We start from the raw sequence: 72,089 nt of genomic DNA, 5'->3' as shown, positions 1-72,089 counted from the left end.
AAATATACTTGGAACACAAAAAATTAAATCCTCCAACAACAAATCCTCAAAGAAACAACTGCCCAATAAATAAGTAGGCTAAAGTCTTAAAGAGAAACTTCTCTGAAAAAGAAAGAAGGATGGTCAATAGACACATGAAGAAATGCTAAACCTCCCTAGCCATAAAAGAAATGCAAATAAAAACAACATTGAGATACCACCTCACTCCAGTTAGAATGGCTATAATCAAGAACTCTGGCAACAACAGATGCTCCAGGGGATGTGGACAGAAGGGAACCTTACTTCATTGTTGATGGGAATGTAAACTTGTTCAACCACTTTGTAAAGCAATATGGAGATTCCTCAAAAGTCTTTACATAGAGCTCCTCTATGACCCAGCAATCCCACTTTTGGGCATTTACCCAAATGTTTACAAACAAGACCACACTAAAGCTACCAGCACAACTATGTTTATTGCAGCATTATTTACTATAGCTAAGATATGGAACCAACCCAGATGCCCCTCAGTAGATGAATGGATCAAGAAAATGTGGTATATATACACACAGGAATTCTATGCCTCCATCAGAAAGAATGACATTGCCCCAATTGTTAGGAACTGGAAAGACTTGGAAAAAATTATATTAAGTGAAGTAAGCCAAGCACAAAGAAACATCTGTCCCATCGTTTCTCTTCTTTGCAATATCTAGTATATGTATGAGTCAAGCAGAAAAGGTCAGATAATGTGATGTGAGGAAAATGAACCCTTAGCTATGTATTTTAATGTTTTTTTTCTCTCATGCATTTGTTTCTAACGATTTATAAGATTATTTCTTTGTTGCTTTGTATGTCCCTCCCCCACAGTATAACCCCTGCTTTCACTCTATTTGATGTCAGTATAATTTGTGGAGGAGATAGGGAAAAACAAGTCGTTTAAGGATACAGGTGGACCTGTTGCAACAATGAGAAGTACAAGTTGTCATGTCGAAAACGAACTTTGCAACTTTGGTTCGGGGGGGTTGGGAGGATTGGTTGGGGGGGCAAGGCGGAAGCTGGGAAGGGATGTAAAGGGTAAACAAAGGAGGAGGCTGCAATGCTTGATAAGAAATGTACTCATCTTGCCCATGTAATTGTAACCCCTCTGTACAGTATGTTCACACAAAAAAAATAAAATTAAATTAAAAAAAAAAAAAAAAAAAAAACCCTGCTCTCTGATCTTAGCAAGTGGGTTTTTGATTCTCTATCTGTCAGATTTGAAGTCACTTCTTCTACTTTGCCAGTCCATTCTCCTTTCTTCATTCTCCACATAATGAATGCAAATGCCCAGTCCATGGAGAGGCAGGGCCCTTTCTCTACTGACTCCAAGCACCTGAGTTAGAACCTGGTTCTGCCCTCCTGGCTTTGGTGTCTTCTGCTGCCTGAGAAGTGGGTCAGAGATGGTCTTCCTGCTCTGTGTTTGTGTGAAGGCATTGCTGGAGTCCTGGCACACTGCAGAAGACCTCATGACTGGGACTTGTTCCTTCTTTCCTCCTGAAGTCCAAGACCATATTCATCTATCATCTATCTATCTATCTATCTATCTATCTATCTATCTATCTATCTATCTATCTATCTATCTATCTATCTATCTATCTATCTATCTATCTATCTATCCATGTCTCTACCTACATACCTACCAACCTAACTAGCTGTCGCCAGTTCTTGGGTTGAACTCAAATCCTGGGCACTGTCTCTAGTAATCTGCTACATGAGTCACAGCATGAATTCTCATGTTTTTTGTGTGTGTGCTACTGAGGAATCAAACCCAGGGCTTCTTGCATGCTAGGCAAGCACTCTCTCACTAATCCACATTCCCAGCTCCCTCATCTTTTTCTTAGTTGAAGTTTTTACATAAGTATGCCACCATCTTACATCTCGAAGTTCAATTTTCTGAATACCGGTTATTTCTATGAAATCTAAACTTCTCTTCCCCTACCTGATTTGTGACTGTACCAGCCTTGGCCTCATAATGAAATATAAATAAAGGCTGTTGAGAATTTAAGTGCATCATATAAGGACCCAAGCCTGGAACCCTAGAAGAGAAAATCGATGGGTGTGAAATGAAGAGAATGATGTGGTATGTGCAAGAATCATATCTGAAAAATTAATCAGTAAATAAAAGCAGAAGCATTGCATATGATCTGTTTGCCCTCAGGGAGATAATATACACACATAAGTAGGTAGAGCACTGATACATAACATGACCTTCTCTTTTTGAATTTTTATGGCCATCCCAGGGCCAAAAGTCAAGCCTCATGTATTCCTCAGATGTTTTGCTCAAGGCTGAGGCTATACCACCACCACAGCTCCACTTCCAGCCATCTGGAAATTAATTGGATATAAGGACCACCCAGGCTTGCCTGGTTGGGCCTGTATTTCCTGCTCAGCTCTCTCAAAGCTGGAGCTCTTCTGTCTGGGCCACTGCTCCACTTCTGGTTTTCTCGTGGTTTATTGGTGATAAGAATCTCACAGACTTTTCTGCTTGGGCTGGCTTTGGATGGCGATCTCCTGAGGAGGCTTCAAGCAGCTTTCCTCAGGGATTCGCCAAGGAGCCGCTCCACACAAAACCTTAGTCTAAATCTCAGGAGGTACTAGAGAAAAACAGAAACATGAAGATGTTTCTAGTGTGTTCTAGATATTTAAGGTTGGAGACACATAACACTCATAACAATTACATCATTTTATAGGCAAAAGGACCAATGAAGACAGTGTGAGAATCACTTCAGCTTTTGGTCCTATTATCCGGAGACAGTAAATTCACTGCAGCTCAAAGCTAAGTGACAGAGCTGGCATGAGCTGTGGACTTTAGCTCCCAAATCCTATGGCATTCATTTCTCACTTTTGGCTTCTAATCTGTTACCAGAGGTGAAGATAAGGATAGCCAATCCTTCTCAGAGAAAGCAGCTATAAAGAACATTGGGTAGTTTACTTATAAAATCAAACCATTGGAATGACCCTGTGAAGAAGTCAGATTGTCCAGATTAAAAAATGATGAAGAAAAGAAAGGCAGGTGCCAGTGTCTGCTGACTATAATCCCAGCTCCTCAGACGGAGGAGATGTAGAGATTATCAGTTTGAATCCAGCCCAGGCAGGAAAGTCCTTAACATGCTTATTTCTAAGAAATCACAGAAAAACCCAGATGTGGGACTGTGATTCAAGGGTAATGAGCGACCCTGGAGCAAAAGGAGCTCAGGGACAACCCCTAGGCTCATAGTTCAACCCCAGGACCTGCCCCACCAAAAGAGTCTGTACCTCCATGTCTTTGTGTATGTATGGATGCATTCCTATAGGGGAATCTCCAGAGTAGCTTTTGTGAATGGCACCAAGCTAGGAAATTTGTTTTCAATACAATGATTTCATAGCACAGAGATGGCTTTCATGACAATGTATGTTCTGGGGATCCCCTCACTGGGCCCAGTGTAGCTTGAGTGTTTCTCTGCACCCCAGGCCTGCTGGAAGAAGTCTCTCACATTGTCTGAACAGGCAGGCTAAAGGCATCACTCCTGTACAGCTATGTAACAAACAATTCCATCTGGGCCAATTAGTGAGGATGAGTGTAGGTGGGCTCTGAAGGTAAGGAGAAAAAGGCCTCTTTGTACCCCAAGCTCTCTCTTTCCCCAGTGTTCTGATTTGACAGGAAGCCTTCATCTGTGCCACCTCCCGTGGCAGGCCAAGTTCCCTGCACTTATTCTGCCTTTGTGAGGCTATGTTCTGGTGTTCATATAGAGTGCTAAATGTAATTCAGGAGTCCTTCAGGAACACAACTAGGGCACTGAACCTAAGGAAATGTTTCATTGCAGATGATGATGAGCCTATGATCCCTCTCCTAAGTTTCCAGAAGCTTGGGAAATACAAGCACATGTCATATATCACAATACTTCCTGTCATATGGGGCTGGCAAAGCTCATCTGTTTTTGAAACCTTTGACATCTCCTAGTTGGGCCGTGGATGCCTAGGTATAGTTGTGAACACAGGGCCTGGGGGCTGACAATGAGATCAGAGCAAAGACTAGTGCTTTACCATTTTGTGTCACAGCTTCACTTCTGCTTCCTGTGTGTGTGTGTGTGTGTGTGTGTGAATACACTAGTCCTTGAACTTGAACTCAGGACTTGAGCACTGTACCTAGTTTCTCTTGTATAAGGATAGCCCTTTCCCACTTGAGCCACAGAGCCAGTTCAGGCTTTTTCCTGGTAATGTGGTACTGATAGCCCAGAGTTTCATATATGCAAAGCACTCTACCCCTAGTGCACATTCCCAGCCCTGTACTTCAGGTTTGTTAGTTTGTGTTTGTCTTTTTTTGTTGTTGTTGTTGGTTGTGAGAATTGAAGTCTGGGCCTAGGGGCTGTCCCTGAATTCTTCAGCTAATGTCTGGTGCCTTACCATTTGAGCCAGAGGCCACTTCAGGTTTTCTAGTGGTTCATTGGAGCTAAATGTCTCAAGGACTTTCTTGCCCAGGCTAGCTTTGAACCATGATCTTCAGATCTCATCCTTCTGAGTAGCTAGGATAACAGGCATAAGCCACAAACACCCAGCTTCAACTTCAGTTTTCATAGTGGTGAATTGAAGATAAAATCTCATGGGACCTTTTGTGTTTGGAATAGTTTGGAAACTTGATCCTCAGATTTCAGCTTCCTGGGAAGGCAGGATGACAGACCTCAGCTATCCACCCCTAGGCCGTGGCACTCTGCTGCAAGGGGGTCCTTGGCTCCACATGGTGGAATGCTATCTATGAGCCCAAGAGGTAAGGGTCAGTGCTGAGGCTGCAATTTCAAGGTTCATGTCTGAGAAAAAACAAAACAAAACAATTGTCTGCAGGAGAGAACTCACCCACTCTTTAGTAATACAAAATTTTGTCCCTGCTATGGGAACATATCTGAGTCTCAATATTCTTGTCTGCATAATCATCTCAATTGTAGAGCTTTACAAGGACCAGATGAAAGAATGCACCCTGTGAAGGACACAGCACATGGCACTTTTTGAAGGACTCAGCACACAGCACCCAATGCAGGACTCAGCACACTGCACCCTATGAAGAACTCTGCACATAGCTCTATTAACCAACCTCTCATTAGAATTAGGGTGCTTTCATCAGTATCTCCATTCTTTGAGGAACATTTCATAAACCATACAAGTTCAAATCTAATGGTTTAGTGGGGTAGTTTTTTGTGGGGATTACCAATGGGGTTTGAACTCAATGCATGGGCATACTGTTCTAATTACATTTGTTCAAAGTTAGAGATTTACCACTTTGAGCCACATTTCCAGGAGTCTCACAGACTTCCTGTCAGGGCTGGGTTTTAAAGCCCCCTAGCAGCCAGGGTGACGGCGGTAAACCAGCAGCGTCTGATTTCTTGGAGCTGTGTTGCAGCGGTTTACATCTGGCTAAGTCAGTCTAGGCGGCAGCTGTCAGCGCCAGACTCCTAGCTTGCTCTGTGGTGATGTATTTGAAGTCCTGGCCTTCTATACTTGCAGCTAGAACATTCTACCTTTTTTTGGCAGCAGTCCTGGGCCTTGAGTAAGGGCTTAGACACTATCCCTAAGCATTTGTGCTCCAGGCTAGCACTCAATTGTTTGAATGACAGCAGAACTTCTGGATTTTCTGTTTATGTGTCACTGAGGAATTGAACCCAGGGCTTCCTGCTTACTAGGGAAGCACTCAACCACCGAGCGCCAGGAGTGAACAAGGTATAAACAGCTGGAGATTGCTGTATATAAATATCATGTACACAAAAAGAGAGATATCCCTATATTATTAACTTATAGATATTACTGCCAATTACTAGATATTAAATTATGTCTTCACTTAATGATGTGTCCTAGTTGAACAATTAATAAAGCATTAATTAAAATTACTCAATATCCTGTTATTATCATATGTGTACATATATACATACATATATTTACATATTTTATAGAATGAGACAGATGTCTATATATAATTAAATTATGCATCATGTGTCACAACCAAATAATAGGTATTTAATTATGACTCCATGCAATTTTTATTCTGTTAATTCTTAATAAAATATTAATAAAACTTAATAAACATCCTATAATTATTGCATCTAATTTATTTACAATGATACACTAATACAACCCTTCATCATTTATTATAGTGACAATTATTCCACTTTTGACATCCTATTACATAGCATATAGATTTGCACCTGTATTATACATCCTACCTGACACCGAGCACTTTCAAAGAGAAAGAAAATGTGTCATGCTCGGCTTCTAACTCCAATATTACATTTTTGGCAGTGCTGGGATCTAAACTCAGGGCCTAGAATTTCATAATGGGTGATTTTCAGTGCAGCAGCCTCTAGCCAATTCAGCTCTTAGGCAGTTCCCAGGCCCTGAGATCAAGCCCCATATTCTGACTCCATATTGTGCTTAGTGTAGTTATTCATTTAATTTTTTTGTTTTATTCATCTATTTACCATTGATTTTATTGACTGTTATTACACATGGAATATTTATTACATTTATTACAGAGAATATAGATTTGCCTATGTATGAAACTTCACACCTGACACCCAGGACTTTCACAAGAAAGGAAAATGTGTCACCATGGGCTTCTTACTCCACGATTCAATTTTTGTGAGTGCTGGCTTCTGAACTCACAGTCTACAAGGCTCAATGCATGAATGGGTGATTGTCAGCATGCCAGCCTGGTGCACATTGAGCTGACAAGTAGTTCACAGCACCTGAGATGGAGCCCCAGGAGTTGACAAAATAAGAACAGATTGACATGCAGATGGTAGTACACAAATAAATATAGATCTTTATAGAGTGCTAGAGATTTCTATACACTATTCAGTGATATATGCTACATTCCTACCAAATCATAGGTATTTAGTATGCCTCCATGTAATTAATATTGTTTTCATCCTTAATGAATTATTAATTAAGTCAATCACTGTCCTGGAATTATTGTGTCCATATAATTAATAGTATTCTTTTAATATGTAAAAAATATTCATTAAAATCCATCGGTATCCTAAAATCACTCTAATTTTATAGTAGTATCATTCAGTAATGACTAATTCAACCTTGACATTCACAACCTTCCAATGGTATTCCTATGAATAGCAATGAGACCCTTAGGAACTCCCTCCATTGGTAGAGATCAGGACCCTGCTTCAAACCCAGGGCCTATGTTGCCATGTTGGCCTGTGGCTTCCCTGGGAGCCCACCAGCCTTCAGCAATGCCAGGTTACCAACACTTTTCAGCCATGTCATTCAAACCGAGGAAGGTCACCTTGCAAAGAAAACAAATGTAAAACCTGCAGCTATCTGCAAGTTGCTGGTTTTTATTTTTTCCTGTGTCGTTTTATTTTTTTTTCCTGTCAGCCTTTGGGGCCCAGGATCCAGGTTCGGCTGTGGGCCCAGTGGCTGCACCCTAGCCTAGAGTGATCGAAGCTGAGGCAGAGTTGCCACCACCTGAGTTCAAGCCCTGTCCTTGACAAAATAAAAAAATATACATACATACATACATACATACATGCATACATACATACATACGTTGAAAATATTTAAAAATTTTTGAGGCTCTTGGCTTGGAATTCATGCTATTTTTTTCTGTCAGAACTGGGATTTGAACTCAGGGTCTGGGTAAATCTGCAGCATAGTGGGGGAAGGAGAAGCTCACCATGCTGGAAGACAAGAAAGTCAGCCCTGTTCCCAGGGCCTGAATTCAAGTCCTAGCATTCATATACATTTTAAATCCATGGTTTATATTTACATACACATGTTTACTGCATATGGCAGTTAGTATAGTTATTCATTTTATTTTGTGTTTTATTTATTTATTATGTATTTTAGTATGATTACACATATAAAAATATTTTTTACATCCTATTACATAGGATATAGATTTGCTTATGTATTATACATCATTTCTGAGGCCCAGGATTTTCACCAATAAGGAAAATAAGTGAGACAATTGGCTTCTTCCACCAGGATTTTTTGGCAGTTCTATGATTTGAACTCAGGGCCTAGGAAGCCCACTTCATGAATGGTCAATGTTAGCCCACCAGTCTGATGCAAGTGAAGTTGTTGAGCTAATTTGAGGACCTGAGATCAAGCCCTAGGAGTGGCCAATATATAAACACATAGATGTGTAGAATGAAGTCTGTGTGTGTGTGTATTTACATATGTATATGCATCTATAAATGTATACAGAGACACATAAGTATTTATGTAGATTCTAGTGTATAACTCTATATAAAGAGTGATGTCTATATCTTATTTTTATATGTCCTATTACTACCAATTATTTGGTCTAAAATTATGCCTCCATTAATTAATCATGGTAGAAGACTTAATAAAGTATTAATTCAATTAATCAATGACCTATATTTATTGTGTACAATCTTATACTAGATTGACTAGCTAATTAGTAATTCAATTAGTACATTTCAAACATTCTATTACTGTTCCTATACATAGTAATGAGTATCCTAGGATCTTCAGCAGTGTATAGGTGCCAGTCCAGGGTCGAACTCAGGGCCTAGGTGTCTGGGTTGAGCTCAGGCTTCACTGACAGCCCACCAGCCTTCAGCCATGCAAGGTCACGTTCAATTTTCAATTTTTAAGCTGACTCACTGAGATCCAGGATGGTCAAGTGCAAAGGAACAAAGGTAAAGCGGTTGTCTAAAACTTCCTGGTTTTTTCCTTCTCCATTTGTGTTGGTTTGATGTTTTTTTGCCAGTGTTGGGAGTTGAACTCAGGCCCTAGGATCCCTGGATCATCTGTGGGTGTAAACGCTGCACCCTATCCTAGGGTAATCATGGTTTAACACACAATAAAATGCTTCCTTGAGCAAAATCAGTTCAAGGACAATGTCTAGCCTAACAGTTCAAGTCTCAGGATCTGCCACACAAAAATAGAGCCAGTAACCCCATGTGTATGTATGAATGTATTTCTATTGGTGAACATCCCGAGTCTCTATGAAGAAAGGCACCCAGCTAGGAAATTTGCTTTGAATAGAATGATTTCATATCACAGAGAGTGCTTTCAAGACAGTGTATGTTCAGAGGCTTTCCTCACTGTTCCCAGTGAAGCCGAGGGTTTCTCCATACCCCAGGCTGCTGGAGGAAGTCTGCCTCATTGTTGGAACAGGCAGACAAAAAGACTCACTCCTGTAAAGGTATGAAACAAACAATTCATCCGGGGGCATTTAGTGAGGATGAATGTGTGTGAGCTCTGAAGTCCAGGAGAAAAAGGCCTCTTTGTAACCCAAGCTCTTTCTCTCCCAGTGCTCTGTTTTGACAGGAAGCATTCATTTGTGCCACCTCCCATGGCAGGCCAAGTTCCCTGCACTTATCCTGTCTTTGTTAGATTATGTCCCAGTGTTGAAACAAATTGCTACAATTAATTCAAGAGTCCTTATGGCAGACAACTAGGGAGCTGAACCTAATGAAATGATTCATTATTGGCAACGGTGCATCCCTAGGTTTCCAGAAGCTTGCTAAATCTAAGTACATGTGTAATATCACAATGTTTCTGGTCATCTAGGGCTGGTGAAGCTCATCAGGTTTTGAAACCTTTGACCTCTCCTAGTTGGGCCCTGGGTGGCTAGGTTTTGCAGTTGAACACAGGACCAGGGTGCTGATCATGAGCTCAGAGCAGAAGAACTTTGCTTTACCATTTGGTGTCACAGTTTCACTTCTGGTATCTTCGTGTGTGTGTGTGTGTGTGTGTGTGTGTGTGTGTGTGTGTGTGTGTGTGTGTGTGTATGCATACTCCAGTCCTGGAGATTGAACTCAGGACCTGTGCACTATACCTGGGTTTCTCCTGTACGAAGATAGCACTTTCCCACTTGAACCACAGAGACATTTCAGGCTTTTTTTCTAGAGATGTGGTACTGAGGATTCAAACCCAGGGTTTCATATATGCAAAGCACTCTACCCATAAGACACATTCTCAACACTCCACTTCAGGTTTCTTGCTTTCTTTTCTTGTAAGTTGAAGCAGTTAAAGTCTGGGCCTGGGTGCTGTCTCTGAGCACTTCAGCTCAAGTCTAGCACTCTACCACTTGAGCTACAGCACCCCTTCAGGCTTTTTGGTGGTTCCCTGGAGATAACCATCTCAAGGAATTTCCTGCCCAGGCTGGTTTGGACCCTGATCCTCGCTCTCTGCCTCCTGAGCAGCTAGTAATACACGCGTGAGTCTGTGGCACCTGGCTTCCATTTCAAATTGCTAAATGGTGAGTAGGGGATAATAGTCTCATGGGACCTTTTGTGTCCGCGATAGTTTGAACCCAGATTGTCAGATCTCAGCTTCCTGCGTAGGCAGGATGACAGACCTCAGCTACAGATGCCTAGGGTCCTTGACTCCACATGATACACACTAGCCATGAACCCAACAGGGAAAGTTCAATGCCCTGAGTTCAATATTTACAACCAAGAAAAATAAACCAAAACAATTGTCTGCAGAAGACAACTCATTAGAGTTCAGTACATACATAATTTTGGCCCTGACATGGGGATATATCTGAGCCTCAACTTTCTCATGTGCACAATCAATTTACTTGTGGAGCTTTTATAAGGACCAGATGAAAGAATGCACCCCGTGAAGGACTCAGCACACAACACCTCATGAAGGACTCATCACATAGCTGTATCCCACAAGCTGTCATTAGAATTAGGGTGTTTTCATCAGTATCACCATTATTTCAGAAACACTTCACAAACTGCACAAACTTCACATCTAATGGTTTAAAGGGGTGGGGTTGTTTTAGGGGGGAGTTAGCCACGGGGATTGCACTCAAAGTTTGGGGCTACTGTCCTAAGACCTTTAACTCAAGGCTAGAGCTCTAACTCTTTGAGCCACATCTCAGAGTTTTGCAGATTCCTGCCAGGGCTGGGTATTAAACCCACCAGTGTCAGATCTCATCCCTGGGCTATCTTGGATGATAGGGGTGAGTGAGCCAGCAGCATCTGATTCCATGGAGCTGGGTTGCCTGGCTAAGTCAGGTTAGATAGCAGCTGTCAGCACCAGATTCTCAGCTTGCTCTGTGATGAGATATTTGTAGTCCTATCCTTATATCGTTGAGGTCAGAACATTCCTTTATTTTTTTATTGTTGGTGCCAGTCTTGGGTCTTGAGTAAGGGTCTAGACACAGTCCCTAAGCTTTTATGCTCAAAGCTAGTGCTCACTGCTTGTGCGATGGCAAAACTTCCGGATTTTTCTGTGCATGTGGTAGTGAGGAATTGAACCCAGGGCTTTGTATGTATTAGGGGAGGAGTCTACCACTGAGCCCCAGGAGTGACAAGTGTATAAACAGATAAATGTGTAGATTGGTAGATAGATAGATAGATGTATATGTGTAAACTAAGAGAGATGTCTATATTATGAAATTGTATATACCATATTACTACTAATTATTGGTAACTAAATTGGTCTTTCCTTTTTTAATTATCATGATTGAATACATAATAAAGTATTAATTGAAAATTATTCAATGTAGTATAATTGTGTAAAATTTTATGATATGAAAACAATACACTACTAATTTAATTGTTACTTTTATAACATTCCATTTGTATGGATATATCATCAGAATGGGTTTCTCAGAACCTCCCACCATTCATTAGTGGAAGTCCCGGGATTAGAACTCCAGGCTGGTTTTGGCTATATAGCCCGACAAACATCAGCAATGCAAGGTCATGTGCACTTTCTGGGCCTTGTCATTTAGACCCAAGATGGTCACAATACAAAGAAAAAAAAGTAATATCACCTTCTTGAACTTCTCAGTTTTATCCTTCTCTTTGTTTTTGTTTTTTTTTTTGTCACCCTGATATTTGAACTTTGGTCCTAGAATGCCAGGGTTGATTGTGGCAGAGGTGCCAAGACCTAAGTTCAAGCCTCGTGCTTGGCCAAAAATAAATAAATAATAATAATAAGGCCCTGGCTTGGAATTTGCACCATTTTTCTAGCAGGCCTGGGATTTGAACTTGGGACCTGGTTAACTCTGTGACATTGTGAGTGAAGGGGAAGCTCACAGTCTTTGAAGACAAGAAATTCAGACCAGTTCCCAGGGCCTGATTTCAAGCCTCAGCACTGGAAAAAATAATATTCATATATGAGATGTTTACATAAATGGGTTTACTGCATATGATGTTTATTATCCTTATTTATGTATTATTATTACACATATAACACTTCATTTACTACATCATATCACCTAGATTATATTTGCATATGGATTATACATTGTACTGAGACCCAGGACTTTCACAGAGAAGGAAAATAATGTGTCAAAATTGTCTTCTTACTCCACGAATAAATTTTTGGCCATGTTGGGATTTCAACTCACTGCCTACAATGCCCAATCCATAAATGGGGTCACAGTCTTAACATACCAGCCTCCAGGAAACTGAGGACTTTTGATCAAGCTACAGTAGTGCCCAATATATACATTGATAGATATGTATATGTGTATGTGTCTCTCTCTCTATATATATATATGCATATATATATATTACATTATGCCACCATTTAATGAAGTATCATGGTTGAATACTTATAAAAGCATTCATTAAAAATTAGTTAATATCCATCCATTAGGGGAATCATACCATGGTGCTAAAATGGAAGATATAAATCCAATAATATTTGTGTGGTATTCTAAAATAAACTCATGAATTAACTGCAAATTTAATGATTACTTTTATAGCATTCCATTACCATGCACATGAATAGGAATGAGTTTGTCAGGATCTCCCTCCATTTGTGGGTGGCAGTCCTAGCATTCGAACTCCAAGCCTGGGTAGTTTACTTCTAATGCAAACCATTGGAATGACACTGTGTAGATTTCAGGCTATCACAATTAAAAAAAGAACAACAAAAAGAAAAGAATCCAGGTGTCAATGGCTCCTACCTGTAATCCTAGCTCCTCAGGAGGCTGAGAATGTAGAGAATGCCATTTTGAATTCAGCCAGGGCAGGAAAGTCGGTGACACTCTTATTTCTAACAGATTGCCAGAAAAAAAAAAACGCGAGTGGGATTGTGGCTCAATTGCAGAGTGCTACCCTTGAGCAAAAGGAGCTCAGGGACAGGGCCTAGGCTCATAGTACAAACACGGAACTGCTCCCCTCCCCAAAAGCAGGCAATCACTCCATGTCTCTGTGTATGGATGGATGATGTAAGGATGATGGGCATTCAGCAGATTGCCCATGCTCAGCCCACTCAACTTGGGCAAGCTAGGACAAGCCCTCAGAATTCCTAGGCTGTAGGAGTGGTTGAAGGTTCTAGATCCATATTATCTATCCCTATGTAGTATGTGAGCCTAGACCTCTAGGGCCTGCTGGCTCTCACTCATTCCTCATTCCTCGTTGCAGAGTCACAAACTGGTCCAAAATCTCGGCAAAGATATGAAATAGTCAGCGATTTCTATGCTGAAAGGGGTAAGCCAATAAATCCCACCATCATAACTCCTGTTACAAGTCAGCCTTGGGCTACGAATGTGGATTAGCGGTAGAGTGGTTACCTAGCATGCACGAAGCCCTGGGTTCGATTCCTCAGTAATACAGAAACAGAAAAAGCCAAAAGTGGCACTGTGGCTAGCCTTGAGCAAAAGAAGCTAAGGAACATGCCCAGACCCTGAGTTAAAGCCCGATGACTGACAAAAAAAAAGTGAGCCTGGTGATACATATTCTTCAGGGACTCAGGAGGGCCGAGGTGAGAGGTAAGAGGTAGAGGGCAGCTGCTGGTGGCTCACCCCTGTAATCTCAGCTATTCAGGAGGCTGAGATCTGAGGATCACAATTACAAGCAAGAAAGTCTTTATGAGACACTTTTCTCCAATTAAACACCCAAAAAGTCAGAAGTAGAGCTGTGGTTCAAGTAGTAGACTGCTAACCTTGAGCAGAAAAGCTAACGGATAGTGTCCAGGCCATGAATTCAAACCCCAGAACTGACACTCACACACATACACACACACACACACACACACACACACACACACACACACACCAAGATAGTGCATTTACCAGTAAGCCTGCACAAGTTCCACCTCTAGAGAGAGAAAGGAAGGAAAGATTTGCTCCAGGAGGTGATATAACCAGTGCCAAAATTCAACAGGAGTTCTAAGGCTTGGAACAGGACAGAGAGCCTCAGGCAGAAGGTACAGAATGGGAAAAGGTCCTGAGGTGTGGTGTAGAACAGGTGCTGTGTGTGGAATGAAGGTTCTGTGGCTTCAGACAAGTCTGGCAGGACATTCAAGGCTGGGTCAAGGTTTGTACTTGCGTCACAGGTATGAAAGAGGGTGGAGTCCCAGAATGGGGCCCAGAGGGAAGATTAGCTTTTCTTTTCACCATGGCTGGAAGCCTATTTTTCACAGCTCCTGACCCTTAGGTCTCCTTTGCATTGAGGAGTCAGGGCAAGTGCAGGGACGAACACTTGCTTAAGAAAAGCTTCTGGGCTGGGAAGGTAGCTCAGTGGTAGAGCACTTGCCTTGCATGCATGAGGCTCTGGGTTTGATTCCTCAGCACCACATAAGCAAAAAGAATAAAAACGGAAGGGGCGTTGTGGCTCAAGTGTTAGAGTGCTAGTCTTGAGCTGAAGATATGCGGGACATTGCCCTGGCCCAGAGTTCAGGCCCATGACCGGACCCACCCCCCCAAAAAAAGAAAAGAAAGAAAAGAAAAGCTTCTAACCCAATGCCATCAGTGGCTCAACCCCTTTAAATCCTAGCTACTCAGGAGACTGGGATCAGAGACTGCGGACCAAAACCAGCTCAGGGAAGGAAAGTCAGTGAAAATCTTCTTGCCAGTGAACTTCCAAAAGCCAGAAATGGTGCTGTGGCTCAAGTGGTAGAGTGCCAGCCTTGAGAGAAAAGTTAAGTGACTGGAGACCAGACCCTGAGTTCAAGGCCAGTAATTGCATTAAGAAAACGCTTTCAGGAGCTCCTTGTCTACTGTGGTGAATGGCCAGATGAGCTGGGCGTCGGTAGCTCACACCTGTCCCCCTAGCTCCTCAGGAGGCTGAGATCTGAGGAGCATGGATTAAAGCCAGCCCATACAGGAAAGTCCGGGAGACTCTGATCTCTAAGGAAGCACCAGAAAACTGGAAGTGATGCTCTAGCTTAAGCAATAAGCTGAAGAGCTGAGGGGACAGCGCCCAGGCCCAGAGTTCCAGTCCCATGACCAACTCCCCTGGCCTGCTTGGAACTCACTTTTTGGCTCTAGCCAGAATACTTTCCAGTGGGCACCTGAGTTTCTCCCAATGTCTAGGTGTCCTACAAGTCTTGAGAGCAGCCCATTTGGAGGCCTTTGCTTACAGTGTGGGCCACATTATCAGAGAAGTGTCCAGCCTTGGGGAACGGAGGTCATCGTCTGGGTCATCAGAATGACATATGTCATGGGTGCAGTGTCGATCTGAGCAGTAAATCAACTTCTCAGACCATGGTTTGGGGCAAGGAGGGCCATAAGCTGCATGGCAGGTAACGCCTGCTCATGTAGTATCACAAGAGTGCAAATCTGTCAGGCACACCCCGAGAGGGTGTTGAGTTGGGCTCATGAAAGACCTGTGGACTCACAAATCCACAGCCAGCTGGCTGCTGCTTGTAGCAGTTGCTATCCCAGGAGTCCCAGGGCTCAGAGCCCTGTTTTCCTCACCACTTCTTGGGGGCAGATGAAGGTCTGCAATCGTTGGCCTACTACAAAGGACAATACCTAGTGTCCTTTCCCTTGGTCCTGTGGCCCCATTCATGGATGGAGGGGCAGGTTCCATTGAACTTACTGCCATGGCGCAGACATTTCAGCCCAAGAAGGACTTAGGGAGAAACCACGTGAACTGGCTTAAGAGTTTACTACTACTTTGCCTCAGGACTCCCCCAATTCTGGCTCAGCTCATCATTACCACCTTTCTGTGTGTGCACGCATCTTGGTATTAGGGCTTGAACTCAGGGCCCGGGCTCTGTCCCTCAGTTTTTTTCATTCAAGGCTAGCAATCTACCACTTGAGCCACAGCTTTCCTTTCAGCTTTTGGGTAGTTATTGGGAGAGAAAAATCTCACACACTTTTCTAGCTGGGCTGCCTCTGAATGGCAGATCCTCAGATCTCAGCCTTCTGAGTAGCTAGGAATATGAGAGCATGACCTATTAGCACCTGGCCACACTGTCCTTGGTAAAGACGAAGTGCCTCTCTCCCAGCCTAGCACCCATGTACAGTTACCCCTCCTACCCCACCCCTAATCCTCCAGGCTTCACAGGAATCATACCCTCCCCTGAGGACAAAGAAATAGAATCAGGTTTGAGCTTTTTGTTCTCCACACAGTCAGGGGCTGCAGGGAGCTGATGTGTACTGTAGTTCAAGTGGTTGAGCGCCAACATTGTGCAAACCAGCTAAAGGATACCACCTAGGCTCCGAGTTCAAGCCGGCAACCTCACACACACACACACACACACACACACACACACACACACACACAAAACACACACACACACAAATATCCTTAGCAGGGCCCAATGTCTCATACCAGAAATTCTAGCTACTTAAGAAACTGAGCTCTTAGGATAGCAGCTTGAAGCCATCCCAGGCAGTGAAATCCGTGACTCTTCTCTCCATTAAATTACTTAAAAAGATGAAATTTGGGCTGTGGTTCAAGTGGTAGTGTGTCAGCTTTGAGCAAAAGAAGCTCAGAGACTGCACCTAGGCCCTGAGTTCCAGCTCTAAGATTTTTTAAGATACCCTTTGCCCCCACTCCACCCCGAATCAGGCCATAAATCCAGATTTTGGTCACCCTGGATCTCACTTCCATTCCTGCCGCTTTTACAGCACTGCCACAAGTGGCCAGTGTGTGGCCAGCACTGGATTAAGAAGTGAACGTACAACAAGGGGGGCATAGCCAGGTCAAGGCTAATGTCCCAGAATATTGAGGTATTGGCCATACTAGTCTCTAATCCTCCCAGTTTCCTGGACTTAGAATTTAAAGTGTGTGCATCTGTATTCTGGGCATCCAGAATTTTCTAGAAGGACATAAGAGGCTAAGCTGGGGTGGGAAGATAGACTTTGCTGCAACAAGGTACGTTGACAATTCCTAGACACCGATGGATACTTCCAAGCCACCTTGACCTCAAATCCCATGTAACACCGGATCCTCCTTGCTTGGGCAGCCTTCAGTCAGCTATCAAGCTCGAGTTGGCCAGAGCCACCACAAACCCTCCTTCCCCCACTCCACTGCCAGCATGCAGGGAGGGATGTGAGCCAGAGACCCAGCTGAGGAAAAGGACAGGACATCACATGACTAAGGCCCCCCCAGAGGCAGGGGAGAACTTATGCCAGCCGGCCCTGCTGACCCAGAATCCCCTGGAGGCACCCAAATATTTGGACCGGCTGGATTTGAGCCCCAAAGAAAAGCTGGAATCCAGGCCTCTGGCAATTTAGGACTCACTGTTGACTCTGATAGGAGGCTAAAGGGCAAGGTCAGTGTGGAGGAGGGGCACCATCCGAGGTCAGAAAGAGGCAGCTCAGGAAGGGGGCAGAGGAAGATGAGGGAAATACACACACACACACACACACACACACACACACACACACACACACAAACATGCACACAGGTAGCCCAAGGCCTCAGCAGTCCCTGAACACCCTTACAATCCCACCCTCAAGAAGATGGCACTACTATCCTCAGACCAACTGTAGACAAAACTCAGGGCCTCTCACAAGTCTGGAATGGCTCATAACATAGCTTGGTATTTCCTAAATGTACACACCATTATGCAGAAATCTCAGCTACCTTATTTTTGGTTGTCGGTCATGGGGTTTGAACTCTGGGCCTGTGCGCAGTCCCTCAGCTCCTCAACTAAAGGTGAGTGCTCTACCACTGGAGCCACAGTGCCACTTCTGGCTTTCTGGTGGTTCAATGGAGATAAAGTCTCAGAAATTTTCCTGCCCAAGCTGGCTTTGAACCGCGATCCTCAGATCTCAGCCTCTACCATCCCACACCTGCTACAATTCATCCAGTCCCTGCCTGCCACAGGCCATGACCTCTGGAGTTCTTGGTAAGGCACTGCCCACTGTGCTGTGGCTTCACATTGGGGCAAACCTGGGGAGTTCTTAGAAATGTCTGTACAGTGAGGCCAGCACCTGTTCTCCCAACCACAGCACCCCTACTACTTCACCATCTCTTATAAGCAAAGAAAGGGTGGCTTTCTTTCCTTCTTTCTTTCCTTCTTTCTTTCTTTCCTTCCTTCTTTCTTTCCTTCCTTCTTTCTTTCCTTCCTTCCTTCTTTCTTTCTTTCTTTCTTTCTTTCTTTCTTTCTTTCTTTCTTTCTTTCTTTCTGTCTTTCTTTCTTTCTTTCTTTCTTTCTTTCTTTCCTTCTTTCCTTCTTTCCTTCTTTCCTTCTTTCCTTCTTTCCTTCTTTCTTTCTTTCTTTCTTTCTTTCTTTCTTTCTTTCTTTCTTTCTTTCTTTCTTTCTTTCTTTCTTTCTTTCTTGTTGAGGGGCTTGAACTCAATGCTTGGCTACTGTCTCTGATGTCTATTATTCCTCAAGGCCAGTGCTCTAACACTTGAGCCACAGCTCCATTTCCAGTTGGATTGGAGATGAGGCTCTCGTGGTACTTTACTGCCTGGGCTGGGAAATGAGATCATCTGGATCTCAGCCTCCCGAGTGGCCAGGATGATAGGCATGGGATGACAGGCATGAGCCACTGGCACACAACTTATGGTATCTCGTCCTTCAGAATTTCCATTAGTTCTCCTCTAGATGCCACCACCTAGACACTCCTCTACCTCCCTCAGGGACAGCAAAGGGAGGCTGAGAATTTGGGTAGGGCCATAGGCTTTAAAGGGCCCCCTCCACATCACTAGCCCTCTCTAAGTTCCCATCTGCCTCCTCTGGATGGACTGGTCGTCCAGGGAAGATCAGACCCACTAGGAGTTCTGGGGCCTGACCTGTATCCCCCCACACCACCCAACAGGACCTGCGGATTTCTGGGGCCAGCTGCTCCATGTCCTGGTGGAAGACGTTGGGAGGGTTGCTGATAACTGGGTCCAGGGGTGTTCAGGGCAGAAGATTGTCCAGCTCTCCTCTGTCAAAGAAGGAGACACAAAGCATAGATGGATTTACTAAGAGCTTCAGGGCATAGACATCCACATGTCACTAAGATCCCTTGGAGAACTGTATCGGGACAATCTCGCACATCTATACCAAGACTCACACAAATGTACCGAGTCTCTCACCTGCAGCCCTAGCTGGAAATGAACATGCTCTGCTATGCTGTCCATCATCTGCAGCACCTTTGCTCTCTGTGTTTCCTGTCAGATCCTCCTTCTTAAGCAGGACCCCCTTTTCAAGTGCTGCCTCCAAGAAGCCCATTTCGATCACCTTGGCAGAGCTGGAGCCTCTCCGCTCTGCAGGCTGCCGGCTTTGTCACACTCTGCCTTCTGGCCAGTGTGGGTTGAGAGTACACAAAGAGGCCAGGCCTGGGTTCCACTGCTGGATTTCTGAAGGCCCTGATACACCACACAGGGACAGGTGTTTTATCACACTCTGTGAGAGGGCACTCGAAGCCCACGTAGTCTGTGGTCATAAGACAGGGCCATTTCTTTGTGTGGGCTTGAACTGAAGATCTGGGAGCAGACATTCTGAGTTTTATTGCTCAAGGCTGGTTCTCTACCTTTTGAGCCACAGCTCCACTTCTGGCTTTTTGGTGATTCCATGGAGAGTAGAGTCTCACGGGCTTTTCAGCTTATGGCTGGGTTCAAATAGTGATCCTCAGATCTCAGCCTCCTGAGTAGCCAGTATGACAGGGATGAGCCTGAGCCCCAGGTGAGAGGCACCAAATGCTTTTTTTTTTTTTTTGCTCTTGTTTATCTCCAGTCAACTAGCAAGCCCAATTTAAAATAATCAGTTACTGGGGATCAAAACCCTCTCCTATGTCAGTTAATCCAAAGAGATAAAGTGTCTTTGGAAAAGGCTAGTCTGAGTTGGCTAGGGGTATTTGTGTGTGTGTGTGTGTGTGTGTGTGTGTGTGTGTGTGTGTGTGTGTGTGTGTGTAAGTGTCAGGGATATCTACCCTTATCTCTGTGGTGCCTCATCCTCCCAGCAGGGAGTGCATAAAGGTTCCTGACCCCAAGGAAGGTGGATGGGCAAGGGTACTTAAAGTCATATCCAGGGGGAAGATCCGAATTCTGTCCTGCAATGGAAGCCTGGACAGATAATGGCGAGAAGGAGAGGTTAATGGGAACATTAAGGGAAGCCCCTTACCTTTGGCTAGAAGTACCAACCAGCTCGAAGACTGAATCCATCTTTCTTGGTAGTCAGATAAAAGGTGGACACTGTTCATTTATTTTATTATGATTGTGTGAGCCCTAGGGCTTGGATTCAGGGCCTGGGTGTTATCCCTGAGCTTCTTTTGTTGAAGGCTGAGGCTCTACCACTTGAGCTACACCACCACATCTGGCTTTTTTGTGTGTGTGGGATTGGGGGAGATAGGTGGTTTATGGGAGATAAGAATCTCACGGACTTTTCTGCCTGGGCTGGTTTGAGTCACGACCATCAGCCCTCAGACTCCTGAATAGCCAGGATGATGGGTGGGAGCCACAAGCTCCTGACCACCATCATCCATTTATAATCCATTAGGCCCAGGGTTGGGCCACCCACACTGCACCTCCTTGTTGGGAGTGGGAAGCAGACATGAGTGGATTTGATACTTCAACAGCCTACCTATCTTTGAGCATTGTTCCAGGTCAGTCTGATGGCAGCTTCCACCTTATCCACAGCAATGACTTGGCTCTGTCACAAGAACAAATGTCCCCCGGGAGGTGTCAGGTCTGGGGTCTTTCCTCTGCACCCCACCCCCCCAAGCTGGCTTTGAGTTGAACCGTGATCCTCAGATTTCTGCTCTTGAGTACTTAGGATGATAGCCATGAGACACCGGCACCTGGCCAAAGATACTTTTCCAAGCCTGTCATCCTATCCCTTCAGGAGACTGAGATCTGAGGACTGCAGTTGGATGCACCCTTCTCAGCAAAGTCCATGAGAACTCTTATCTCTAATTAAACACCCCAAAAAATTGGAAGTGGAGCTGTGGCTCAAATGGCAGTGTGCTAGCTTTGAGCGTAACACAAGGGATGGGACCCAGGCCCTAGCTATAAACTTTTTCTAGCATAGATCTCCCCAAGAAAGGGAAGCAGGTAGGCACACGGGAGCTCAAAGCTCACATGTAATACTCAAGACTCACAGAATAGACCCCATCCTGCTCTGATTCTCTACATTCTATGTCCTAGATTATGTCAGTCTTAGATGGGACAGACCATGCACCAAGTCAGGACGTTCAAGTACAATCTCATACTGAGGATCCCGTGACCTCATCAAGGCCTCAAGATCCCTCGACACTGGGCGGGCAGTCAGTTGAGGTCTAGTTATCCAGCCACAAAATATGGGATTGAAAGGATTTCTTGGTCAAGGGATGCAGACTGAAGGGCTGTAGGTCCCTCTCTCTCGGGAAGGAGAAAAGGCCTATCCATCCCAGGAATGTTCCTGGGTTGTGACTATCCTCACTGAAACAACCCTGCTCAGAGCTCAGTGCCTCTGGTTTTCCCACCACCCCCTACCCAGCCCTGCCCCACCTTCAGTCGGCCCCCTCTGAATCCCAGATCTGCCATCTGGACTAAAGTTTGAGCCAGCAAAGGGACCCACCTCTATCTCTGAGAATGGCAGTCACGGGGCTCTACAGTCCCCTAGAGGAAGTCTTGGGGCAACAAGGGTCTGACTTCCCCCCTCATTCTCTGGATGTCCTGTGCCAGTGGCAGGCTTACCTCTGTCTCTGGTTGAGGAATGAACACTGGGGGTGTCATCTTCAGATTGAGCCAGCAAAAGTCCCAGTCCCCAAGGATGTACCACACAGGCATCCAGCAGTGGATGACAGCCAGCTGGTCAATGGTAAACCCAAAGTGCCAAGACTTTTAACAGCCATGTGGCTGGGTCAAAGTCTCTATCACTGATGGTCTAAGTTGTTAGATATGGTTATGGCTCCAATGGCCTGACACACCTGACCTGGGATCATCCTCCCTCTTCATCTTCTTGCTTAGCACTTGCCACCCTCCTCTTGACACTCCCTCAGCCTATACCTCCCCATACTTTGGACAATTTCTTCTTATCTGACTAGAAAATAAACTCGGTGGCCCAGGGGAGACTGAAATTTGGTGACACACCCTGAGCCCTAGGGTCTACCCAAGGCTGTTTCCCTCTGCAGTCGGCGACCACACAGCTCCTGGATGTCATGAAGTTCCTGAGGGGTCCTACATACTGGCTTTAGGCTCTGAAACTGTCCCCACAGAGATTGTGAGTGGTTGGTTCCTTTGATCCAGGGACTCCAAACCAAGGCTTACATATTCCGTTCTTCTTTCCTTTCCTCCTTTTCTCCCTCCATCCTTCCCTCCTCTTTCTCTTTCCTTTCTTTGTGTCACTCCTGGGCCTTGAACTCAGAGCCTGGGTGCTGTCCCTAAGCCTTTTTACTCAAGGCCAACAGTCTACAGCTTGAGCCACTCATCCACTTCTGGCGTTTTCTTTTTGGTAGTTTGTTGGAGATAAGAGTTTTACAGGCTTTTCTTCCTGGGACTTAAGCCTCAGTCCTCCCATCTCAGCCTCCTAAGTAGCTAGTATGACAGGTGTGAAGCACCAGCATCTAGCTCAAACCAAGATTTCTTCATGTGCTGTGGAACCAGCACTAGAACATTTCATCATCTATGATTCCTGGACATGGCACACACTTTAACGGTTTGTTGGATAAATAAATGAGCATCTCTCTATGACAATACTACAGAAAACTCCCATCCAACTCAGATAAGCATCCTGGGGGTGGAGGGGTTAGTGGGGGATTTGTTGAAGCCTGAAGTAGCTCTTCCACAGTTCTCCCTCGCCCCACTTCCTGCCCTCCTGGAGCCACCGCACTTAACTCTTTTGGCTCTGAGGATGTGAGCCACGATGTACTTGCTGGATTCTGGGGCTCTTTGATGCCTCTCTTCTCAAAAATCTTTGTCCAGCGGCTAACTCACAGTTTGGCACTCAATTCCGCCCTCAGGTGTGAATGAGGCACATGAAGTGAAAGCCTGGCTCAAGGAGCCTCCTCTCCTCCCCCTGGGGCCAGACAGGATGGTCTACCACATCCGGCCCCCAAGTTTCATGTTGCAGAGAAAGAATCCTTGAGGGTTCCCAGTTCTCTGAATCTCCAAGATTCTAGTGCAGTGCTGGGAATCGTCTCTGCTCACAGCTGGCAACCTGGGGATTGCGAGGTCACGATCTCTGCTCCCCATGATGTCCTTGACTGTGGTGGTCACCCTAGAGAGAACCAGAGGAGAATCAGTAACTTCTGGAGGAAGGGAGTCAAAGCAGGATGTTCCTGACAGGAGACGATCTGGCTTGGGAACTCTGCCTATGCCGCCTTGTACATCATTGTTTGGCAGCTGAAATGGTCCATCTAATTTGACCCATAATCCCAATCATTAGTAGTAATTGCCAGCTTAAAGAAAAAATCCTGGAAAAGCTGGCATTTCAGTTGTCCCAATCAAACTTAAAGGCTTCCAAAGTCAGTGGTCCCCTTTTCCTTCCAGACAGCCTACAGCAGGTAACAGAAAGTGGCATTCAACCAGCCCTACCTAATTGCCCATGGCCTGATACCGTGCAGGCTTCAGCAGGGGGAACGCACTTGCCTACCACTGCCCAGCTGGAAACAGCTGAGGCAGGACACAGATTGGAGTCTACAGGACTCCAGGGAGGACTGCCCACTGGTGCACTGCCCTAGGAGGGAATCCAGGCCACCAGTGGGGGCCTGAAGCCCCCTGCCCAGATTCCCATGGACACCGACAAAGCCCTGGGTAAGGTTCCCCTCTCATCCTTGTTTGTGGTGAACCATCTGCTATGTCACACCATTCGCCACCCACCAGACCCTCCTAGCTTCACATCTTCTGCCCTACTCCCCCCATCTCATTCCCTAATTATGTTTGGCAGACACATTCCCAACCCTTGAATTAGCTCCAACTCTACACACCAGAGCAGGTTGTCTGGCTGTATGAGTTTGGCTGTGGTCACACTTGCCTCACCAGCCTGAAGACAGAAGGACAGGTGTCCACTCTGGTTTGTGATTCACACAGACCTCCAAGTGGAGACCCACGCAGACCCAGAAGCTACTGTGAGCTACAGGAAAGGGGAAGAGAGAGGTGGAAAGAGGTGGAAAGGAACATCTACTGAAACCTTCCCCAAACTATTCATGTAACAGTGGAGGAGAAAATAAAAATTGTGGCTGGGATCATACTTGGCATTGATGACAAAAGAACAATACACATGCACAAAAATAAAATGCTTTTGCTCTTTTTAGACATGGTGACTTAAATATGTTTCCATTGTCCTCATATCCCTGCTCTCCCAACATGCACGCACGCACACACACACACACACACACACACACACACACACACAAAATCCAGACCTGTGACAGAAGACTGGTCCATGCAGCACCTGAAATTTGCCAACTGATCGCTCACCTGAGCACAGTCATGCTATACAAGTTGAAAGATGATCTCTCTCTCTCCTCTCCCTCCCTTTCTCTCTCTCTCTCTTTCTTTCTCTCATACACACACACACACACACACACACACACACACACACACACACACTCAGAACAGTGCCTCTCCTGAGTTTGTCAGTTCCTCATCTGGGACAATATACAAGCTGGGGCATGGGGTTCCCTTGTCAGAACCAGGGGATCCCACCAAAAGGGAGAACCACTCTAATAAAAAAGAACCACCCTGCCTCTCCCTTTCTCCAGGGTCAGAATCTTCCTCTTGAGAACAACAAACCTTAACTCCACATAAACCAAAACCCTAGGCCAGGATGCTGGATAAAGGAGTGCTGAGACAGGTGGCTCCTCAGAGCCAGGACAGATAACAAGCAGGGGTTCATGGTTCCCCCAGAGGGGTGTCTGACCTGGGATGGGGGCGGTATTGGGGAAATGGATGGGATCCTAAATGTTACATACATGGATGGACTTCCTACTTTCAGCCTAGATGCTTCTGGGCGACTTGGTGCATTTTGGGGGAGGATGAGGAGACCAGATGGACCGGGAGCACCAGCAGATTCTGGCAGAGCTGGGAAATGTGATCACCCTGTGAGAACTGATGACAGCTGGGGTGGGGAGAATAGGCTGGGAGTGGGTGAGAGGGGGTGTGTTTCTCCCAGATATTCATCTTCTATCTGACCCCCCAGTGTCCTCACCTCCCTAGTGGGCTCTTCTGGGACCCTCCAAAGGTGAAAGGGTGACCAAGCATAGAGGACAAGGGCTCACACAGCAAGGGGGTCTATCTTCTACATCCAACACCCCCACCCCCAGAAATAAAGGAAAAGACCTGAGAAGGCAGGTTTGGAGATGCTGCTCCCCACCTCTGACTGAAGCCACCAGGTTCCCACCAAGGTGAGGAAGGGTGCAGATGGGTGGCTGTGTGGCTCCATTACTCCAGGCCAGGATCTCTCTGTCGCCCCCTCCTCACCCAACCCTGCATCTTCCCGTTTCCTGGGACGCTGGCCACTAGGGACATGAGAGGGACCCTCGGGTTTCCACCCACCCCCACCCCCCACACCTGGGGTGCATTTGTGGCAGAGCCAGGGTGTACTATGGGATGCAAGGGAGGCACAGGTGGGACAGGAGTGGGGAGGCGGGAGGCACGGGTCGGGTCCGGGTTCACAGAATGGGGGAGACTGTGAGGGGGGGGTCGAGGGGTTCACTGGACAATGGGGTCCCAGGGTGTGGGCCCACAGGGTGGCCACTCACGTGTGCTGCTGGGAGAAACTGTAGGCAGTGGCTCCAGGTGTGGCAGGCCCAGAATCCAAGGACCAGGGACCTGGACCAGGTCACTGAAACAAGCCAGCCAGTGGCACATTATCTCATCTGGGAAACTGAGAGAGGCAAGCCGCGTCTAGGCTAGCAGTGCCATTTTTGAAACACCGCACCTTGGGGAGGGCCTGGGAGGGAGAGGCGGGATCTGAGGGCTCATGGTATGGCAAGCGTGGCCTCTCCTCCCCTTCAGCTGCAGACAACTCAGCTCCTGCCTCATCCACAGCCAGACCTGTTTCCGCCGATGCCGCCATCACCCCTGCCACTGCTGCCTCCAAGGCTGCCTCTTTAGCTACCTCCTCCTCAGTGGCCTCCTCCTCTGTGGCCACTGCCACCACCATGATAATTGGCACCTTGGACTTGGGACAGCCCATGGCCACCACGCCACCATGGGGCTGCTTGAGGTGATGTGTCTGCTGTGCTAGTTCCTCATGCTCTGCGCTCCCAGTCACGACCTTCACTTCAATTGAGGCCTCAGCCAGCCACTGAAGTCACTTCCTCTCGTGCATGTACTTACTCCTCTCTGCTCTCTCTCTCTCTCTCTGCTTCCACTCCTCTTGTGGGCCACTTCAACCCCTCCACGCAGGCCTGCCTGCCACTGAGAGCCCCTGGCCACTGCTACCACAGTGAGCCCTCTGGGCCCTGCCTCCTCCTACCCTCTCCCCCAACCCCTCCTCTCCTCAACCCCCCCTACTCCCCTCAGCCCCGCCCCCCACCCTTGCCTACAAGAGCAGCCCCGCCTGGGCCCTAAGGCTTCCAGGCCATGGGAATTGCAGCCTCACCTCAGCTCAGCACTCCCCGCCAACCTTAACACTTGCCCAAGGAATCAAATCTCCCCTCAGCCCCACCACTGGAGGGGACTCTCCTCCATTCCTCTCCACTCCACACATCAAGCAGGTACACGGTGACCCCTGTATGTGTGAATGTAGGTGTCTGTCTGTGTGTGTGTGTGTGTGTGTGTGTGTGTGTGTGTGTGAGCGAGAGAGAGAGAGAGAGAGAGAGAGAGAGATTGTTGGGGATAACTACCTCAGAACAAAGCACCCTTTGGGATGACTCAGCACACAGAACACTTCAAAAAACAGCACAAAGCACCCTGTGTAAAGGACTCAGCACAGTGTGCCCTTTGAAGCACTTAGCATATAGTAACCTTTGGGATAACTCAACATACAGCTCCCTTTGAAGGAGGAAGTCCATAGCATGCAGTGTATAGGACTCAGTTCATGGCACGCTTTGAAAAACTCAGCACGTAGAACTCTTTTCCAGGACTCATCACATAGCACCCTGTGTTAAGGCTCCACACACACCACTCTTTGAAGGGCTGAGTATGTAGCACCCTGTGTAAAGCATTCAGTGCACAGCACCCTTTACAAAACTCAGCACATAGCAGAGTTTTGAAGGACTCAGCATATACCACCCTGTGGAAGGGCTCAACACACAGCACCATTTGAAGGACAGTACAGAGCACCCCATATAAAGGACTCGGCACATAGCACTTGAAAAACTCACCTCAACCGACTCTTCTCAAGGATGCAGCACATTGCACCCATTGGGATGACTCAGCATACAGCCCCCTTTGAAGGACTCAGCAAAAGTACTCTGTGTAAAGGACTCAGCCCACAGCACCCATTGAAAAATTCACCTGTCCCTCCCTTCTCAAGGGCTCAGCACATAGCACCCTTTGGGATGAATTAGCACACTGCACCTTTTGAAGGATTCAGCATAAAGTACATTATTTAATGGACTCAGCACACAGCACCCTTTGAAAAACCCAGCAAGGCCCACTCTTCTCAAAGACTCATAATATAGCACCCTTTGTGATGACTCAGCACACAAATGCTTTTGGAGGACTCAGCACAAAACCCCCATGTGGGAAGGACCCAGAAAATAGCACTCTGTGAAGGACTCAGCACATAGCTGTATGTCACAAGTTCAGCTGTCATTAGAATTAAGGTGCTTTCTTCTGTATCACCATTCTTCAGAAACACTTCACAAATCCTACTAGTTCACCTTTAGTTAACCTGTTTTATGGGGGAGGGTCAGCTGGGGGTCTTGAACTCACAGCGTGGGGCCCTGTCTCTGAGCTCTTTGGTTCAATGTTAGAGCTCAACCACACTGAGACATGGCTCCAATTTTGTTTTTTTGGGAGGTGGGGGTTGTTCTTTGACAGGCCTTACAGTGATCAGGAAGGCCAAGTTGTGGTGTCCATGGCCAAAGGCTCTTAGCTTGGCCTGGAGCTGACCTGTCCTTCTTTGTGTCCCTGGAAGCCAGGCCTCCTGGAGCTCTCGTGGCATAGGATGGAACAGATCTGCTCTGGAATCAGCATTCAGGGTGGGCAAAAGTCAGCTTGGCCCTGGTCACTTCCCCAATTGAACTCTACATGACGATAGTCCCCCACGATGGCACGGGGCCACATGTCCCGCATCTGGCTACAAGGGGGCAGGAGTCACCCACCATAGGGATTGTACCTGGGAGTTGTGTTTACTCTTGCTTCCCTGGGCCCCTATCATGCTTCGAAGCCACCCTGGACAGGAATGTACTTGAGAATCTTACCTACAATTAACCATCAAAAAGCAAGTGGGGCTGTGGCTCAAGTAGAAGAGCACTAACCTTGAGCAAGAAAACTCAGGAATAGAGCCTAGGCCCTAGGCCCTGAGTTCACACACACACACACACACACACACACACACACACACACACACACACCACATGCATGCAAAATCAGAGATTTCTACACTGCAATCTTTGGGTATTCTTTACCTTTTCCCCACTAAGCCTGGTGGCTGTTGACCTAGGTATTTGATGCATCAAACACCAGCTGGCATCTTTTATTTTGGGGAACAGAATTGCTAGAACATCAGCCTTCCCCTATCCCAGCTCCTTGACTGGGTCAAGGTCTATCCAGACCCTTTGGGGCTCCTTTTACAGAATAGCCAAGATGCCTTCAAAAGGAATCACATGCTGGGCACTGGTGGCACATGCCTGTCATCCTAGCTACTCTGGAAGTTGAGATCTAGAGGACCTCGGTTCAAAGCCATCTTGGGCAGGAAAGTATGTGAGACTCTTATCCTCGATGAACCATCAGAAAACAAGAAGTGGCACTGTGGCTCAAGTGGTGGAGTGCTAGCCATGAGAAAAAGAGCTCAAGGACAGTGGCCAGGCACTGAGTTCAAGCCCCAGAACGGGAAGAACAAATGTTTGTTGGAGGCTTGTTTTCCCTTTGAAAACTATTCATTCTTTGTGATAAGCATAACATGGGCCTCTTCCCTGGCCACGAATGGTCCATTAGATGTCACTTGAATATGGGCCACCTCCCAGAAGCCTCTGCCCTACCTGACCCTCAGTTTCCCTTCCCATCACCTGGAGATGGAGGACTGAGAGAAGGCCACCTGGCCACCTACTTGTGGTGGCTGCTGAGGCTTTTAAGAGTCAGTATGTCACATAGAGAGTCATCATCTGCATCAGTCTACAGAATAAAGGGAGGGAATACTCCTTGCCTGAGCCTGTGAGCTGTGGGTGATCTGCATGTGTGGCTTCTGTGGCAGGATGTGCTCCATCGGGGAGTCCTCTATGGGGTAGGGTACCCCGACCTGTCCTTTGGCAGTTTCCACACTGCTTTGAAGTGGCAATTCTTCCAAACCTTTCTGCTCCTCCCTCATTTTGACCACCGCGGAGTCTGAGGTGTCTGAAGCGGTGGTGGTGGCGGGGGGCTCAGCCTGTGCTGGCATCTGGTGCCTGCTGTCCATGCCTTCCCCTTCACAGGGGCTCCCACAGCTCTCTCCTTTTCATCTTCTCCTGGGACAGCCAGCACATGTGCTCAGCTTTCTCCGGGCACAGCTCACAGGACTAACATCTGCTCTTTACACACCACGAGGGAGTCCTCGATGGTGTGGATGTGTGCCAACAGCTGGGTGCATCAATGGTGGTTCTCATCCACTGGATTCCAGAAGTCCACATCAACAGGCAGGTCGTGGACAAAGCAGATTTTCTTCTCGGATGCCCACGTATCCTGCTTCCCATCCTCACATATGCTGTGGTGCCAGCTCACAGGGTGGGGGGCCAGTGGCTCCAGCTTTCTCTGGCACTGAGCTGCCAAGTGGACTGGGCACCTGCAGTGGGCTTGCCACTCTTGGTGCAGGAGTTTCTCCCTGTGGATTTCAGCCATGGAGAGCGCCCCCAGATCCACGTCCCTCTCGGTTTGGGGGATGTCTCCATCCTCTGCGATGGTCATGTCTGGGGGAGTTGCCTCCTCACCTTTTGCTTCTCCAGGGCTCTCAACTTTCCCTTCCCCATGGAAAGCCAGGAAGCTCAGCTGGGCCTGCAGGCTCTCCTCCTGTGGTCTGGTCACTTTCAGGCACTTGAGGGTGTCCTGCCACTTTGGGGGCACCACCTGGTCCTGACAGTTGGTGGGGCCTGCACTTGCTTCAGCTGCTCCAGCAGCTGGTCTGCCTCTCTAGGTGCTGCTGCAGGGCCTCCTTCTCAGAGCTCAGCTGCTCATTGGAGGTGATGTGCAGCTCACAGGTGGCTCTGAGCTCCTGCATCTGGGCCAGGGACTGCTCCTGCCGCTCCTGCAGCTCCCAAGCTGCTTGGCTCTCTCTCTCTCAGCCACCTCTTTCCATTCCTCTATCTTCTTCACTGTGTTGTCCAGCTGTTCTCACAGATGTTTCTTCACCTGCTGCTGAGTCCAAGATGCTGGCCAGCTTCTCCTTCTCACTGCTCATCATGTGGATGAGCAGGCCCTCAGCAGGGCCAGCTGTTCTTCCATCTGTCCGTTGCACACATGCGCATCGTGGGATCTTGCAGATCTCCTGCTGATCCTTGGCCTTCTCCAGTCTCCACAGTTGCTTCTCCTGCTCCGTGTTCTGGAAATGGAGCCTTTGGTTTTCCTGGACCTGGATGTGCAGTTGTTCCTCTGGGTTTTTCAACTCCATCTGCATGCAATAGGCCTGGGCTTTCATCTGCTGCTTGACCGGAAATGGTCCCGAAGGGAGCCATGTCTCTGCCAGCTTCCTTCTCAGTTCCCCCAGCTCCTTCTCTAGGTCAAACACCTGCCTTGCCCCTCGATTCTTCTCCTCTGTCAGTTGGTTCACCCACTGGGTCAGCCGCCGGGCCTCCTCCTTATGCACAGACCTCTCAATGCTCAGGTCTTCTGTGAAGGTGTCTCTCTCTAGATTCGCTGCAGTCACCATCCAACTCAGGTTGTCCAGTAGTCTCTTTAGTACCTCACACCCAGCCAGCACTTGTTGGAACTTGCAGATTCTGCTCTTCATGTTGCTCCACTGTGTCCAGAGTGTTTCCAGCTTCTCCTGCAACTCAGTGTTCACTTGCTCCAAGTCATTGAAGCTTCTGATCTTTTCATTGAGCTGAAGGGTCACATCATTCAGCTGTTCAAAGAACATTTCGGTCTCATTCTGTGAGCAGTGACCTCAGAAGCCGCCATCTCCAGCTCTGCCATGTGCTACTCTGCGGTCTGCAGGCACTTGGTGAGAGCTTCATTGTCCCTTTCTCTGTCATTGGTCGCCTGCTGCACGCGGGCTGGTGAACATTGTAAATTACTTTCTTCCCAAACCAACCTCTGTATGGGTGCCTTGTGGATCTCTAGCTCCCTTTTCATTGCTGTGTGCAGTAGGGCTATCTTCTCCTCTCTTACTCCCATTCATCCTGCAAGTCTGTCTTTTCCTGCTTCAATGGTTGGATCTTGGCACGGAGCGCCTCTTTTCTTCTTTTGCTGGGATCCAGGGTGGGCACCACATGTCAGTACACCTCTGCAGATCCTTGGTGTTATCGGGACCATTGACACTCTGGACCCTGGTGGCTGTGGCTGTGTCCAAAGGCAGGGGAGGCCCATGGTCAGCATCACATTTGGCTGGAATATCCTTTGAGTCACACTCCCCAGTGGTGTTTGTCTTGGGGATCCTTCGCTTTTTCAAGTTCTTAGTTTTCTTGAATGTTGCAGATCTGTTGGGAGGATTCTTCTGCCAGTGTTCTTGTGGCAATTTCTTGCCCGCAGCTCTCTCATGGAATCCTGTTGTTTCAGACATCTGAGCACTGGGAAAGATGGGCTGGCCACTTTCCCAAGGTCTGGGAAATCCTCTATTCACCCACTCACTGTCTAGGACTTCAATTTCCTACTCTACTCCAATGTGGCCTAGAGTATCTTGCTCACCAATCAGCCACCTCTACCTTCCTCAACTGCTAGTAGTGGTGTCAACCAACTGAGGGAATCCAGGTGCTACTGGGCAGCATGGAATGTGGGCGTGTCCACCATTCTTGTTTCCCATTGGTCAGAAAGAAACATGAAAGAATGGGGGTGTGGACAGAATCCTGTGATGCAGGCAGAATGGGCAGAGTCAAGATGACAGCACCCCTTTCACGTGAAACTCTGTCCAGTCCAGTTGAAGACAAGAGGGTGACCTGCTTTAGCTGGATGGCTGCACAGATTGCTGTGTATGTCTGTTTGTTTCCAGTCCCTGACCTTGAACTCAGGATCTGTGCAGAGCCCTTGAGCTGCTTTTGCTCAAGGCTAGCCCTCAACTAGTGAAGCCACATGACTCTACTTCTGGCTTTGTTGGCACTGAAGTTGGACAGGGGTCTCAAGGACTTTCCTGCCTAGGGTGACTTTGACCATGATCCTCCTATCACAGCCTTGTAAGTATCAAGGAGGACTGCTGAGAGCCATTGGTGCCTGCCTAATCATTGATGTTGCTGATGTTCTTGGACAGACCAGTGATTTCCTTATCCTCAGGTTTAAGTGGTGAGAGCTGGAGCCCACATCCTGGTCCTGCCACCTCCAAATGGCAGGTGATCCTAAAAAACTCAATCCTATCCTTATAAATACCAATGGCATGTGATATATGTGATTGAATGGGCAGTTCTTGAATGATTCTAGGATAAAATTATATACAATTATATTATAGGACACTGATAAATTTTAATTAATACTTTATGAAGCATTTAAACAATCACATTCATTAAATGGAGGCAGAATGAAATACCTAAGAATTGGACATCACATAGAATACAGTTGCCATTTTTTCTGTCAGGACTGGGATTGGAACTCATGGTCTGGGTAACTCTTTTGCACTGTGTGGAAAGGGGAATCTCACCTCCTTGAAGTCATGAAATTCAAGTCTGTTCCTTAGACCTGAAATCAATCCCCAGCACTAGAAAACATCCTATTCATGTACATTTTAAATATTTGATTTATATTTATATACATAGGTTGACTCCATATAGCTTTCAGTGTATTCATTTTATTTTTTGTTTTATTCATGTATTGGCCATTTATTTTATTGACTATTATGGCACATAGAACATTAATTCCACAGGATATAGATCTGTATATATGTTCCACTTCATACCTGACTCCTAGGACTTTCACAAAAAAGGAAAACGTTTGTCACCATCAGCTTCTTACTCCACGATTCATTTTTTGGAAGTGCTGGCATCTGAACTTCGGCCTACAAGGCCCAATTCATGAATGGGTAAGTGTCAACACGCCATCCTGGGGCAAATTGAGCTGATAGGCAGTACCAAGGACCTTAGATCGAGCCCCAGGGTTTTACAAAATAAGAACAGAGTGACACCCAGTGGTAGTATGCTAATAAATATATATCTTAATAGAGTGCCAGACATGTCTACACATTATTCAGTTATGTAGACTACATTTCTACCAATTCTTGTGTATTTATTATGCCTCTATGTAATTAATGTTATTGTTTTCATCCTTAATAAACTATTAAGTAAATCAGTGTCCTGAAATTGTTGCATCCCTGTGAGAAATAGTATTCTTTTAATGCTTCATAAGATAATTAATTATAATCAATCAGCTGACTGAAATCATGAAGTCTAATTTTATTCAAGTATCATTCATGAACAAACTATTCAACCATGACATTGATAACATTCCATCGTTATTCCTGCGAATGGGAATGAGTCTCTTAGGATCTCCACCATCCAGAAGTGGCATGAGTAGGATTCGAACTGTAGGCCTATGTTGCCATGCGGGACTATGGATTCCTCAAAAGCCCACAATTAAAAAAATGTATTTAGCTCCCTGGTTCGCAATTCGAGCCATTTTTTCTGCCAGGCCAAAGATTGGTACTCAAGGTCTGGGTTACCCGATAGTCTGCTAGCCACGATGAATGCAAAGTGAGGTACCCATTGTAGCCGTGTAATTTGGACCCAGGTTGGTCACCATGAAAAGGAAGAAAATGTAAAAAATCCATCCTGTGGCTATTTTTCTGTGTGGGTTTTTTTTTTTTACTCCTGCAAGGCTTCAGGGCCTAGGATCACAGGGTCTACTATGGGCCTATGGCAGCCCACCTGCCTAAAGTGATCGAAGCTGAGGCAGGGTTGCTATGAAGTGAGTTCAAATCCTTTGGTTAGCAAAAAAAAACAAAAAATAAAAAAACCCTAAAAACTAATAAAGCACTCTAGTTCAGAATTTGCACCATTTTTCTGCCACAGCTCAGATTCCAACTCAGGTCTAGGTAACACTATAGCACTGTGGGGGAAGGGGAAGCTTACCATCCTTGAACACTACAAGTCCAGGTCTGCTCCCAGTTCCTAAATTGAACCCCCAGCACTGGCAAAAATCATATGCCCATCTATTTTAAACATAGGATCTCTATTCACATACATTCATTCAGTACAATTATTCTTTTTATTGTGTGTCTTAGTCATGGATACATTTTGTTTATTGAGCATGATGACAGATATAACTGTGCTAGCATGGATGACAATCTATTCCCATGTCTATAGAGTTGCTTAAGTCTTCTCCATCCTAGCTGAGACCCAGAATTTTCACAGGACAGGAAACAGGTGGATTCTCACACCTGCATTCCTCTTTTGGCAGTGTTGGGAATTGAACTCAGAGCCTAGCAGGCCCAATTGGAGAAAGGGTCAAGGTGAGGACACCATGATGTGAGTATCTAAGGAACTAGGCTGTTCCCAGGACCTGAGATTGAACCCTGAGGATAGGGCAGGTGGAGAGGACAATAGTCATCCATTCATAAGCTGAAGATAGTATGCATATTTGTTTAGAGTAGGAGAGATGGCGACCTGTGATGGAATCCACTCTACCTTGTGAGTACTGATTCTTGGATCTTTCCTGATGCCTCCATTTCATGACTGTGATGATTATGGTCACGCTTCATCAATTCTACATTAAAAATAATCGATACCCTAGGAATCTTGCCTATCATTTAATACTCACATCCTGCAGGAACTACTCATTCAAGGATGAGATTGATCACATTCCACGACTCTTCCTAGGTCCGGAAACAAGTATCTCAGGATCTCACGCCAATCCTTCAATGTAGGGGGGCTGACTGGGATTCGACCTCTGGGCCTCTTTGCCTGGATGGCCTGGGGCTTCCCCAACAGCTGCAGGCCTTCAGCCATTCCAGGTAACCTTCACTCTGTAGGTCGTTGGGTTCAGACCCACCATGGTCATGGTACAAAGGAAAATGAACGTAAAAGTACCAGGTGGAACTTCCCACAGCTTTTTTTCCCTTGCAGCTTTCTCTTTTTCCTGCAAGCCCTGGGGTCCTAGGATTCGAGGATGGGCTGTAGGCCCAGAGGCCACAGCATAGGATGATCACAGCTGAGGCAGAGTTGCCACTACTTGAGTTCGAGCACCGGGTCTGGTTAAAAAAAAAAAAAAAAAATATATATATATATATATATGCATATATATATATATATATATATATATGTATGTATGTATATATATGAAGGAAGGAAGCACCCTAGCGCAGAAATCGTGCCATTATCCTGCCAGAGCTGAGATTTGAACTCAGGTCTGGGTAACTCTGTTGCACTGTTGGGGAAGGGTAAGCTAACCATCTTTGAAGACTACAAGGTAAGGACTGGTCCCAGGGCCTGAATTGAAGCCCCAGCACTGCCAAAAATCATATGCCCAACTATTTTACACATAGGTTCTCTATTTACATGCATATATGGAATGCATCATGCTTTCAGTGTAGTTATTCTTTTTACTGTGTCTTAGCCAGGGATGCATTTTGTATTTTATTGAGTATGATGACAGATATAACTGTGCTGACATGGATGACAACCTATTCCCATGTCCATGGAGTTGCCTATGTCTTCTCCATTCTAGCTGAGACCAAGGACATTCACAGGACAGGCAAACAGGTCGACCTATGGGTTCTCACATCAGGATTCTGCTTTTGGCAATGTTGGGATTTGAACTGAGATCCTAGCAGGCCCAATTGGTGAAAGAGTCAAGGTGAGGACACCAGCATGTGAACAACTGAGGAGCTAGGCCATTCCCAGGACCTGACAATCAGCCCCAGGGAGGGCCAGGATAGGAATAAATTCATACTTGAAACATAGTATCTGTATTGACATATATGTGTGGGCAGCATCTTGCGTTCGGTGCATTTCTTCTCCTTAATTTATGTCTAATTCATGATGGTATTGTGAACTTTACTGAGTATGGTGACAGATATAACTGTACTGACATGGATGATGACCTGTTCCCATGGTTAAAAGGTTGCCTATGCATTCATTCTCCATCCTAGCTGAGACCCAGGACTTCCACATTAGAGAAAATCAGGCACAATGACTGGCTTCTGACATCAGGATGAATCTTTTGTCAGGCCTGGGATTTGAACTCAGGTCTGGGTAACCCCGTTGCACTGTGGGGGAAGGGGAAGCTTATCATCCCTGAAGACTAGAATGTCAGGCCTGGTCCAGGGCCTGATTCGAAGCCCCAGCAGTGGACAAAATAACAAGCTTACCTTTTTTAAACATAGGATCTCTATTTACATACAGGTGTGGTATGCATCTTGCTTTCAATGTAGTTATTTTTTAAATTTTGAGTCTTATTCATGGATGTATTGTGTATTTTATTGAGTATGATGACAGGTATATCTGTGCTGCCATGGATGACAACCTATTCCCACAGGATGACAAGGCAACGGAGGCCCCGAGGTCGAATCCTGGTCAGCCATCCTACATTGAGGGAATGGCAGGAGTTCCTGAGATACTCAATTCTGGCATCACTATTACTGTGGATGGGAATGAGTCTCTTAGGATCTCTGCCCTCTGGACGTGACATTAGTGGGATTTAACACTAGGCCTACATTGCCTTGCGAGACTATGGCTTCCCCAATAGCCCGCCATCCTTCAGCAATGCAAGGTGAAGTACCCTTTGGAGCCATGTCATTCAGACCAAATGGTCACAGTGCAAAGGAATAAAATGTAAAAACGCAATCGTGCCACTTTTTGGGGGGAAGGGTTTGGTCATAGGGCTTGAACTCTGGGCCTAGGCACTCTGCCTGGGGTCTTCAGCTAAAGGCAAGCACTCTACTGCTTGAGTCACAGCGCCACTTACAGTGTTCTAGTGTTTTCTTGGAGATAAGTGTATCATGGACTTTCCTCGCTTTGAACCGAGATACTCAGATCTCAGCCTCCTGAGTAGCTAAGATTACAGGTGTGAGCCACCGGTGCCTGGCTCTGCCACTATTTTCTGTACATATTTTTTTCCCAGCACAAGGGCTGGAGGTCTAAGATCCCAGGATGGGCAGTGGCTCCAGCGGCTGCACCGCAGCCTAGTGTGATAGAAGCTGAGACAGAGTGCCATCACTGAGATCAAGACCTTGCTTCGCAAAACAAAACAAAACAACAAAAAAAACCCTCCTCCCACCCCCCCGCACACAAAAAAAAATTTAGCTCACTGGCTTGCAATTCTCGCCATTTTTTTACTTTGGATTTGAACTCAGGGTCTAGGAAACTCTGCAGCACTGTGGACGAAGGGAAGCTCACCAGGCTTGAAGACAAGAAATTCGGGCCTGGTCCCTAGGCCTGAATTCAATCCCCAGCCCTGGAAAACATACTGTTTATATACATTATAAAGATAGGATTTGTACTTACCTATAGATGTTCAGTCCATATTGTGGTTATTGATTGTATTTTTGTTTTATTCATTTATTTACCGTTTATTGACTGTGATGACACGCATTCCATTTATTATATTGATGACATCCCATCACATAGTATCTAAATTTGTAGACGTTTTCTCCATCATGTCTGACACCCAGGACTCTCAGAGAAAAGGAAAACAGGTGTCACACTCTGCTTCTTATTCCATGATCCAAATGTTTGCAGTGCTGGTATCTGAACTCAGGGCCTAGCAGACCCAATTCATGAATGGGTGTGTCAACACGGCCACCTCTAGCCAAGGAAGCTGCCAGTCAGTTCCCAGACCCTGAGATTGAGCTCCAGGGGTGGACAAAGTAGCCATACATGGATAGCCATGTGGTATATATCAATAAATATATATTTGTATAGAATTCCAGAGACATCAACCTATGATTCAATGACATCAACTACATTCCTACGAACTCTTAGGTATTTATTATACCTCCATTGAAGGAATAGTATTGTTTTCACGCTTAGTAAGCCATTCATTAAGATCAATCAACATCTTAGGATCATTGTATATAATTTTAGACTAGAATGATGCCCGCAGAAACTTCTCATGCATTCATGAGTTTGCTCACATTCCATCGTTATTCCCATGCATAGGAAAGAGTCTGGTGGGAAGTCCCCCCATTGGTAGGTATCAGGACCAGGATTCAAAATCAGGGCCTATAATGACATATGGGCCTGTGGCTTACCTGATAGTCTGCTAGCCACGGCCAATGCAAAGTGAAGTACCCTTTGTAGCCGTGTAATATTGACCCAGGTTGGTCACCATGCAAAGGAATAAAATGTAAAAAAATCCATCCGGTGGCTATTTTTCTGTGTGCTTTTTTTTTTTTACTCCTGCAAGGCTTTAGGGCCTAGGATCACAGGGTCGACTATGAGCCTATGGCAGCCTACCTGCCTAAAGTGATCGAACCTGAGGCAGGGTTGCCATGAAGTGAGTTCAAATCCTTTGGTTAGCAAAAGAAAAAAAAAACCTAAAAACTAATAAAGCACTCTACTTCAGAATTCACACCATTTTTCTGCCACAGCTCAGATTCCAACTCAGGTCTAGGTAACACTATAGCACTGTGGGGGAAGGGGAAGCTTACCATCCTTGAAGACTACAAGGTCAGGCCTGCTCCTAGGGCCTAAATTGAAGCCCCAGCACTGGCAAAAATCATATGCCCATCTATTTTAAACATAGGATCTCTATTCACATACATTCGTTCAGTACAATTATTCTTTTTATTGTGTGTCTTAGTCATGGATACATTTTGTTTATTGAGAATGATGACAGATATAACTGTGCTAGCATGGATGACAATCTATTCCCATGTCTATAGAGTTGTTTAAGCCTTCTCCATCCTAGTTGAGACCCAGAACTTTCACAGGACAGGAAACAGGTGGACTGATTGGATTCTCACACCTGCATTCCTCTTTTGGCAGTGTTGGGATTTGAACTCAGAGCCTAGCAGGCCCAATTGGAGAAAGGGTCAAGGTGAGGACAACATGATGTGAGCATCTAAGGAACTAGGCTGTTCCCAGGACCTGAGATTGAGCCCTGGGCGTAGGGCAGGTGGAGAGCACAATAGTCATCCATTCATAAGCTGAAGATAGTATGCATATTTGTTTAGAGTAGGAGAGATGGCGACCTGTGATGGAATCCACTCTACCTTGTGAGTACTGATCCTTGGATCTTTCCCGATGCCTCCATTTCATGACTGTGATGATTATGGTCACGCTTCATCAATTCTTCATTAAAAATAATCGATACCTCAGGAATCTTGCCTATCATTTCCTACTCATATCCTGCAAGAACTACTCATTCAAGCATGAGATTGATCACATTCCACAACTCTTCCTAGATCTGGAAACAAGTATCTCAGGATCTCACGTCAATCCCTCAATGTAGGGGAGATGACCGGGATTCGACCTCTGGGCCTTTTTGCCTGGATGGCCTGGGGCTTCCCCAACAGCTGCAGGCCTTCAGCCACTCCAGGTAACCTTCACTCTGTAGGTCGCCGGGTTCAGATGCACCATGGTCACCGTACAAAGGAAAATGAACGTAAAAGAACCAGGTGGAACTTCCCACCACTTTTTTTGCCCTCACAGCTTTCTTTTTTCCTGCAAGCCCTGGGGTCCTAGGATTCGAGGATGGGCTGTAGGTCCAGAGGCCACAGCATAGGATGGTCAGAGGTAAGGCATATATATATCTATATATATATATAGATATATATATATATCTGTATATATCTATATATATATCTATATATATATATAGATATATATATGAGTGTGTGTGTATATATATATACACATTCATATATATATATATATATGAATATGTATACACACACACACACACACACGAATGAAGCATTCTAGTGCAGAATTCGCACCATTTTACTGCCAGAGCTGAGATTTGAACTCAGGTCTGGGTAACTCTGTTGCGCTGTTGGGGAAGGGGAAGCTAACCATCTTTGGAGACTACAAGGTCAGAACTGGTCCCAGGGCCTGAATTGAAGCCCTAGCACTGCCAAAAATCATATGCCCAACTATTTTACACATAGGGTGTCTATTTACATACATGTGTGGAATGCATCATAGTTTTTTTAATTGTGTGTCTTAGTCAGGGATGCATTTTGTATTTTATTGAGTATGATGACAGATATAACTGTGCTGACATGGATGACAACCTATTCCCATGTCCATGGAGTTGCCTATGTCTTCTCCATGCCAGCTGAAACTAAGGACTTTCACAGGACAGGAAAACAGGTGGACCTATAGGTTCTCACATCAGGATTCTGCTTTTGGCAGTGTTGGGATTTGAACTGAGAGCCTAGCAGGCCCAATTGGTGAAAGAATCAAGGTGAGGACACCAGCATGTGAGCAATTGAGGAGCTAGGCTGTTCCTAGGACCTGACAATGAGCCCCAGGGAGGGCCAGGATAGGCATAAATTCATACTTGAAACATAGGATGTGTATTGACATATATGTGTGGGAAGCATCTTGCATTTGGTGCATTTCTTCTCCTTAATTTGTGTCTAATTCATGATGGTATTGTGAATTTTACTGAGTATGGTGACAGATACAACTGTACTGATATGGATGACAACCTGTTCCCATGTTTATAGGATTGCCTATGCTTTCATTCTCCATCCTAGCTGAGACCCAGGGCTTCCACATTAGAGGAAATCAGGCACAATAACTGGCTTCTGACATCAGGATGAATCTTTTGTCAGGTCTGGGATTTGAACTCAGATCTGGGTAACCCCGTTGCCCTGTGGGGGAAGGGGAAGCTCATCATCCCTGAAGACTAGAATGTCAGGCCTGGTCCGGGGCCTGATTTGAAGCCCCAGCACTGGACAAAATAACAAGCCTACCTCTTTTAAACATAGGATCTCTATTTACGTACAGGTGTGGTATGCATCTTACTTTTAATTTTGAGTCTTATTCATGGATGTATTTTGTATTTTATTGAGTATGGTGGCAGGTATATCTGTGCTGCTATGGATGACAACCTATTCCCATGGCTATAGAGTTGCCTATATAGCATTCTCCATCCTCGATGAGGCCCAGGACCTTCACAGGACAGAAAATCATGTGGATCCATTGGTTTCTCACATCAGGATGAATCTCTTGGCTCTGCTCAGGTTTGAACTCAGAGCTTAGCAAGCAGAATTGGGGAATGGGTCAAGTTGAGCACACCAGCCTGTGAGCCACTAAGGTGCTAGGCCGTTCAAAGGACCTGAGCTCATGCCCCGCGGGCGTCAATATACTCATGAATTCATAATTTAAAGACAGGAGCTATATTTCCATACATGGGTGGGCGGCATCTTGCATTCAGTGTACTCATTCTCTTGATTTCGTGTCTTATTCATGGATGCAATATGTATTTTACTAAGTGTGATAACAGTTATAACTATCCTGACATGGCTAGCAACCAATTCCCATGAGTATAGAGTTGCCTATATGACATACTCCATTCTAGTTGAGACCCAGGACTTTCATAGCATAGGAAAACAGGTGCAACCATTGGCTTCTCATATCAGGATGAATCTTTTGGTAATGCTAGGATTTGAACTCAAGGCCTAGCAGGCTCAAGTGGTGGATGAGTCATGGTGAGCACACTAGCACATGTGCCACTAAGCATCTAGGTCTTTCCTAGGACCTGAGATCAAGCCCCGGTGGGCACTATGGTAGTCATAAATTCAGAATTTAAACATAGGATATCTAGTTCCATACATGGGTGGGAGGCATCTTGGGTTCGGTGTAGTCATTGTCTTTATCTGGTGTCTTACTCATTGATGTATTGTGTATTTTCTTGAGTATAGGATGACAGATATAACTGTGGTGAACTGGATAACAAGCTATTTTCATTAGTATAGAGTTGCCCATGCATTTTCCATCCTAGCTGCGACCCAGAACTTGCACAGCACAGAAGAACAGGTGCACCGAATGGTTTCTCACATCAGGGTGAATTTTTGGAAGTGCTGTGATTCGAACTAGGGACCTAGGAGGCCCAACTGCCCAATGGGTACACATGAACAAACCAGCCTGTCAGCCACTAAGGAGCTGGGCTGTTCCCAGGAGCTGAGATCAAGCCCCAGGGAGGCCACAAGAGTCCTCAATGCATCATTGAAACATGGGATGTATATTCACATCCGTGTGTGGACTGCCTCATGAATTGAGCGTAGTTATCCTCTCTATTTTGCATGCCATTCATGGATGTATTATGTATGTTCTTGAGTATATATGACAGGTGTAACTGGGCTGACATGGATGACAACCTTTTCCCATGGCCACAGGGTGGCCTATGCATTCTCCATCCTAGCTGAAACCCAGGACTCACACAGGAAAGGAAAACAGGTGCAACGTCTGGCTTCTGACAGGATGAATATTTTGGCACTGCTGGGATCTGAACTTAGCACCTAGCAGGCCCAGTAGGCAAATGGGTAAGCACACCAGCCTGTGAGCCACTAAGAAGCTAGGCCATTCCCAGGACCTGAGATCGAGTCCCAGGGGTAAGGCAGGGGAAGCACAATAGTCATCCATTCATAAGCTGAAAGTAGTAAGCAAATAAGTACCTATCTGTATAGAGTGGGAGAGATGGTGACCTATGATGGAATCCAATCTACCCTGTGACTACAGATTCTTGGATCTTCCCCAATGCCTCTATTTAATGTCTGTGATGATTATGGTCACGCTTCATCAATTCTTCACTAAAAATAATCGATACCCCATGAGTCTTGACTATCATTTCCTACTCGAATCCTCAGGAACTACTCATTCAAGGAAGAGATTGATCACATTTCACGGCTCTTCCTAGGTCAGGAATTGAGTATCTCAGGAACTCCTGCCATTCCCTCAATGTAGGATGGCTGACCAGGATTCGACATCGGGGCCTCCGTTGCCCGGTCGTCCTGTGGCTCCCCCGATAGCCAGCAGGCCTTCAGCCACACCAGGTCACCTTCAATCTGCAGTCCACCGGATTCGGTCTCACCATGGTCAACATTCAAATGAAAATAAACCTAAAAGAGCCAGGTGGAACTTCCCACCGCTTTTTTCTCCTCCAGCTTTTTATTTTTTCCTACAAACCCTGGGGTCCTAGGATCCGAGGATGGGCTGTGGGTCCAGAGGCTGCAGCCTAGGATGATCAGACCTGAGGCAGAGTTGCTACAACTTGAGTTCAAACCCCAAGTCTGGCAAAAAAATATTAAAAAAATTGAAAAATGATGAATGAAGCACCCTAGCTAAGAATTTTACTGCCAGAGCTGGGATGTGAATTCAGGTCTGGGGAATTCTGTTGCACTGTGGAGGAAGGAGAAGCTCATTATCGTTGAAGACTACAAAGTCAGGCCTGGTCCCAGGGCCTGAATTGAAGCCCCAGCTCAGGCAAAAATCATATGCCCACCTATGTTACACATAGGATCTCTATTCACATACATGTGTGGAATGCATCATGTTTTCAGTGTAGTTGTTCTTTTTATTGTGTGTCTTAGTCAGGGATGGATTTTGTATTTTATTGCATATGATGACAGATATAACTGTGCTGACATGGATGGCAACCTATTCCCATATTTATAGAGTTTCCTACACCTTCTCCATCCTAGCTGAGACTCAGGACCTTCTCCGGACAGGAAAACAGGTGGATCAATGGGCTTCTCACATCAGGATTCATGTTTTGGCAGTGTTGGGATTTGAACTGAGAGCCTAGCAGGCCCAATTGGCGAAAGAGTCAAGGTGAGGGCACCGGCATGTGAGTAACTAAGGAGCTAAGTCATAAACAGGCATAAATTCATAATTGAAACATAGGATATGTATTGACATATATTTGTGGATAGCATCTTACGTTCGGTGCAATCCTTCTCCTTATTTTGTGTCTAATACATGGAGGTATTGTGTTTTTTACTGAGTATGGTGAGAGGTATAACTCTGCTGACATGTATGATGACCTGTTCCCATGGTTATAGGGTTGCCTATGCTTTCATTCTCCATCCTAGCTGAGACCCAGGACTTCCATAGGAGAGGAAAACAGGTGTAAAGACTGGCTTCTGACATCAGGATGAATCTTTTGTCAGGCTTGGGATTTGAACTCAGATCTGGGTAACCCCGTTGCACTGTGGGGGAAGGGGAAGCTCATCATCCCTGAAGACTAGAATGTGAGGCCTGGTCCAGGGCCTGATTTGAAGCCCCAGCAGTGGACAAAATATCAAGCCTACCTCTTTTAAACATAGGATCTTTATTTATATACAGGTGTGGTATGCATCTTGCTTTCAATGTAGTTATTTTTTAATTTTGAGTTTTATTCATGGATGTATTTTGTATTTTATTGAGTATGGTGGCATGTATATCTGTGCTGCCATGGATGACAACCTATTCCCATGGCTATGGAATTGCTTATATAGCATTCTCCATCCTTGATGAGGCCCAGGACTTTCACAGGACAGGAAAACAGCTGTAAGGATTAGTTTCTCACATCAGGATGAACCTTTTGGCATTGCTGGGAGTTGAACTCCAGGCCTAGCAGGCCTAACTTTCTAATGGGTCCATATGAGCACACCATCTTTGAGCTAATAAGTATCTAGGCCCTACCCAGGACCTGATATTGAGCTCCGGGGTGGGGTTTGTGCACCATATTCATCCATTCAAAAGCTGAAGCTAGTATGCTAATAAATACCTACTTGTATAGAGAAGATGTGGCAAGCTTTGTTGGAATTCTATCTGCCACGTGACTACCAATTCTTGGATCTTTCCCAATGCCTCGATTTCCTGAATGTAATTATTATTGTCACATTTCGTGAAGTCTTAATGAAAAATAATTGTTGTGCCAGAGGTCTTGCTTATCATTTCCTATGTGAATCATGCATGAACTTCTCAACTCTTTCCTAGGCCTGAATTCAAGCACCAGCCCGAAAAATGTAACATTTATACGCATTTTAAATATGTGATTTATATTTACATCTATATATTCAGTCTGTATCGTGTTTGTTGGAGTGATATATTATTATTGATTGATTGAGTTAACCTTTATTTTATGGACTGTGAGTACACCTATATCATTTATTACATTTTTTCCAATCTATTCCGTAACATGTAGCTTTGCACACATATTATGTACACCATACCTGACACCCAGCATTTGCACAGAAATGGAAAACAGGTGTCTCACTTGGAATCTTACTCCGAGATGAAATTTTTGGCAATGCTGGTACCTGAACTGAGGGCCAAGAAGTCCCAATTCATGAATGGGTGAGTGTCAGCATGGCAGCCTCTAGCCCATTCAGCTGCCAAATGGATCCCAGGACCTAGGATGGAGCCACAGGTTTGGCCAAAATAGCAGTACCTTTCTATGCAGATGATGGTATACAGATAAATATATATTTAGATATTTTGATACTGCCAGTGATGTCTATGTAGAATTAAATGACATATACTATGTTCATACAGATTCTCAGGTCTTTAGTGAGGACCCCATTTAATGAATAGTATTCTTTTAATGCATAATAAACTATGAATTAAAATCAATCTGTGTTCTGTGATTATTGGGTCTAAATTTATACTAGACTGATTGATGAACTACTCATCCAACCATGACATTGATCACATTTCTCTGGCGTTCCTATGGACAAACAATAGTTTCTTAGGTTCTCCAGCCCTTTGTAAGTAGCATGACTGGGATTCAAACTCAGGGCCTAGGTGTGCAGGTTGGCCTATGGCTTAGGTGACAGCCTGTCAGCCTTCAGCAATGCCAGATGACCTACAGGTTGCAGCAGTGTTATTTGGACACGGGATGGTCACCATGCAAGGAAGGAAAACCAAGGAACTGCCATCCATAGGTGGTTCCTGGATTTTTTTTTTTTTGGTGCTGTTTTCATTTTGTTTTCCTGTCAACCCCCGAGGCCTAGTATCCCAGGATGGTCTGTGGGTCCAGAGGCTGCACCATCCCAGCCTAGGTTGATGTTAGCTGAGGCAGAGTTGCCACGATATGATTTCAAGCCCCGTGCTGGGCAAATAAATATAAAAAATAAATACTTTAAAAAATATTAAAAATATCCTGGTGCCAGCTATGGTTCATGCCTGTAACCTTAGCTACTCAGGATGCTGAGATCTGAACATCACAGTTAAAAGCCAGCCAGGTCAGGAAGTCTGTGAGATACTTATCTCCAATAAACCACTAGAAAACCAGAAGTGGTGCTGTGGCTCAAGTATTATAGCACTCGCCTTGAGCTGAAGAGCACAAGGACAGCTCCCAAGACCAGAGTTCAAGTCCCATGATATATATATATGTACATACATACATACATACATATATATATATACAAACATACAATACTAATGAAGCTCCCTGGCTTGGAATTCATGTCCTTTTTTTCTGCCAGGCCTGGGAATTGAAATCAGAGTCTGGGTAACTCTAATTCACTGGGGGGATGGGGAAACTCACCCTCTTGGAAGACAAGCAATTCAGGCCTGTTCCCTAGGCCTGAATTCAATCCCCAGCCCTGTTAATGTAATATTCATCCACGTTTGAAATAATGATTAATATCTACATACTTATGTTTATTGCAATTTTCTTTGAGTGTATTTATTTTATGTTTTGTATTATTCATTCATTATTTTATTGACTATTATTAGACTTATAACATGTATTAAATTGATTACATCTTATGAGAAATATACAGATTTGCATATGTATTATATATCTTACTTCAGACCCAAGACATTCATTGAAATTTTATAGTAGATCATCCCATGCTTAGAAAAACAGAAAGAATACATCAACCAAATTAATTTATCCCTAGGCACCCCAGTGGCTCACATCTCTAATCCCAGCTACTCAGGAGGTGAGAACTGGAAGATGAAGTTTCAAAGCCAATCCAGGCAGCAAAGCCTGAGAGATATCATCTCCAATTAACTAGCAAAAAGCCCATCTACAGGTATGGCTGAAGTGGTAGAAAATTAGCTACGAACAACCAAGCCAAGAAAGAGCAAGCTGAGTTCAAGTGCGGGGAGAGAGGGGTAGGGGGATAAAGGGGAGGGAAATCCTCCAAAAACAGAGAACAAAAAAACAGTACACAAATCCCACTTAATTTATGGTACCAACAAACTGAAAGAAAATCAATCTTGTGCATTTGTATAATTTTACATGAGCCCATATGTTCTTAGGTACACTTCAAAGCTATGTTTTTAATAATATGTGTATATATAAATTAATCATGTATATATATAAATAAACTAAGAAACCAGCCAATGAAAAAATACTTCTAAATTAGTGCCTTAACCATGGCATTATAAATTATTTGTACAAAAAGTATGTTCAAAGTTTCTTTCTTTAGAATCAATCTTAAAATGATTGTTCATGTATCAGGCATCAGTGGCTCACACCTATAATCCTAGTTACTCAGGAGGCTGAGAGCTGAGGATGGCAGTTCAAGGCAAGCCCCGGGAGATTCTTACATCCAATAAACCAGTAGAAAACCGGAAGTGGCAATGTGGCTCAAGCTGTAGAGTGCTTGCAAAGAGCTGAAGAGCACAGGGATAATGCCCAATCCCTGAGTTCAAGCCCCACCACCGACAAAAAAAAAAAAAAGGAAAGAAGTTTATTCCTACAAAATCCTAACATTCTGAGCCTTAGGAAACTTTTCTTCCTGGGTCTTATGCTCTTTAGGCAACTATTCCACTACTGAGCTACATCTTAGTACCAATGTTTTTGTTTTTCATTTTAGAATCCATTTATTCCCAAAATGCTTACAAGTAACTACTGTCCTCACAGAAGTGAGTGTTTATTCAGAAACTCAACCTTTGGTGGTATGAGGACTCCCCTAGTCTATTTCGTGGTAGGCACTGAGGAAAACTCACAGGACACAATTGCAAACATTTCATAATTATAAAAATAACTCTAAATAGAAATAACATCAACTGCCAGGCATGGGTGGCTTATGCCTATAATCATAGCTACTCAGCAGGTTGAGATTTGAGGAAGGCGACTCAAGGCTAGCCAGCGAGGAAAGCCTGTGACACTCTTATCTCCAATAAACCTCTAGAAAACTGGAAGTGGTGCTGTGGCTCAAGTACTTGAGCATTTGCCTTGAGCACAGGGACAGCAACCAAGCCCCACAATCGACAAATTAAAAAAAAATAGAAAAAATAAGAAATAACATCAACTGTCCCAAACTTCAAGGGAGAAATGATATCCTCATTTTCATTCTCACTCTTCATGGCAGATGGTCGAAACCACCAATGTGCTATGCTGAAGTGTAAAATTTAAACACGTTTTTTGAAAAAAAAATCTCATGTTATAAAATCAAAATGTTTCAAATAAAGTCAAAGTGAACTTTAAAAAAATATTAAAAATGCTAATGAAACTCCTTGGCTTGGAATGTGTGCTTTTTATCTGCAAGGGCTGGGATTTGAACTTAGGGACAGGGTAACTATGTTGCACTGTGGGGGAAGGGGAAGCTCACGATGCTTGAAGACCAGAAATTCAGGCCTGTTCCCTAGGCCTGAATTCATGCCCCAGTCATACTCCTTATATATATTTTAAAGATAGGATTGAACTTCCATATACATGTTCAGTCTATATCATGTTTGGTGTGGTTATTCATTGTATTTGTTGTTTTATTCATTTATTTACCGTTTATTTTACCGACTATGAGAACACCTAAACATATGTGACATTGTTTACATACTATCAAATTGCATCTAGATTTGTAAACTTGTTCTCCATCATGCCTGACACCCAGCATTCTCCCAGAAAAGCAAAACAGGTGTCACACTTGGCTTCTTACTCGAGGATGAAATTCTTGGCAGGCACTGAGATCAAGCCCTAGAGGTGGCCAAAATAGCCATACATGGATAGGCAGGTGGTACTATGCCAATAAATGTGTATTAGTAGAGAGTGCCAAAGCCGTGTATCTAGTATTCAATGATATCTACTATGTTCCTACGAAGACTTAGACATTTAGACAGCCAAGATATTATGGAGAAAGAACATACAACCATCCAAGAAAAGTCCAAGAAATATGATAGATCTTTTCAACAGTTGGAAGACACCATCAGAAGGCTTAATCAGAGGATAATATGTGTAGAGGAACACCTAGAAACAGAAGTTAATGGTCTAGGAAATTTGTTTAACAGGATCCTAGCAGAGAACTTCCCAAACATGCAAAAAGATAAGCCTATTCAGATACAAGAAGCTTTTAGAACTCCAAATAGACAAGACCAGAACAGGACAACACAGCATCACATTATAATCTTCACAGGATCAAATCAGACCAAGGAAAAGAACCATAAAGCTGTCAATGAGAAAAGATCAATCACCTATAAAGGGATACCAGTTAGGATCACCTCAGATTTCTCAGCAGTGACAATCAAAGCAAGAAGAGCCTGGAATGATGTATGCCATACCGTAAAGACAAATAACAATCAACCAAGAAAACTGTACTAAGCTAAACTCTCCTTCATAAACGAAGGTCAAATAAAAACCTTCCATAGCAAAGAAAAAATGAAACAATATATCTGACAAAACCAGCCCTACAAAAGATTCTTAAAGATTTCCTACATATAGAAAACCAACAAGACCACAAAAAGGCCAAGAAACCACAGCCAAACTGAGAATCCAAGAACCTTAGAAAGAATCCAGTTGCCACAACCCCAAAGAAGGTGGATAAAATGGCAGAAACTCCCAAATACTTCTCAGTTCTATCTCTCAACATTAACGGACTTAACTCTCCAATTAAGAGACAGACTGACTAGTTGGATTAAAAAGCAAGAACCTTCTATCTGCTGCCTTCAGGAGTCACATCTTGCCCATAAAAACAAACACATTTTCAATGTTAAAGGCTGGACCAAATTCTACCAAGCAAACGGCCCCCATAAACAGGCATGAGTTGCAATCCTAATATCAGATAAAATAGAATTCAATTTAAAATAAGTGAGAAGAGTTAAAGAAGGTTGCTACATACTAATTAATGTATCTCTCCTTCAGGAGGATATTACAATTCTAAATATCTATTCACCAAATGGAGCACCCAAATTTATCCAAGAAACCCAACTTTCTCTCAAATCCCACATAGATCCAAAGACATTAATTGTTGGGTACTTTAACACACCACTATCCCCACTAGATAGATCAACTTGGCAAAAACTCAACAAAGAACGTGCATATCTAAACAACTGCATAGATCAACTAGATTTAACAGACATCTTCCGAAGATTTGACGCAGCAGCATCAGAATACACGTTTTTCTCAGCAGCATATGGTACATTTTCCAAAATAGACCACATTTTAGGCCACAAAGCAAACTTGTCCAAATTCAGAAACACTGAAGTTATACCTTGCATTCTTTCAGACCACAAGGGATTAAAAGTAGGACTCCACACCAAAAGCCACTAAAGAAAGTCCTGTAACACATGGAGGCTGAACAACACTCTGCTGAATCATGAGTGGGTCATGGAAGATATTAGAAATGAAATTCAAATATTCATGATATTCAACAAAAATGAGCACACAAATTACCAACCCCTCTGGGATACAGCAAAGGTAGTACTCAGAGGCAAGTTTATAGCTCTGAGTTCCTATATCAACATATTGGAGAGATCTGAAACCAACAATTTAATGAGACATCTGAGCCTCCTTCAGAAAGAGCAGCAGAATAAACGCCAGCCCAATGGACAGAGAAATTAAATCAGAATTGAATGAATTAGAATCCAAAAGAGCCATATAAAGAATCAATGAAACAAAGAGTTGGTTCTACGAAAAAATTAACAAAATTGACAGACCCTTAGCAAATCTTATGAGAAAAAGAAAAGAACATACCCAAATAAATGAACTCAGAGATGAGAATGGAAACATCACCAGAGAAACCACCAAGATTCAGAACATTATAAGGAAATACTTCTCAAAACTTTATGCTAATAAGTTTGATAACTTGGCAGAAATGGGCCATTTCCTAGCAAATACTGACATGCCAAAACTAAGCCAAGGTGAGTTAAATCACCTTAACAGGCCCATAACAATCACTGAAATATAAACAGTAATAAGAGATCTCTCATCTAAGAAAAGCCCAGGTCCAGATGATTTCACAGCGGAATTCTACAAGGTCTTCAAAGCAGAGCTCACATTAATACCCCTCCAAATCTTCAATGAAATTGAAAGAGGAAGTTCACTACGGAACTCATTCTATGAAGCTATCATAGCCCTCATCAAAAACCAGGCAGGGTCTTATCAAAGAAAGAGAACCATAGACCCATTTCTAGGATGAACATTCATGAAAAACTTCTCAACAAAATTTTGGCCAATCGACTTCAACAATTCATCCAAAAAATCATACACCACGATCAAACAGGATTCATTTCAGGGAGGCAAACCTGGTTCAATATACGCAAATCAATTAGTATAATTCATCACATCAATAGGAGCAGGGATAAGAAACACATGGTTATATCAATAGATGCAGAAAAAGCATTTGACAAGATCCAACACCCCTTTATGATGAAGGTTCTGGAAAAATTAGGAATCCATGGAACATTCCTCAATACTATAAAGGCTGTATATGACAAACCTACAGCCAGCATTACAGTTAATGGTGAAAAACTAAAGCTATTTCCTCTTACCTCAGGAACTAGACAAGGATGTCCACTCTCTCCACTTCTCTTCAATCTAGTATTAGAATGCCTAGCTACAAATAAGACTAGATGCAATCATAAAGGGGATCCAAATAGGGAAAGAAGAAGTAAAACTTTCCTTCTTTGCAGATGACATGATCTTGTGTTTAAAGAATCCCACAGACCCCACTCCCAAATTACTCAAGCTGTTTCAAAACTTTGGCAAAGTAGCAGGGTATAAAATTAACCCTCAAAAAACAATGGCTTTTCTGTATGCCAACAAAGAAATAGTGAGGCTGAAATTAAGAAAGCAACTCCATTCGTAATAGCCCCACAAAAAAAAAAAATACCGAAGAATTAACTTAACCAAAGAATTGAAGGACATCTATGAAGAAAACTTTGAAAACGTGAAAAAGGAAATCAAAACAGAACTTAGAAAGTGGAAAAAACTCCCATGCTTCTGGATTTGAAAGATCAAGATCGGGAAAATGGCCATACTTCCGAAGGATATCTCCAAATTCAATGCAATACCAATCAATATTCCAACCTCATTCTTCAAGGATTTAGAAGAGGCAATCCAAAAATACATATGGTACATTAAAAGACCCCGAATAGTAAAAACAATCCTCAACATAAAGAACAGGGCTGGAAGAATATCAATACCAAATTTCAAACTCTACTACAAAGCCATAGTAATCAAAACAGCATTGTACCTGCATAAGAACAGACCTCAGGTCCAATGGAACAGAATTGAAAACCCAGAAATGAACACACAGACCTATAGCCAACTAATCTTCGATAACGGAGCTCAAGAAATAGAATGGAAGGAAGACACCTTCTTCAGTAAATGGTGCTGGCTAAATTGGTTAACTAATTGTAGAAAATGAAAGCTAGATTCTTATATATCATTCTGCACCAGAATCAACTCCAAATGGATCAAAGACCTCAGAGTCAAAGCAGACAATCTGAAAACTTTAAAAGTTGGTATAGGAGAAATCCTAGGTCTCCTTGGCACAGGCCGAAATTTTCTTAATAGAGACCTAGAAACACAACAAGTCAAAGAAAGGTTTAACAAATGGGATTGCACAAAATTGCAGAGCTTCTGCATGGCCAAGCGCATAGCTAGCAAGATCAAAAGAAAGCCCACAGATTGGGAGAAGATCTTCACTAGCCATACAACTGACAAGGGTTTCATATCTAAAATATACCTGGAACTCAAAAAATTAAATCCCCACATAACAAATCTCCAAAGAAACAGTTGACCAATAAATAAGTGGGCTAAAAACTTACAGAGAATCTTCTCTGAAGAGGAAAGAAGGATTGCCAATAGACACATGAAGAAATGCTCAACCTATCTAGCCATAAAAGAAATGCAAATCAAACCATAGAGATATAACCTCACACCAGTTAGAATGGCAATAATCAAGAACTCTAATAACAACAGATGCTTGAGGGGATGCAGAGAGAAGTGAACATTACTACATTGTTGGTGGGAGTGTAAACTTGTTCAACCACTTTGGAAAGCAATATGGAGGTTCCTCTATTTCCCAGCAATCCCACTTTTGGGCATTTACCCAAATGATCACAAACAAGACCACACTAAAGCTACCAGCATGACTATGTTAATTATTGCAGCATTATTTACCATAAGGAAGATATGGAACCAACCCTGATGCCTCTCAGTAGATGAATGGATCAAGAAAATGTGGTATATATACACAATGGAATTCTATGCCTCTATGAAAAATAATGACATTGCTCCATTTGTTAGGAAATGAAAAGGCTTGGAAAAAAATATATTAAGTATATTTGTTAGATTGGTAGTTAAACAAATGATATTATTGTTAATATTAATTTTAATGCAATTTCAGGGAACTCTCCTGTCTTTGACCTCCTAACACTTGTATTTTGGGATTTGTCCCTGAAATCTAGGATTCAGCAGGACTCAAAATAAGCCAAGGTCTTGCCCATGTAGTTGTAACTCCTTTGTGTAATATTCTCACAATTAAAAAATAAGCCAAGGGTATTTGAATTCTACTATTAAGTTTTAATGATAGATCTCTACTGATCTTTCTCTTAAGTGTGTTGGAGAAACCAAACCTGAAATTAACTTGGACTTTTGTGGTGGATGTAAATGTCTTAACTACCATTTCTGGTAGTTGGTACCATTAAATTTCAATTAGCCATCACAGGTTCAAGCTTGTAATACTAGCTACTCAGGAGGCTGAGATCTGAGGATCGTTATTCAAAGCCAGCTCGGATAGGAAAATCCATGGGACTCTTACTCTAATTGACAGCCAAAAAGACTAGAGGTGGAGATGTGTCTCAAGTGGTAGAGTGCTAGCCTTGAGGGACAAAGCCCAGGTTCTGAGTTCAAGCCTAGATACTGACCATCAATTAACAAACTCAGAGTTTCCACTATGAGTGCTATATTCTTTTAGAGACTGAAGTATTTTTTTTCACATAGTCTTTCAAACATCAGCATCTCTAATGGTGAATCATTCTAGATCCTTCTTTTCCACTTGAATAATTGTTATTCTCCAGGTGTAGAGTGGCCAAGAGGCTTGCAGATCAAGAGCTCGGACATTAAATTGGCTAAAAAGAGATCAAATTAAAATTTATTCTTTGGTTGCAAATACCACATTTTTGGTATGTGTTTGCTAGCCCTGGCACTTGAACTGAAGGCCTGGGTGCTGTTCCTGAGCTTTTGTGTCCAAGATTATTGCTCTACCACTTGAACCACAACTCTACTTCAGGCTTATTAGGGGTTATTGGAGATAAAATTCTCACAGACATTCTGGACCTGAGTGGCTTCAAACTAGAATGCTGAGTAGCCAGGATTACAGGTATATGCCACCAGCATCTGGATCAAATACCACCTATAACGTTAAAAGTCAAGGATATCTGTTAACATCTATCTCTGACAGATGTACAATGTTTTACTCCTCACTGAATGAATGTTCCTTTGAACAGTATTACATCAAATGGAGTGGACTCAAGTTAGGTCTTGAACACCAACAATCTGGTTTGGTGGAAGTGGCCTTATTTTTCTACACCTATTTGGCCATTGGTGTGGATTGTAGAAAAAAAGACAATTTCGTAAAAACAAATTCAAAGAGTCTGAGACACTTACACAAGTTCTGGACATCACTTCCTCATGGGCTGTTGTTGTGCAGGCCTAATATTTGATCTGAAGAGAAACTTGGAATTACAAAAGTTAAAACCCAAAGTCTAGTAACCTCTAAAACGCCTGTGTAACTCCTTGGTCCTCATACCTGATACTAGCTATTGCAGACCTCTCCCTTAGTGAACAATAAGTTACCAACTTCATTCCTGGTTCCAGCACAGACTTGGCTCAGGTCTGTGAACCTGTGTAGACGTTTGAATCTTCATAGTGTGAATGGAAATTTGGCCTCCTACTAAGATAGCAGTTTGAGGGACTTGGATAGCTGTGGGCAAGTCTCTTTTTAATAGGCTGTTTTTTGTACACATTTGGTTTAGATGTAGGGATGCATAACTAACTAGTCGTAGTGGTCACCTCAGGGTAGAGCAAGAGAGACAGAGTAGAGGGACAGTGATCAAGCTCACACCATCTGCCATTTTATGCTGCTTTAATTGACATGTTCTTCATGTATTTTAGTAATTCAAGAATAAAAATTAACATTGCATATAGATTTTTTAATTGCTTGTTTCTGACAAAAATTAAAAGTAAAAATGAATTTAAATAGAAAGGCAGTATGATAAGAGCAGGGAAAAGGAATGGAACAATGATCATGGGAAGCTCCTAAAGACCAACCTGGAGGTTTTATTTACCAACATTGGGGAATAAAATGAAACTATGTAACAAGACAGGCCTGCCTGCTTTTTCTCAGCAACAAGGCAGCCCTGTCTGCTTTCCTTAGCAACACAACAGCCCTGCCTGTGTTCCCTCATTTATGCCAGAGTCAAAGGGGTCAATAGACCATGACTAAGGGAGGAAATTAAAGCTGTCATTTAAAGATCAAAAAGAACAATCCGTGGATATGTCCGGAAACCTATAAAGCATCTGAATCCTTAAACACATAGGAATTTCAGCGAGAAAGCCAAGATGTGCTCTGAGGTCTGTAGATTCCCTTACTCAGAGAACACACAGACCTCCCAATGACAGAATCATCCCTGCCAACAATAGAAACTTCCTAGTGAGGCTCAGGGAATAAAAGGCACATTAAACTTTTCTCACTGCCAGAAACCAGCACACACTCAGAGGGCACCAGGACAATACAGGAGGGAGGGCTCAGCCCTATTGCAAATAATGGATGAAGCTCAGAGGCCCACACCTAATGTCATGATGTACTCAGACCTCCTAAAGGTCCAACAGCTTCCAGATGGTGTCTGCAGCCCTTCAAAAAGATCAATCTGTGATGCCCAGCTCTAAAGCCCACCCTGTGTTTAGGAGCCCCCTGAGCTCAGCTTCTGCTCCTGAACCTGCCCATGTATTCTGTAAAGAGCCCAGAGAAACCCTTGGCATTTGTTGTGCCCCAGAAGTCAGGCCACAGTGAGGCTTCTGCATCCCCCACCCTTGCTCCAAGCATAGCCACCAACAAGGGAACACCCCCAGGTTCCACCAAAGACCTCTTATTTGTAATAAAAAGAGACTGTGCTTGTGCTGACACAGTCACCAGTCAGCAGTCCAGGCAAAGGGGCATCTGCTAAGGCCACCCCAAGTAGCTGTGGAGCTCTGACATCAAGACAAAGGCAGGCAGGTGCACCCATACAGGCTCCCCTTCCAAGTGCAGGCCTGCCTGGTGGCCTTTGAAGCAGAATATGACACTGCAAAATTTCACAGCACACTAGAGGAACCAGACAAGCAATGGCCCTGTGCTCAGAGACCTAACCAACGCAGGAAATGAGAGAGAGAGAGAGAGAGAGAGAGAGAAAGAGAGAGGCTATCTGAGCTTAATAGCTATTTCAATATCCTTGGTGAGTAATGCATATTTTTATCAAGAAATAAAGAGGAAAACTTCAAACTCTAACTCTGATGGAGTAGCTAGGATCAATCTAAACTTCCTACCATAAACAATCACAAAAGTGGAAGCTATGTAAAACTATATATGTATATAAATGTATATATAATATAAACATGTAGGCATATATATGTATATTCACATATACAATGTGAATATATAATGTACTATATATATATATGTATATATATATATATATATATGTATACAGAGGGAAAAATAGAAATACATACTATTTGAAGAAATAAAAACCAATACCTTCCCAATTGTGATTGAAAGCATGAACCCTTCCATGCAGGAATCTATCAGCTCAAAAAAGTCAATTAACATAATTACACAGGTCCACATTAAGACACATTCTAATTAAACAAAAACAGCAAACCCCCCAAAGCACAAAGACACAACTCATCACACACAAGTAATCTTCAATGATATTAAGACAAATTTCTCATCAGAAACTAGATTCACTATTAGACATCAAGGGCAACAAATTTAAAGTGTTAAAAGGACATATCTAAAACCCACCTTTCTAACAAATATACTTGCTCCAAATGTAAGAGATGAGCTAAGTACCTACCGATGGCTCAGGCCTATAATCCTAACTACTCAGGAAGGTGAATTGTGAGGGTGGTGTCTCAAAGCCACCCTGGAACTTGTCCCCTCAGGAGGAAGTTGTAGGACACAGCTCTCCTTGAGAAGGACAGAGGCCTTTGTGCAGTGCTACTGCTGGAAAAAGACATTGGATAAGGTGGCCATGAAGAATGGAGGCTATTAGCTAGTGTCTCCAGAGAAGCAATTTATAAGATTCAGTAGTACTCTAGAAAATCAGAGGATTTTGACCACTGTCCTAGTGGTTTCAGAAATGCCACGAGAATGACCAGAGCAACCTCAATCCACATGGATTCCTTAGCAACAGTCTTTGAGGTCTAAGAAGAGCTAAAGCGTCAATGCTGGCAGGCTGTGATTGGTCCGATATTTCTCTGACCTCACTGGCCCAGACTATGATTGGTCCATTTCTTCTATGACATCACTATGCCTGGTTGTGATTTCTCCATTGTGTGAGGTCATGAAGGATATATAGGAAACCACTGTGCTCCAACCTATGTCAGTTAACAGAACTTGGAGCTCTTGCTTGATGACCCGCTGGACTGAATCAAAGTTAAATGATTTTTTGGTAGTGGGGACGGGCTGTTATTTGCATTTTGGTATTTCTTTTTACTCTTTCTGGGTCTTCCTTTATTTAATTTAATTTATTTAGATAGACTTGCTACCTGCCATTGTAGCAGAAGGATGGAAGTACAGAAAGAATCAATTTCAAGCTCCTTGAAGGAGGAGATCATCAAACAATACCAGAAGAAAGAGCTCTTCGACACCGGTACCTACGGAAAAGTGAAGCTGGCCCATTTCCTCCTCACAGACAAGGTTGTGGCATTTAAAATACTCTGGAAGTGAGAGTCCTCATCATTGGATAAAGAATGAGATGGACATTTTTAAGAATATATGGCACAAACACATCATCAGGTTGTACCAGGTAATGGAGAAGGAAGAGTATGTGTATCTCATAATGGAACTGGCCACTAGGGGATACCTCCTGGGGTGGATCTGAAAATTCTGCCGCCTATATGAGGATGAAGCCAGGAGGCTTGTCACACATGTTGTAAGTGCTGTTCACTACTTACACCAAACAAAATTATACACGCAGACCTTAAGTCCAACAATATCCTTTTGGACACCAAAGACAGTATCAAGGTCAGTGGATTTGGTCTGAGCATCTGGCTCACCCTGGGGCTTTTGCTAATGAATGTATATGGTACAGTGCTATTCCATCCCTCTGAAATGTTCTTGGAAGAAATGATGGCCTGGTGCAGGTGTCTCACACCTGTAATTCTAGCTATTCAGGAGACCGAGATCTGAGGATCAGGGATCAAAGCTCTACCCACTGAGCAGACTCGAACTTATACCAAAGACTAATTTGTGTAGGAAACGGCAGAGGATAGAGGTGGCTAGCAAAATAGCTACCATACTTCTCAGAACAAGCTGCTGAATGTGGGCCCAGATGAATTGGTTTATAAAATGTGAGGTGTGCATAAATTATGACTCATCCACAAAAGGCTGCAATTAATATATGCCTGTCATGGATGGACACAAAATTATTTATGTGAAATATATTGACTAAAAAATTTCATAAGGGAAAAAGGGAAGATTAAAGGTTTCTGGGGCTGGGGGACGGTGGTTCACACCTGTAATCCTAACTACTCAGGAGGCTGAGATCTGAGGATCACAGTTGAAAGCCAGCCCGGGCAGGAAAGTATGTGAGACTATTATCTCCAATAAAACACTAGAAAACCAGAAGTGGCGCTGTAGCTCAAGCGGTAGAGAACTTGCCTTGAGCTGAAGAGCACAGAGACAGTGCCCAACCCAGAGGTCAAGCCCCATGACCGACCAAAAACAAAACAAAACAAAAGTTGCTGGTACAGGTCATTGTGTGGATTCCTCAGTATTGAAAAGAAAGTTCACAAGCAGAGGTAATGGCTAAAAAGTAGTGTGGATATGAGCTGGGAAGATGGCTCAGTGGTAGAGCACTTGCCTTGCATGACTGAGGCCCTGGGTTCGATTCCTCAGCACCACATAAACAAAAAGAAAAAAGCCGGAAGTGGCGCTATGGCTCATGTGGTAGAGTGCTAGCCTTGAGCTGAAGAGCTGAGGAACAGCGCTCAGGCCCAGAGTTCAGGCCCCACAACCGGACCCAAAAATAACAACAACAAAAAAAGTAGGGTGAGTATAATTAATGTCACTGAATTTTATACCCAGCAAGCATGAGGCCCTGTGTTCAAACCCCTGAACTTCCAAAAAAATGCTAAATCTTCCCTCTGTTACCTTCCTTAAGTAGTAGGTGCTCTTCTACTGTTATGATTGTATTGCTCAGAGCTTCTCTGGTGGATGTCTATTCACGCTTTTACACATAAAATCCATTATTTGAATATTGATGTTGACTTTTAAATGTAATTTGTGTATTAAAATAAGGGCAAAGCCTGTATTTCTAACTCAAGAGGCTAAAGCAAGAAGATGCCTATTCAGTCAAGGCTGCATAGAGAGGTCCTTCCTAAATCCCCATGCTAGTGCTGAAACTGGAGGGACAATTGTTTGTAAGTAATTACAAGTGAGAGATAAGTTTCTGATCATATTAGGTGTTGGTCATGTCAGTTTGGATTTAATATTTACATGAATTTTAAAATTTTTCCTTTTCCCCTTACTCTCAGTATGTCATTTTGAAACTTTGTAGTACATTTTTGTTTGCTGCACTTAAAAAAAAAAAACAGTTTTCCTTTGTATCATATTAAATATGATTTTTTCTGTATTACAATTTATTATTTATTTTTGACATTTTTTATGTTTTTTTCTCCATTTAGGGACTGACCACTGTCTCAGATTTTGCTCAGTTCTGTCAATTGAGCCACAGCTCAACTTCCAGCTTCTTTCTTTTTGAAGAGTCTCATTAGAACCCCAGTACTACTAAGGAGGCTGAAATCTGAGGATCTTGGTTGGAAGCCAGTCTGAGCAGCAAAGCATGAGGGTTTTTATTATTATTTTGCCATTGGTTATGGGCCTGAAAACTAGGCTTTGGCGCTGTCCATCAGCATTCCAGCTTAAGGTTAGTGCTCTATCAACTGAGCTGCAGCAACATTTTTGGCTTTTCCTGCTTATGTGGTTCTGAGGAATCAAACCTAGGTCCTCATGTATTCAAGGCTAGCACCCTACCACTGAGCCAACTTCCCAGATGAAGTCTGAGATTCTTATCTCCAATTAATCACCAAAAAGCTGGGGGTTGTAGTACTCTAGACGTGAGTAAAACAGGGCAAGTTCAACCTCTAGTACTGGTAATTACATACACAAATCTCATGGACTTTCTTGGTGGTGCTAGCTTTGAACTGTGCCCAGGGTAGCTAGAATCTACAGGCATGAGCAACCAGCCTCTGACATTTTAATATATTTACTCAGCTCTTTTTTGACTTCAACCCCAATGCTTTTTAATTGCGGTCAGTAGACCTGATCTCTAGGCCTCATTGCTGTTTCTTACCTATTTTTAAGGAGGGTGGAGTTGAACCCTCGGCCTGAATGCTGTCTTTGAGCTCTTCAGCTTAAGGTGAATGCTCTACCATTTCAGCCACAGAGCCACTTCAGGTTTTCTGGTGGTTAATTGGAGATAAGTACTCATTACCTTTCCTTCGCAGGTTGGTTTTGAACCATGATTTTCATATATCAAACCCCTGAATATCTAGGATTACAGGCTAGAGTCTCAGCGCCCTTATGTTTATTAGTTTTTTCACTCAAGGATTATGTTTCACAACTCAAACATAGCTCCACTCCTAACTTTTTGCTGGCTGATTGAACATAAGATTTTAATGTACTTTTCTGGATAGTCTGGCTTCAAACCATGATTCTCAGATTTCAGCTTCCTGAAGTGCTCTGATTATACACATGATTATAAACAAATGGATTGTTCATTTAAAAACGTTAATATGTCATTTTTTCCAATTTTTGTTTTTAAAAATTTCCTTGCTTGTTATTTTTGTTTATGTGCTAGTCCTGGGGCTACAAATCAGGACCTGGATACAATACCAGAGCTTTTTCTTCAAGACTAGTGGCTTACCACATGAGCCAAAATATAACTTGTGGCTACACTTGTTTTGTCTTGGTGCTTGAAATAAGGCCCTGAGTGCTGTCCTAGAAAGTGATTGCCCAGTTTTCCCCTTGAGTCACAGCTCAACTCCAGTTTTTTTTTTTTTTAATTCTTGGTAGCTAATAGGAGATAAGAGTCTTATGCAAAGCCCAGCATTGATCAGTTTTCTGAAATCTGAGGATCATGGCTCAAAACCAACCAAGGCAGGAAAGTCCATGAGAATCCTAGCTCCCATTAATCAATGAAAAGTTGGGAGTGGTGGAGCTCTATCCTTGAACAAAACAGCACAAGTTCAAGCCATAGGACAGCACACTGATGCACACACAGAGAAAGCCCCATGGACTTTCTTGCATGGGCTAGCTTTGAACTGTGATCCTCAGATTTCAGCCTCTCTTCATCTTTTCTTCTTTGAAAATTTTATTGGTCCTGTGGTTTGATCTCTAACCCTAGGGCCTATATCTTACCTTTTACACTCAAGGCTGATGCTTTTACAACCTCAGCCACAGCTCAAGGTTTTGTGCTGTGTAGATGAAGATGAGTCTCAAGCACATTCCTGCCCAGGCTGATTTGACATTGCAATCCTCAGAAGTCAGGCTCTTGTATAGTAAGGATTACACATACCCAGCAACATTTGGGTCATTTAAAAAGTTTAATATGTGCTTGATTCCACCTTTTCTTATTTTCTTCATTTTTGCTTGTCCTAGGAGTGGAAATTGAAGCTCAGATGCTGTCTCAGTACATATATGGGACTAACCATAACATTTGGCTTTTGGGAGGAAGTTAACTGGAGAAAAGAGACTCATAGAGGTAGGTCAGATTCGGGAAGCTGAAAATTGAGGAAAGTCCTTACCACTCTTTTCTCCAATTAATCACTAAAAATCTGAAAGTAAGTAGGTCATTGAAGAAAACAGTGCAAGTTCAAACACAAGGATTGGCACAGAGAGAGAGACAGAGAGAGATAGAGAGACAAAGAGATACAGAGAGAGAGAGAGAGAGAGATCTTATGAACTCATATAACTGAGCTGAGCTTTAAACAGTATCCTCAAATTTCAGCCTGAGTAGCTAGAATCACAGATATAAGCCACCAATGATTGGTGGTATTGCCTCTTTCTTCTCTTCTTCTACCCTTCTTTTCATTTATTTATTTTTGTGTTTGTTGGTCCTGGAGCTTGAACTCATGCAAGGCCTGGCCTGATACACGAGGCTGAAATTTGCCCATCATAGTTTGAAAGCAGCCTGAGCAAGAAAGTCCATGAAACTCTTATTTCCATTCAATCAAAAAAAAATCCTATCTCCAGTGTGGCTACCACACACAAAACAGTCTCCTGGAATTTCTTTTTTTTTCCCTTTTATTGTGAAAATACTGTAGAGAGGGGTTACAATTACATGGGCAAGGTAATGAGTATATTTCTTATCAAGAATTGTAGCCTCCTCCTTTGTTTCCTCTTCCCATCACTTCCCATCATCCCCCTACCCCCCCACCCAATCGTCCCCTCTCCCCATCCCCCCCCCCCCCCGCACCAAAGTTGTAAAGTTCGTTTTCAACATAACGACTTGTACATCTCATTGTTGCAATGGGTCCAAGTGTATCCCTGTTTAAACGATTTGTTTTTCCCCTTCCCCTTCACAAATTATACCAACATCAAATACAGTGAAAGCAGGGGTTATACTGTGGGGGAGGGACATATAAAGCAACAAAGAAATAATCTTATAAATGTGTTAGAAACAATCGCATGAAAGAAAAAAAAAACATTTGAATACATATTTAAGCGTTCATTTCCCTAACATCACCTTATCTGACCTTTTCTGCTTGACTCAGTACACAATGGAATTCTATGCCTCCATCAGAAAGAATGACATTGCCCCATTTGTTAGGAAATGGAAAGACTTGGAAAAAATTATATTCAGTGAAGTAAGCCAGGCCCAAAGACACATAGGTCCCATGGTTTCCTGGAATTTCTTGACTGGGTTTGCCTTTACACTGGATTTTATATTTCAACCTTCTGCTTTTCTAGAATTACAGACATGAGCCAACAGTCCAAGGTTCTCTACTTTAATCATTTAATTCTCTTATTGTGATCCTGAGTCTGGATCTCTGAGCCAGGGCACTGTTTCATAGGTTTTTCCTCAGAGCTGGTGCTTTCCAACTACAAGCACATCCTCATTTCTGGATTTTGTTGCTGATTAGTTGGAGACTTAGGCACTTTCCTGCCCAGTTTGGCTGTGAACAACAACCTTTAGATTTCAGCCTTCTGAATCACTAGAATTAAACACACCAACAAAAAATTCATGGATAATTTTGAAACTTTAATTGGATGTTCTCACACATTTTTTTCCCTAGCCTTGAGGCTTGAAATCAGGGCTTGGGCACTGTTCCTGAGTGTCTTTTACTGAAGGTAAGGACTCTACTACTTGAGCCACAGTGCCACTTCCAGCCTTTTCTGTTCATGAGGTACTGAGGAAACAGACCCAGGAATTCAAACATCCTAGGCAAGCACTCTATCACTAAGCCATAATTCCTGCCATTCTTACACCTTTTTATTTGTATTTTTATTTCCTTGTGTATGCTGGTCCTGGGTCTACAAATCAGCCCAGGTGCTATCCCCGAGGGGTTTACTCAAGACTAGCAAATTAAGACATGAGCCACCGCACAACTTGTGGCTATTTTTTGATGTTGTTTGGTTTTAAGTAGCTACTTCGAGTTGAGTATATGAATTCTCCTATCTGGGCTGGCTTTCAACTGTGAGCCTCAAATTTGAGCCTCCTGAGTAGCTACCATCACAGGTGTTTGCCACCTATGCTTGGCTCATTTTAAACTCTGAAATTGGCTCTTTCTTCTCCCACCCTCCTCCACAGTTATTTTATTCTTTGTATGTGTGTTGGCCCTGAAGCTAATATAAAGATCTGGGTGCTGTTTCAGAAATTATTTTCTCATTTCTGCCATTGGAGCCACAGATCAATCGCCAGTTTTTATTTTTCTTCCTTTTGGAAATGAGTCTCATATAAAGCCCAGCAAGCCTCAGGAGGCTGAAATCTGAGTATCCCAGTTTGAAGCCAGCCTGAACAGGAAAGTCCATGTGATTCTTTTCATCAACTACTAAGATGCTGGGAGTGGTAGAGCTCCTACACAAATTCAAACCCTAGGTTGGCACAAAGAAAAAAGCCCCATGTCCTTTCCTGTTTGGACTGGCCTTTCAATACTATCTTCAAACTTCAGCCTCCTGAAAGCTAAAATTATAAGCATGAACCACCAGCACCAGGCTTATTTTTAAATCTCAAATTGTCATTTCTTCTCTTCTTTCAGTTTTGTTTTTGGTCGACTTTGGGCTGAATTATAGACCAGGAATCCGTTTCCCAGATTTTCGCCATATTTCAGTACTTTACAACTACTATCACACCTTAATTTCCAGCTTTTGCTGGGTAGTTGAAGATAAGAATTTCAATGACTTTCCTACCCAGGCTGGTTTTGAGTTGTGATCCTCATATTTCAACTTCTTCAGTAGCTGAGGATACACAAATAAACCAACAACCCATGGCTCATTTTGAAATGATAATTTTCTCTTTCTCTCATCTTTAATATTTTGTGCTCTTTTTTCTTTGTTTTTGTATACCACATGAACCAGAGCACAGCTAGTGTCATATTTTTGGTGACAAATGAGACATACGGGTCTCATGAATTCTCCTACATGGGCTGGCCTTCAATGGTGATCCTCAGATTTCATCCTCCTGAGTTGCTGATAGAACATTGGTGAGCTACCAATGCTTGATTTATTTAAACCTTTGTCATTAGATCTTCCTTCTGTACTTCTAGCCTCTCTTTCTTTCTTTTTTTTTGTTTTGGTCCGGTTGTGGGGCCTGAACTCTGGGCCTGGGCGCTGTCCCTCAGATCTTCAGCTCAAGGCTAGCGCTCTACCACTTGAGCAACAGCGCCACTCCCGGCTTTTTTTTCTTTTTGCATATGTGGTGCTGAGGAATCGAACCCAGGGCCTCATGCATGCAAGGCAAGCGCTCTACCACTGAGCCATCTTCCCAGCCCACTAGCCTCTCTTTCTTTAATCCTTCTGTGATTGTCATGGGGCTTGAACTCAGGTCCTGGTTGCTGTCCCAGAAACTGATTGCCCAATTCTGCTACTTGAGCAATAACTCAATTCCCAGGCATTTTTTTCTTTTTGACAATCAATTGGAGATAAGAGTCTGAGGAAAGCCTACCATGAATCAAGCCAGGCTGAGAAGGAAAATCCATGAGACCATGACCTCTAATTAACCACTGAAAATCTTGGAGTGGTAGAGCTCTGTCCTTGAACAAATCAGCACAAGTTCAAGGAGGCACACACAAGCTGCAAGATGGCACCCAGATGCACACATACCAGAATGTCTCATGGATTTTCTTGCATGCATTAATTTTGAATTGTGGATCCTCACATTTCAGTCTCTCTTCTTCTGCTCTCCTTTGTATTGATTGTTTGTTGTTTGTAATTTTTAGTGGCCCTGCAGCTTGACCTCTGGCTCTGGGGACTGTTTCTTAGCTTTTTAACTGAAGGCTGTTGTTTACCACCTCAGCTCCAGCTCAGGGCTTTGTGCTTGGAAGCTTGGATAAGTATTTCAAGCATGTTCCTACCCAGGATGACTTGTTACCACAATCCTCAGATGTCAGGCTCTTGTGTAGTTAGGATTATCCACAGGACCAACAACCCTTGTGTCATTTTAAAACTTTAATATGTGCTTGCCACTTCCTTCTTTTGTTTACTTTTTATTTTTTGTATGTGTGTGCTGTTCCTGGGTCTACAAATTGGGGCTCATATTCTGTCCTAAATGTTTTTATTCAATGATATCCTCTATTACATGAGAAACATCATAACTTTTTGGCATTTTTGGGGGGGGTTGATTAATTAGAGACAAGAGTCATGGACTCTCCTGCCAAGGCTGGCCATGAACCATCATCCTCAGATTTCAAGCTCTTGAATTGCTAGTAAAACATGTATGAGCCACTGATGCTTGATTGATTTTAGCCTTTGTCACTCGCTCTTCCTTGGTTACTTCTACTCTTCTTTCTTTCTTCTGTGCATGTCCTGGGGCTTGAACTCAGGGTCCGCGTGGAGTTCCAGAAAATATTTGCCCAGTTTGCCACTTAAGCCACAGCTCAACTTCCAGCTAAATAAGGTAGCTGAAATCTGAGGACCATGTTTCAAACCAGCCTGGACAGGAAAGTCCATGACACTCTTATCTCCAATTCACCACCCAAAAGCTGGGAATGCTAGGGCACTAGGTAAAGGATACTACAGAAACACACACATCACACATAGAAACACACACACACACACACACACACACACACACAAACATTCACACATACACACACATACACACACAAAGTCTCTTGGACTTTGCTTTTTGGTTGGCTTTGAAACTTGATCCCAAGATTTTTGTACCCAGGGATCAACTACAGCCATGATCAACAAACACCAGGCTTATATTTAAATTTACAATTGGCCTTTCTTCACTTCTCCTACAATTTTTTGCACTAAGAATTGAACTCTGGGTCAGCAGTTTTTTAAATTACCTTTTGCACCAAATACAGTGCTTTACATCTACAGTCATATCTGTACTTCCAGCTTTTGGCTGGGTAGTTGGGGTTAACAGTTTCATGTACTTTCCTGCCCAGTCTAGCTTTGAAACTAGAATGGATAGGAATACACACATGAACCAACTTAAACCTTAGTTTTCTTTTTCCCATCATTTTTTTAAGTCATGGGGGTATTTGTTTGTTTGTTTGTTTTGAAATGTATGTCTAGGACTTCAACTCAGGGCCTAGGTTTTGTCCCAAAGTTTCTATTTGAGACTAGCACTCAACCGAATGAGCCAAAGTACAAATTGTAGCTTATTTTTGGTGGCAAATTAGATACATGTGTCTCATGGACTTTCCTGCCTGGGCTGACCATGAACCATGAATCTTAGATTTAATTCTCCTGAGTACCTTGTACAACATGTGTGAGAAACCAATGTTTGATTCATTTCAACCTCTGTCATTGACTCTTCCTTTTGTAATTTTATCCTCTTTTTATTTCTTCTCTTTGTTCACCAGCTTGAACTCAGGGTCTGGGCGCTGTCCCAGAAATTTTCCCAGTTCTGACAATTGAACCACAGCTAAACTCCAGGATTTTTTTTCTGTTTTGGTATTTAATTAGCAATGAATATAATGTAGAGCCAGACCAGATTTATGAAGCTGAAATATGAGATCAAAGTTGGTGCGAGCCTGGGCAGGAAAGTACATGATATCTCCAATTTTAACCACTAAAAAGCTGAGATTAGTAGAGCTTTGAGCAAAACAGTAAAAGTTCAAGCAACAGGACTCACACACAGACATACTTACACACACACAAGTCTTAGATACTTTCCTACTCGGTTTGGCCTTTAAATATTATCCAAACGGGCTGGGAAGGTGGCTCAGTGGTAGAGTGCTTGCCTTGCATGCCTGAGGCCCTGGGTTTGATTCCTCAGCACCATATAAGCAGAAAGAAAAAAGCCAGAAGTGGCGCTGTGGCTCAAGCGGATAGAGTGCTAGCCTTGAGCTGAAGAGCTGAGGGACAGCGTCCAGGCCCAGAGTTCAGGCCCCACAACCGGACCCAAAAATAAAAATAAATAAATAAATAAATATTATCCACACATTTTAGCCTCTTGAGTAAACAGAATTACAGTTATGAACCACCAGTGATGGGCTGATTGGCTCATTGCAGCCTCAGTTATTGGTTCTTATTTCTCTTCTAGTCTTCTTTGCATGTATTCATTTCATTTTTTGTGAGTGTGCTAGTGCTGGAGCCAGAACTCATGCAAGGCCTGGCCTGTTTCAGGAGGCTGAAATCTTACCATCATGGTTCAAAGCCAGGCTGACCAGGAAAGTCTCAGATCCTTACCTCCAATTAACTGCCAGAAATCTGGGAGTACTACAGTTCTAGCCCCAGGATGGCCCACAAGCAACTGTCTTCTGGATTTTCCTGCTAGAATTGGCCTTTACACTGGATACACATATTTCTGCCTCCTGGAGAAGTACAGGCATGAGTCACCAGCCCCAGATTCTCTTCTTATTGACATTTTTGTGATCCTGAGGCTGGATCTCTGAGCAAGGGCACTGTTTCATAGCTTTCTCACTCAAGCCTGGTTCTTTACAACTCCACTGCAGATTCACTACTGTTTTCTTGTTTTGCTGGTGATTTGAAGATGAGAGACCAGAGCCCTCAGATTTAATCTATCTTAGTATGTAGGATTACACACAAAAAGAAGTGGCACTGTAGCTCAAGTGGTAGACCACTAGCCTTGAAATGAAGAGCTGAGGGACCAGCGCTCAGGCCCAGAGTTCAAGCCTTACAACCGACCAAAAAAAGAGGATTACACACAAAAACCAAAAACTCATGACTCATTTTGAAAATTTAATTGGATTTTCTTATACATTTTTTAATTTCTACTTTTTATTTCCATATGTATGCTGCTTGGAGCTATAAATCAGAGCCTAGGTATTGTCCCAGTTCCTTTTTTTTTTTTTTGCCTGTCTTGGAGCCTGAACTCTGGGCCTGGGCGCTGTCCCTCAGCTCTTCAGCTTGAGGCTAGAACCGTACCACTTGTGCTACTGCTCCACTTCTAGTTTTTCCTGCTTATGTATTGGTGAGGCATTGAGCCCAGGGTCTCATGCATGCAAGGCAAGCACTCTCCCACTGATTCACCTTCCCAGTCCCCTCCCAGTACATTTTTAATACTAGCCCTCTAATATGTGAGCCACAGCACAATTCAGAGCTTTAAAAAAAAACTGTAGTTGGCTAATTAGAGTAGAGTTCATAGACTCCCCTGCCTTGGCTGGCCTTGAGTAGTGATCCTCAGATGTGAGACTCTTGAGTAAGTACAGTAACAAGTGTAAACTAACTCAATTTTGCTCATTTTAACCTCTGAAATTGGCTCTCCCTTTTCTTCTTCTGCCTTTCTTTTCATTTATTTATTTTATTCTTGTTCGTGCTGGTCCTGGAGCTTGATCTCAAGGTGTGGGTGCTGTCCGAGAAATCATTGTCTCATTTCTGCTATTGGAGCCACATCTCAACCCCAGGTGTTTTTTTTTTTCTTCTTTTTGGTGGTTCATTGGAGATGTGTCTCATGCAAAGCACAGAATGCCTCAGGAAGCTGAAATCTGATTACCAGTTTGAAGTCAGCCTGCACAGAGAACTCCATGAGACTCTTTACCTCCAATTAGCTGGTAGTCATCCCACCGATTAGCTGAGAGTAATAGAACACCAGCCTTGAATAAAGTAGAACAAATTCAACCCCCATGACTGGCACATACAGAAAAAATGTCCCATGTACTTTCCTGCATGGGCTTGATTTTAAATGTTATTTTCTGATGAAGATGGCTGAGGAGAAGCTGGGGGCTAAACAAGCTCTCTCATAGAAAGCAATTTTAGTGTTCCAATAAACAGTCCTAAGCCAGAGAATCACACCAAGTGTGCCATCAAAGGACAGAGAGTTAGGCCAGAGAGGGAAAATCCAGGCAAGGAGACAGATATGAGCACTTTCCAGTGGCCACGGATGTGGCGGCAGCAGCAGCCATAGCCACCATACCTGCAACATAGAGAGTCCGGGACTTAAGCGCCAGACGGGGCAAGTGAGCGGTTTCTACTCAACATCAGCAAGAACTGACAAGGAGCACACATCTTCATCCTGAAGTTCGCAGACCAGAGATGAGCCAGGAACCAAGACTCTGGCATGAGTAGAAGCCTGACATCCTCACTCCTTCTCAGGGAGCAGAGGAGGGAAGGCCAACCCTTCCCACCCATTACCGGAGATCTCCATCTTGGATACTGACAAAGCGTGGCTGTGTAGCTAGCTCCAACTCAGGCCTTGGAAGAAAACAAGAGTCATTTAGCAGGTCACAGGAACCTAAGCTGACCTGCCAGGCTTAGCTCCTCCCTGGGAAAAGTCACCCAGCTTGAGCAGCCAGCCCCAGGAGTGGCTTTATTCACTGGGTAAACAGAGCCAGAGGCAGCCCCTCCCTACAGCAGCCTTGACAATCAATTGAAATTCAGTAAACATAAACCCTGAGAATGGCTCCAGGCTGGGCTCTGTGAGTTTCTCAGAAGCTAACTCCTCAGGAAAAAGCTGCTGTTTGCTGAAAGGCCTCAACTTTACCCAGAACCTAGCCTTATCACAGCACCTCCAAATTAGAGGAAACAGCCATCTTCCTCTTTTGTGAAACTCAAAGTAGATCTCTGTCCCATTGAACTAGCCTGGGAGGAGGATCACAAAATCCTTGGTAAAGCAGAGCATTTTTCTGCTTGCTCAAACAAATTGACTAATGAAACCATACAAACCACAGGAAAATCAAACACCACAAGCCGACCAGATAATCCAACAAGAGACTGGTTATGAACACAAGGAAGATACAGGATTGTCCCATTCCCCCAAAATATCAAATTCTCTTTTTTTGTACTTTTATAAAAAAAATTTTCTGAAACTTTTTTTTAAATTTTAAACTTTCAAAATTTTTGTTTTCTATTAACTTTTTTTTCTTCCTCTTATAATTTTTATTTTGGGGTTATATGTGTGTGTGTTGTTTTCTTTTGTAAATTATTTTATTTTGTTCTTTTTTCTTTTTTTTATTGTGAACATACTGTACAGAGGGGTTACAATTACATGGGCAAGATAATGAGTACAATTCCTATCAAGCTTTGTAGCCTACTCCTTCCTTTACCCTTCACATCCCTTCCCAGCCTCCCACCGCCCTCCCGCCCAATCCTCCCCCCATCACCTGCAACAAAGTTGTAAAGTTCGTTTTCGACATGACAACTTGTACTTCTCATTGATGCAATGGGTCCACATGTGTCCTTATTTAAACGACTTATTTTTCCCCTTCCCTTCCACAAATTATACCGACATCAAATACAGTGAAAGCAGGGGTTATACTGTGGGGGAGGGACATACAAAGCAACAAAGAAATAATCTTATAAATGCAATACAAACAAATGCATAAAAGAAAAAAAACATTTACATACATATTTTAGGGTTCATTTTCCTAACTTCACCTTATATGACCTTTTCTGCTTGACTCATACATGTACTAGATATTGAAAATAAGGGAAACATGGGACCTATGATTCTTTGGGCTTGGCATACTTCACTGAATATAATTTTTCCCAAGTCTTTCCATTTCCTAACAAACGGGGCAATGTCATTCTGTCCGATGGAGGCATAGAATTCCATTGTGTATGCCACATTTTCTTGATCCATTCATGTACTGAGGGGCATCTGCGTTGGTTCCATATCTTAGCTATGGTAAATAATGCTGTAATAAACATAGTTGTGCTGGTAGCTTTAGAGTGGTCTTGTTTGTAAACTTTTGGGTAAATGCCCAAAAGTGGGATTGCTGGATCATAGGGGAGCTCTATTTGGAGTCTTTTGGGGAACCTCCATACTGCTTTCCAAAGTGGTTGAACAAGTTTACACTCCCACCAACAATGAAGTAAGGTTCAAT

This window comes from Dipodomys spectabilis, unplaced genomic scaffold, assembly GCF_019054845.1.
Source record: "Dipodomys spectabilis isolate Male_0828 unplaced genomic scaffold, ASM1905484v1 ptg000142l, whole genome shotgun sequence".
Taxonomy (NCBI): Eukaryota; Metazoa; Chordata; class Mammalia; order Rodentia; family Heteromyidae; genus Dipodomys; species Dipodomys spectabilis.
This window is presented reverse-complemented; position numbering follows the sequence as displayed.